We start from the raw sequence: 60948 nt of genomic DNA on the forward strand, positions 1-60948 counted from the left end.
TCCTTGTGGAGACAGGGATCAGCTGTGAGCCCTGGAAAAGTGTGTCGTCTCCCGAGGTGCCATTCAGAAAGGAAAGTTCGCCATTCCTCACAGCAAGTCCAGGATTCAACTGGACCTAAGGGACAGGGGAAAACAAATTCAGCAGATGTTTTCCATTAACTAAGTGCCGAGAACAGACCATGTCCCGTTCATCCTCTGCCACCCAGTGCCCACAGCAGACTTTCAATAAAGCCAGTTGAAGTGAAGTAGTAAGTACAACCGAATCACGAGCTATATCAGCACAAGCTCCAAACTTCTCTCTCTCCCAGACTCCCTAAGTGAACATCCAATAAGGTGAAGATTCTGAGAATCAAATGCAACAGCACAGTTCTTATAGATCATGTTGTTCGAATGATGCCAAGATGTTCACTGATGTTATTTGGTGGTCTCACCTGGGTTGCAAATGATGTATTACCAACTATGGAAAAATAAGAACACAAATCAAGAGCCACCAAAAGATAAATAGTGGAATAAGAATTCAATCTTCCGAAGTCCTTTCATATCATGTTGATGATACATATTGAGCTATTGAGCTATTACAAGACATGTGGGCATTCTAGGCAATCTAATAATTAGACACTTTTGAAGTCAATATTCTTTAAATCTAGGAGCACCATTTATTTATGGTACAGGCTATATGTAGTAGCATGTGGAAAAACATTCAAGAAAGGAGGGGGACTGCCTATATGGGACCTGCAGTGTCTTCGTCCCTAGCAGTTCTACACTGGTTTCAAACTTATAGACCCTACTCAGCAGAACTGCCACCCTCAAGTTAACTGCTCTCTACCTCTGCACAGTAGAGTTCACTGGCCTGCCTTCCATCCTTGGACTCCTGGGAGCCTCATACCCTACTCCTTACACAACACTCTCACCAAGAATATTTCTCACTAAGAATATTTCTATTTTCTCTATCTTGTCGGTAGCCCTTAGAAATTGGTATCCAGGGTCCATCCCTCCTGGCCCAAATATCAAAAAGAATGTACAAAAGAACCTTCAGTGCATTTACTAAGTGAAAGAAGCCCATTTGAAAAGTCTACCTATGGTAGGATCCAACTATATGACATCTGGAAAAGGCAAAACTACGGAGACCATAAAGATGTTAGTGGTTACCAGGGGTTCGAGAGATGAACAGGCAGAGCACAGAGGATTTTGAGGGCAGTGAAGCTACTCTGTATGATACTACAATGGGGGATACATGTCATTACACACTTGTCAAAACCATTAAAATGTACAACACCAAGAGTGAACCCTAATATAAACTATGGTGAAAATGATGTGTCTATGCAGTTTCATCAGTTGTAGCAAAGGCAGTGCTCTGGTGGGATATGGACAGTGGGGGAGGGTGTGCCTGTGAGGGGGAGGGGAGCACATGGGACTCTTTCTACTTTCTGCTCCATTTTGCTGTGAACATAACACTGCTCTAAAATTTTTTTAATTAATTAAAAGAAGATTAAAAGAATGGCACAAATTTACCTCACCAGGCAAGAAGGAAAAAATCAGAACAATAAGAAAGCCAGTCTAGAAAGGAGTATATTATGAGATGTGTTTATATACATGATCCACGCACATGGCCTCCCCTCAATTTTTATCTCTGATAGAAATGGTGGAGTGACTGTCACCAAACTCAAAAAGCAAGAAAGCTGCTTCCACCAATTCCTTTGGCATCGAAGTTGGCAAATATTTTCTGTAAAGGACCATACAATCAGTATCTGAGACTCCATGGACCTATGGTCTTTCCTTTCATGATCAGGCTCTGCCACAGAGCAGTCAAAGACAATGCAGTAAGTGGGTGTGGCTGAGTTTCAATCTTGTGCAATTTTTTAAAAAGATTTTTATTTATTTATATGACAGAGGGGGAGAGAAAACACAAGCAGGGGGAGCAGCAGAGAGGGAGAAGCAGGCTCCCCGCTGAGCATGGGGCCCAATGTGGGGTTCGATCCCAGAGCCCCAGGATCATGACCTGAGCTAAAGGTAGACACTTGACTGAATGAGCCACCAAGGCAGCCAATCTTGTGCAAATTTCATGTGTCATGACATTGTTCCCAGGACCATTTAAAATGGTCCATTTAAAATGGACCATTTAAAAATGGAAAACTATTCTGAGCTCCCAGGTGCCTTCCACCTATAAAAGACCCAAGTTAAATAAATGTTCCTGCTCCAACATTCAATTCTCCTGTTACATCAGCTCTTCAGCATCAATACCTCCTTCCACATCAGCTGGAGTCCAAAGACCATCACTTCAATGATTTCCTCACCAATACATCCAACTCCCCTCTACCACTCCTTTTCTGTCAAAGCCTCTATCAAGACCTCCCAGCTCCATGTCCATCTGCATGCCCACATTCCCTGAACTTGTACCTTGAACTTCAAGCTGTCAAAGAAATGCACATGACTGCTCAGAGTGACATCACCATAATGGTGTGGTTTCCAACTTTGCCCAGTCTCTCCCCAGTCCTGTAGCCTTAGCCACCTGTCTTTTTGCCACAGGCAGCTATTTCAAACATTCTGAACTGTCCTAAAACCTTCAGTGACACAACCTCTGCCCAGCCCCCCAGCTGAAGGTCTCACCATCTAGATTACAGAGAAAACAAAAGTCATCACCAGCTAGCAACTCTAAGTTGCCTGCCACCCAACGCACCTACAACATCACCATTCTCTCCACAAAGAAAGGGACCAGTCTGTCTGCACTGTGAATTCCATCACCTCCTGCCTTCCTGGCCACCCCAACTTATCAATGATTCATTTTTTCCTATGTTGTTACCTTGTTTTTCCAGTCTTTCTCTCTTCCTGGTACTCTGCCTACTCCTTTGCAACAGCAATTAAGCCTGCTCAAGTCTATCATGAATAATGCATTCCTTCCCTTCTCTCCCCTCCAGCTCTCTCTCTATTCTCCTTCACAGCCAAGCCTCACTATAAAATTTGTCCACACTCATTTATCCTAAACACCACTCTCCCTTAGTTCCCCTACCCACAGCACAGACTCCTACAAAGCCACTGAAATTGCTCTTGCCAAGATCATCTGCCATCAGCTTCCTTGTCACTCATTGTTACCCTGGCTCTGGTTGAAATTTCAAGGTTGATCTTTCTCCTTTACATTTGAAGTCTTCTTAAGCTTCTATGTCAACACACTCTTCTGGATTTTCTCCTTCCTTTCCATCCACCACTTTTCAGTTTCCATTGCAGGAGCCTCTTCTCTTGTCAGTTCATTATACGTTGTGTTTCTTCAGTGCTGACCTGGGTTCTCTTCTTCCTTTATATACCCTTCTAGGGCAATCTCAGGGATATCTATGCCTTCAGTTACTATCAAAATGATGAAGTGTTCCAAAAGTATAACTACAGTTCAGATCTGTGTTTTAAGCCTCATACTTCCCTATCCACTGATCTTCCAGGAACCAGCTACTCAAACTCAACATGTCCAAAATTGAACTCATTTTCCTATTCATGCTAATTCTGTTCTGTTTAGTCTTTTCCTTTTCTTTGAACAATTTAGGCTCATGTTAGTCAAGCAAGAGCATCATTTTCCCTTCTTCATCCCCATGTTATCCATTCCCATGGACCCTGCCTCCCAGAGATCTTTCAGATTTTCCTGTCTCTCCATGTACAATGCCATTAACCCTAGGTCAGGCTCTCACCATCTCTTGTCTGAATTATTGCAATGGTCATATGATGATGGGGCCCCATGGATACTCTTACCTCTGTCTAATCCTTCTCCACTCCACTACAAGGGGGAGCTTCAAAACCAGTTTTCATCATGCTACCCTCCTGCTTCCAGTGGCTCTACTCTTCTTGAGATAAAAATCAAAGTCCTCTAATTATGCCTTATGGCAGCTCTCACAGTTTGCCCCTTCTTCCTCCAGCCTGGTCATTTACCATTTCCTCCCTTTCAGCCTCCACTTGCCAAAATTGAACTTCTTGGATGTTATTTATGCTTTTCCAGTGCCAATGTTTGTGTATACTATTTGCTTTGTCTAGGATATGTCTTTGCTACTCTTTTTCCTAAAAACCCATGACCAACTCCAGCTGCTACATCATTTCCTCTTGGAAGCATTCTTGATAGCGCCGAATATGGGGTAAGTCCCCTAAATATTGGTTCTGCCACTTACTAGCTATTGCACTTTAGACAAGTTTCCTACTCTTATGTCTCAGTTCTTTATCTATAAAAAGAGATAATCATAAGTACCAGCATCATAGAATTGTTGAAATGGTTAAATGATGGCAGTGCCTGGGACATAGTAGTGCTAAATATGAGTTGGTAATTATCATAGTAATTACTATTGTAACTAGCTCTTCTAGCAGCCTGTATTACCATACCATAGTAGATACAACACTTATGCACCTGCACACTTACTTATCTGTGTCTTCCTATAAACTTGCCATCTGGAAGAAGGTTTGTATTCACCTTCTTTATTGTGTATCTACGAACCCAGCATGGTGCTTAGCACATGGTAAGTAACCACTAGATGTCTTTTGGATATATAAGTTTAGCACCTGAAAAAATATAAATTTTTACACGTAGAAATGTATGGAAATGTAGAATCAATGTATTGGACCCCTAATTATTTGGCATTAAGTAGTTATAAAGCCTTATCGAGAAAATTCAAAAAGGCTTTCATCATGTGATTGGCAATTTCTGCAAACATTTTAAGGAAAGGCAATGTCAACTTTTCCTTCTTCAAGAGAGGTCTAAGATCCTTAGATCACATAACGAAAGTGAGTGCAACATTATTAATGTAGAAATGCAAATATCTGCAATTAGAGTGAAGAATTTCTAGGAGAAACATAATGTTGAGTGATTGAGAGAAATCCCTTGAGAGAGAAGAAAGCTCCTCTTGCCAAAAAATAAAGTGAAACAAATTTGTAGGAATTCTGATCATTTAGAGCTCATCTTTCCAAGAAATATTTGTAAAATGTTACAAATTGAGAGTTAGCTTTTTCCAAGTTTCAGGGAACGCTAGCAGTTATCTTGATGAATAGAAAGATCATTTGTCACTCATTTGACTCCAAACACTTGAGTAACAAGAGAACATACATCATTGAAAAATGATGAAGCTGTTTAAGAACAGATTCACATCATGAAGGGAAAATAATATTGTCTCTTACTAGAAGTGATTGCAAGAAATAGATAAACAGAATTTTTTCTACACTGAGGAAAAAAATAATTAAATGGAACCAAAGTATACAGATAATAAGAAACCCCAAAACAATGCCAAACTTGCTTCCCTAAAAATTGGAGCCAGTCCCTTCCAATTAACTGATCTTTAAATTAAAGGTACTTACTTTAACTGATTAACCAAAGCCACTGATGTTAACCTCTTTCTGTAAGAGTGAAAACCTTCCAAGTCCAAGTATTCTTTCAGGGCAGCATAAACCCAAATATTGAGTGAAAAGAAGAGCAGGGATGGGAGTGTGTGTGTGTGTGTGTGTGTGTGTGTGTGTGTGTCTGTCTGTCTGTCTGTCAGTGTCAGTGTCAGTAAGGGTGGGGATGGAGAACGGAAAAGAAACAAAGAAAGGAACAAGAAGGGTGGAATAGATTGCAAGTGCATCCAGCTGAGAGACTGAGAAATGAGAAAGGACCCTCAAGAAAAGCTACAGAAGAAAATGAATCACTTTCTTCATGAGAAGCTATGTTCTTTCATTTTTCAATAGCTAATGAAGAACATAAGGACAAACTTAGCTAAATGTCTCTTGATAAAATGAAAAGAACCACACGCTTGCTTACACCAAACTAGCTTCTGGAATATACACCTTTTCTGAAGAGACAAGACTTATTTCCTGAAAACAAGCAGTCAATCAACCCATGCTTCAGAAACAGCTGTCTACCTCCTCGTCTACTGGAAATAGACATTTATTACAAAATACTGAAAAGAGGTAGGGAGTCATAAACTCCAAAATTACATGGTGCAAGAATAAGAAAATATGTAATCAGTTGTGTGTCACAAAAATGTCCATGGAAAATATACACCAAATGGAAGTGAATTGCGTACTTAAGCCTCATGGCAGATTTCAGAGAGAAATTGCCATTAGAGCAGAGCCTTGAAGGAGGGATAAGTAAAGAGGAAAAGAAAGACATCTCTGGACAAGGAAAAGCCTGGGCATTACATAGATGTAGATAGCCATAAAACGGACCATTCTCAACCTAAACAGGAATGAAATTCTGATATATGCTGCATGGATAAACCTTGAAAACATTAAACTGAGTGAATTAAGCCAGACGAAAGGGCAAATATTATATGATTCCACATATGGAAGGTGCCCAGGGTAAGCAAATTTATGGGAACAGAAGGAAGAACATATGTTACTAGGGACTGAGGGGAGGAGATAATAGTGGGTTATGGTGTCATAGGTACAGAGTTTCTAGGTGGAGTGATGAAGAAGTTCTGGAAACAGAATATGGTGATGGTTGCACAACACTCTAAATGTACTCAATGGCACTGAACCCAACACTTAAAAATGGTTCAATTGACAGATTTTATATTATGTGTATTTTATTACCATAAAGAAAATACCTGGGTGTAGGTTCTGGGAATAGGAGTGAGCCTAGAGTTCTGGAAAGAAAGTTGGGATAGACATAAATGTAGCAGTCCTTTAAAAATATATTCATGTGGAGCACCTGGGTGGCTCAGTGAGTTAAAGCCTCTGCCTTCGGTTCAGGTCAGGATCTCAGAGTCCTAGGATTGAGCCCCGCATCAGGCTCTCTGCTCAGCAGGGAGCTTGCTTCTCCCCCACCCTCTGTCTCTGCCTGCTTTTCTGCCTACTTGTGATCTCTGTCAAATAAATAAATAAAATCTATTAAAAAAATAAAAATTAGAAAACATATTCATCTGTGATGTGCTGGATAAAATGGGATGCCTGGAACTAGAAGGAAGAGTTAGAATGTCACAGTGATAATGGACATTTACAGCTCTGAGGGCTTAAAGAAGGAAGGGAGAAGAGGAATGACTCCAGAGAAAAACTACAACAGTTGGGTGTGACCGAATGTGGCACTTCTGGAAAGTGCAGTAATAGTGACAGAGGCTTTAATAGTGACAGCGTTTCAAAACCAGAGCAAATGGGAAAAGAGTTACCAGAGCTGGAGAAGATGGGGGAGATGGTGACTTTGGTTTTGCTTGGACTGAATGTAAGATGAGGATGAGACATTATGTTCAAATTGTCTTACAGGGAAGTGGAAATAAGCTAAATAAGTAAATAAATAAATAAGCTAAACTCAAGAGCTAGACATGCAAACACAGGTATAAGGAGAACAAAATTGATGCTAAATCCACAGGATGGTCTGTATGTCTTAATCTTAAGGAAACTTTTAGTGGAGGAAAACAGTTTTCAACTGGGGGAAACTCCACCTCCTAGAGGCATTGGACAAGGTCTGGAGACATTTTGATTGTCACAGCTGGAGTTCAGGGGTCACTGCTACTGGCATCTAGTGGCACAGCCAATGAGGCTGCTAACATCAGCAATGCACAGGACAGTTCTCCAGGACAAAGAGTCATCTAGTCCAAGATGTCAGTACCACCAAGGGTGAGCAAACCTGATTCAGGGACAGGAAGAAAGAGGTGAGTCCTTGGGAAGAAACAACGAAGGGACAGCCAGACAGAAGAAAACTGCTTAAAGAGCTGGCTTATGGAAGCCCACAGAGGAGAGACTTTTGAGGCAGGAGCAGTCAACATTTACTGCTGCTGGTGAGAGCAAGCATTGCGCTTTTTGGAAAAGCAAAAACTGTTCCAACATCTGTATGAGAGGGAAGGACGCAGAGCCAACAGCAGCCCCCAAGACTAGAGAGACGACAGACAAATACAGGGAATCACGGCTTCTCAGAGTGGAGACTCATAAGTGGAAGCCACAACAGGAGCCAATGCCAGGTGAGGAAAACTTCAACTGTGACTGAGGAATTGTGGAAGGCTTGGTGTGGACAACTGTGAGGGTTAAAAACTCCAGGGGGACCCAGTCACGGAGGGGCCTCACGAGCTTGTGAGATTTCCCTCCAGGAGCTTGATCAGATGCTCACGATAAATATTGGAGAAAAATAGAAGGCAAGGAGAAAAAGCACCACTTTAAAACATGCCAGAAAACTGTGTTCTCAAAAAGCCTGCTCTCAGAGAAAACTAGTTAACCAGAAGCTAACCTGAGCCTGACTAACCTGGGGGAAAGGAAGTACTCAATTCTAGCTCATTCTAGCCAAATCTAGCTAGCCATTCTAGCCCTCTCCTGCCAAAGGAGGGAGAAAAAAAATTTAAAATACTTGTGAATTTACAGTGTAAGGCATAGACTCACTAAAAGACTGTGTGCAATCTAATCATAGAATGCTTCCCCTCCCCCAACTCCTCACCACCACATTACAAAAAGCCTATTTTCAGCACTTCCTTTCACCTGCTACATCATGTCTAGCTAGCAAAAACAAAAACAAAAACAAAACAAAACAAAAAACACAAGGCATACTAAAAGGTGAAAAGAAAAAACCCACAATTTGAAGAGACAGAGTAAGTATCAGAACCAGACATGGCAGAGTTGTTGGAATTATCATGCCAGGAATTTGAAACACTATGATTAATGTACTAAGAGCGCTAATGGATAAAGTAAACATCATGCAAGAACAGATGGGCAATATTAACAGAGATAAAAACACTAAGAAAGAACAGAAACACTAGAAATTTAAAAAAAAAAACTGTTCTAGAAATCAGGAATGCCTTTGATGGACTAATCAGTAGACTGGACATGGCTGAGGAAAGAATCCTGAGCTTGAGGTACCTCAGAAAAAACTTTCAAAACTAAAAATCAAAGAAAGCAAAGACAAAAAAAAAAACAGAACAGAATATTCAAGGACTGTGAGACAGCTTCCAAGAGTATAGCAGACACATAGTAGGCAGACCAGAAGGCAAGAAAGAGAGAAAGGAACAGAAGAAATATTTGAAATAACAATAACTGAAAATGTTCCCCCAATTTAATGTTGGAAACCAAACACAAATCCAGGAAGCTCAGAGAACACCAAGCACAAAAATTCCACAAAAGCTACACCTAGACACATCATTTTCCAAATTACAAAAGTCAAAGATTTAAAAAAAATCCTAAAAGACACCAGAAAAAAAAAGACAAGAGTGGGACACCTGAGTGGCTCACCTTGGTTAAGTGTCTGACTTGATTTCAGCTCTGGTCATGATCTCAATGTTGTGGGATAGAGCCTCATGTCAGGCTTCTCACTCAGCTAAGGGTCTACTTGTCCCTCTTTCTCTGCTCCTGCTCCCCCTCGCACTCTCTCTCTCCCCCCCTCTCTCAAATAAATAAATAAATAAAATCTTTTTAAAAATCCAAAGTAAGCAGAAGAAAATATAATCAAAATTAGAGCAGAAATCAGTAAAATTGAAAACAGGAAATCAGTAGATAAAATCAATGAAATCGAAAGCTAGTTCTTGGCGAGCTCTGTGGATTCTAACTCAAGTACTAATTCTAGAGGATTAAGAGGTTAGCCCAAGGGCTGGAGGAAGGATCTGCAGGCATGACTTCCAGCTCATGCATCAGAATAAACTGGGAAGAGCTGCCAGAAAGGATGGCTTATGACCAGTGTCTGTTGTTGAGACTCAGTATCCAGGTTGTACTGATGTTGGGTTCATGTACTGGTGCAACTGAGCCCCCTTGTCCAGGTCTATGAACAAGACACCACCACAGTGGGACAGGAGGCAGAGATGTGTATGAACTTTCCCATTTCATTTATCCTGGAAAGTAGTCAACCCTTGTCAAGAAAGACCTGAAAGGTAAGCCCTCAAGGGGCTAAGCGGGAAACTCCCTTCTGTTGTGTGCTTGGCCTGGAGCACCTCCTAGTGATGGATGTGGAGAGCCCAAGGAAGAGACCTGGGAAAGGACCTCAAGGTCACATCCTGGTCAAGGACCTCTGAATGGTGACACCCAAGATCCTATAAGTTACCTTCCTTGTACAGAATGTTTTGTTGTTTTCCTCATTTTGTGCTCAAATTTTCAGAAATCTTGTTGAAAATTACAGCCTGGTTTCAGTAGCATTGTGGAGATGTCCACAAGGACATGCCCTTAAGTGCAGGGTGGTGGTGGCCACAGTTACCAGTGAAGGCGAGCTGGCCGTACAGCCCATGCAGATCTCCCAGGAGATACTGGCAACACCACCAGAGACCAATGGCCTGGTGAGGAAGCAGGATGAAAGAGCCTTAGGGTCGTGTCCTAGTGCACCTGAGAAATCACATCTCAGGGACTATGGCATGCTACCAAGTGACACACTGGCTTCTTTGACATTGTGACCTTCACCTTCTTTCTGGATATTCCTTCTCACATTCCTTCACTCATTCTTCTTCTCTTTCCCCACTCCTGGAGTGTGGACATTTTATAGGCTCTATCTTCATTGCTTCTCATTCTAAGCTCTCTTCCTTGATAACAGCACTTCTTCCCAGGACTTCAGCCATCATCCCCAACCTATGTCACTAGTCCAAGCTCCAGCTCTCAGAGGCCACCTAACTTGGGAATGTCGTCATCCATATGATCTGCAAACATCTCAAACCCAATGGGTCCAGACTTGTCATCGCATCCCTCTTCCTGACCCCTAGATCTAATTTCATTTCCAAATCTGCTAGGTCTACTCCTGAACTACAGTTCATATTTAACCTCATACTTCCATTGTGGGTCCCCTTACTCAAAACTTTGCTGGCCCCTGACTGGATGACTGAAGTCACCTCTGGATTGGTCAGTCTAATACCCATCCAATCTACCTTATATGATGGTACTAGGGTTAGCATCCTGAAGTGTGTACTATAGACTATCATGTCTGCCCTTCTCTAAAAACATTAATAAATGACTCTTTAATGCCTGTTGTAGATCCTCCTGCACCCATACTCAATGGGCCAAAAATCGTTCTCCTAAATCCATATGAACTCTCCAGCTCTACACTACTTCTATAACCACTTCAGTCACCCTCCAGGTCATACATCTTCCACACAACTTTTCCAAACTTGGTCAAATTATCCCTTTCTGTCCCTACACTCAGGGCGAGGACAGGGCATTGACCATAGGCCACTTGGTGTTCCAGGCACTTGTGGGAGAGTTGGGCCTCCCGTCAGCCCAACAGCACACAGAACACCTAACACAGAAGGCAGCTTGACATCACACTGAAACCCTAACAAAAGGGTCACAGAAGGATAGCCGTCTCGTCTCCCACAGGGCAACCATGGGAAAAATGCAGGAACAAAGTAGGACTGCTAGAAAGGGGAAGGGAAGAACTGATCCACCGTGCTTTTGCAGCCGTGAAGAACTAAGACAAATGGAGAACACTCAGGAAGAGTACTTGGTAAATGAAGAAACATGGACATTTGATCATTTATTGATACACTCATTCATTTACTGAGCACCTACTATGTACCCTACTATCATTTTCACCACAAATAGACATTCAAGACTCTGAGAAGCATCACACCATCTGCACTGACAGGAGGTCATGTGGGAAAGGAATTGTTCGCTGTGGGCATCTGACGAGACAGCTGGTGGTTTCTCACACACACAGGCAGTAATCGCATTGCTTTTGCGTGATCTCCTGCAGCTTCTACTTTACAGAGCACCTCCATTTACATTCTTTTTTTTTCATCCTCATAACAAATTATACATGTCAGTACCACTCACTGGCCCCATCCATGAGTACTGATTGCAGTAAGGATAAAAGAAAAGCTCTTAGCAAGACTCTGGCTCATTCACACGAGAGTGTATTTGCCTCCCGTGTGCCAGACTCTATTCTAGGTACCGGGGAATACGAAAGTGGGCAAAGAGCTGCCTGCCCTCAGGGGGCTGACCTTCCAGTGTCTCACCATATTCCTGAGGTTGTAGTCTTCACCCTCCTGCTCCCCCTCTTCCCCTCACCCCCCTTCTCAGCCCCAGCCACATAGAACCTCAGGCAGTTTTCTGAACATGCCCTGCTAAGGAAATGCCACACCACACGCGGTCACCCACTCTCTCTCCTCTTTAGAACTCCTTTCTCCCTTTCTTCCTTCTCCATCTGGCTACTTCCTTCTGGGATGTCCAGCCTCAGCAGGCCCAGGTATCGCTCCTCAGGAAGCGTTGCCCATTGTGGGCCCTCGTCATGTCTAGCACGCCCACACGCGTGTCCATTCCAGCCCTGAGGGAAGGTTATTTGTGGAGAGGTTAATTGGTAGTTATGGCTTTCCCTTGAATATAGGTATAATTTTCTTTCTTTCTTTCTTTTTTTTTTTTTTTTTTTTTTTTGGTCAACATCGGTCTTCTGGGCCACCCCACATTTGTTCCCCTACTGATCTTCACTGGGGGGGTCTTTCCCCTCCCCGGGGAGTCCCAGGAGGGTCTGACTCCACAGATAATCCAGGTGTGGAGGGCTTAGCCGCTGCCTCAGAACTAACCAACCCACACGATCCCATTCCCTTGCAGTAATCAGTTTAGAGAAGAGCATCTGATCCAAGTTGGTTGGGTTGATCTTAAAAACAAGAACAGTTAAAAATGTGCCCCCTGCTGCACACACATATGAAATGTTTGTTTGACAGTGAGGTTGATTTTAAATGCTAGAGACTAACCAAGGTTGAAGGATGAAGGAGAAACTTGAGATGCCTCAGAAATTGCTGAGTTAAGTAAAAGGCACAGAAACTGTTCCGGTCCCCCTTAGGTGAAGAAGAAGGTAAATAATTTATATTTCTTTTAATATAGAATCAATATGATTCATGTTATTAATAAGTCAAAGCAGATGACAATAAGATTAATCAAAGGAATGACTATTCATCTTCCCTCATATTATTACTTTACCCAATAGGCCTTAAAGGCATTTTTGATCATTTCTCAAGGACAGAAGCCACAGAATATTTTGCTGTGAGTATTACACACATCCACCTGCCTGCACTCACACACCCACGCACACCCACCGAGGACTGGACAATAATGGGTAACTGCGTGCATTTGGGAGCTGAGTAGACACTTCCCTACCTGTGTCTTGTGTCTTAGGCAATTAACTCAGTTTTCTCATCTGCAAAATGGGAAAAATGGTGACTTCCTAGGTTGTCATAAGAATTAAAGTTATCAATGTAATAACACTTAGTTTAGGTTATAACAGATAATAATAGCTAAAATTGCATTCTGGGCACTATCTTAAGCACTTGAAGCATTACATCACTTTGTGTGGGAAACAACCCACACGTTAGGAAGATGTTAATATTACCTCGAGGTTACGCCAGGCAGCTACTGGGTGCAAGGCTCAATGGCTGAGGAACACTTCACAAGAAATGGTACATTACAGTAGTGATCATATGATTGTGCCTGGCTTAAATGGGGTGCTTACAGAAGAAGGTTTTCATATCCAGCTTTTCTTTCTAAAGGAGTTCTAACCATCTAACTTAATTTGGGGAAAAACGGACAGTCATCCAAGCTGCTTAAATATTAAGTCAACAGGAAAAAAAAAAATTAAGTCAGCAGGACTGCAAACGTAATACTGTCAACCATAATTACAACTTCAGCTTCTTTAGGTCAGATGGGAAGAGCTTACACTCTCCCCAAACCCAAGGCATGGGCAAAGTCTTTGCATACAGTTTTAAAGGACAAACTGAGAAACGGGGGTCACTGGATTCTACCGCAAACCAGTTGTATAAGCTACAAGCTCCGGGAGCATAAACTCCATTATCTGTCAGATGAGGGGATTTTATTAGATCAGCGACTCTCAACCCTGACGCTACATATTTGAGCCATCCAAGGTGCCCCCAGAGATGCCGATCTAATTGGCCTGGGATGCAAGTATGGCATGGGAATTTTTGCAAGCTCCCCAGGGATTCTGATGTGCAAGCAAGGTCGAGAACCATAGCCTTAAATCACCACGAAGGCCCGTCTCAGATGGAAAATCACACAGTTCCATGTGTACCAACAAGATCAGAGGCAAAACGGAATACCTGAAGCAGGATCTTGTTGCCGTCATAGTCCTGTGTCTGCCACCTGGTGCGGCTGATGGGGACGCACGGATGGGGGAGAAGAGGCACTAACTGGCCGATCTCTTGAACCTTGAACTGCAGCACTGAGGACTCTCTGGGGTCCACTGACATTCCAAGGGGCAGCTGCGTCAGGGAGAGCTGCAGAGCAAAGCTCTCGGTGGCATAGAGCACGAAGACACAGGAGTCGCTCTTCTGCACGGTGGCTTCCTTTTGCAGGATCAGCTCATAAAGTCTGATGGCATCGTCATAGTTATCAGAACTGCAGTAGAGCGTCACCCTCAGGATCTCGGCGCCGTGGTGCACCTGCCTCACACCCCAGACCGGCATCTGGCTGTCCAGACTGTAGAACTCCTGGTTGGAAGGAGGGTAGGGACACGGCCTCCCCTGAGCATTCGGGGCAGAGTAGCACTGCCACGGCCAGTGCTGGAGGGAGTCAAGAACCCGGAAGAGCCGCTCCTCTCCCACGCTCTTGGGCAGGAAGAGCAACACAGACATCCCCGGGAACCGTGAGCGCTTGGAGTGGCACTTGTCGTAGTATTTTACTGGACTGACCCTCTCGGACACCAGAAAGGGACGCACGTCTGGGCATATGCAGTCCAGGAGCTGATCCAGAGTTTGCTGCAGAAGCGAGCCATGTCCAGAGTTGGCGAGGAGGTGGACGATCATGGCCAAAGGCTCCGGTGTCCCGTCCATTCCAGACTGCCCCGGGGAGGACAAAGGAAGCAGGCGTGGAGGGCCCACCCGTCAAGCTTCTGCAGCGAAGGAAGAAGCGGGCAGTTCTCCAGCGGAGCCTTCAGCCGCCCAGGAAACCTGCAGCCAATTCAGAACAAAGCTCCTAACCTGGGCTCCTGGTTGCCGGTGGCCGCACAGCCAGACCATCCACACAAACTGGGGCACAACAGCCTTGGGGTCAATGCCATCCAGCTCACGCATAATGTAACTGTGTTTTAGGCTTGTCCAGGCACTCCCCCGGTTTCCGTTTGACCTAAAAACCTGTAATCCTGAGAAACACCCAAGTGGGTGGTTCTTACGGACACTCCGTAAAGGAAATACCAGGCAAAAAGGAATATGAGTCGGCTCTGTTAGGCTGATAGCAATCTGTTTAGTTGAAAAGACATCCATTTTGTGGACCCACAATGGGTTCTGATTTCCTCCTTACATCTCTCCGTGTTTACAGCAGGCTGCCAGGCCACCTGAATACAATGACTACTTTCAAACAATTCTCGAAACTTGACCCCTTGCCAGGATTTCCACTGTCCTTTGTCTTTTTATTTGTTATGACAACTGATGCTAGACCTTTGAAGAGAAGATACTGTATCTAAATAATACTGAGTGTTCACTGAAGATGATTTGCTCTGATGCAAAGTCTATGTACTGAAATGTTGCAAAAAATTAAAAGAGATGTTGCCAAAAACAAAAACAAAACAAAACAAAACACCAGAACAACAAAAAAAAAAAAACAAAACTCCCGTTATTCATGCTGATGCTTCAAGAAGAGCTCAAGCTTCCCAGTATGGATGATATTATTGCTCAGGTCTATTGAGGATCTACTAGGCACCAGTCATAAAAGGCTCTAAAACTTTACATAAATGGATTTAATCCTGCAACAAACCTATGAAGAAAAGACTATTTTTCCCCCAGATGACTGATCAACGACCCAGGGCTAAGTAATAGAAAATCTAAGTTACTCGCCTAATTGGTCTCACAGCTAAAAAGTGGCTGAGGGAAAATTTACACTAAGGAACTGAGAGGTGCCCCAGAGAAGTAAAGATGAGGTGCCTCTCAGGGACCTGGAAGTTCTGGCCTGGATTTTCTTCCTAAGGATGGGGAAAGGACATCAAAGCAAATTCTTATTGAGGTCATGAATCTTAAAATGAATTATCTTCAGTAAAAATGCTCAAGCTCTAAACAGAACACCCACCCTAATGTTGATATGTCCCCCAATAATGGATCTGTGATTAAAAGAGCGAGACTGATGTAAAGCAAAGGTCAAGCAAAACTTTATTCTGAGCCAAGCATCAAGAATCAGACCGAGAGTTCAGGGTCGCACCTCTTACAAGAGAGGGTGACCTTTCTCTGTTTCACAGACTAGTTTTTAAGGGCAACGGCCATGTGGCTGGGCCTGGCCATGCACAGGTGGCCATTGAAATGGTAACACACAGAGAAAGCTGCACAGTGATGCTGTGACCAATTGAATTACAATTTACCCTATAGTAGACATTTGACCTAGCCTATCACCTTGGTTAGAATTGGCACCCAAAAGGCTCCCAAAGGGCGGGGCCCATACTCCTTGGTAGCTAGGGAGACAGTATGCGCCCCCCACTGATCAGATGTCTCCACCTGACCTGACCCATCCTTGCATCTGGGCTTTGTTACCTGGGGCTGGTTTCTGGGACTTGTTTTTAAGTAAGTCCCCTGGGGCAAGGGGAGCAGGGACAGTTTAAGGGTTAAACAACAAGGTTATTGTGTAACCTGGATGGAAGCCTCTGGCTAAATAGGTCCTTACAATGTGTAGTATCTGTTTGAAAATCATTTGCTATTTGGATAGCTGTGCTCCCTAGAAGGTGTGGTCAAGCACATTTTCCTAAATAGAGTTCTTAAAATAAGTTACTTATGAATGCTTATAAATGGAACGTGTTGTGACAATCTTTTATAATTTAGAAAGCACTTTCGTGATTTTAAATCTCACTTACCTTGACTTTCACTTTATGCAGGCAGATTCCTTTAATAGTTTAATAATCACATTTGAAGTTAAATATTATTATCTATGAAAAGGAATCATTTCTATTCAGATTCCTTTTTTAAATCAAGCCTACACTTCCAATCATTCAAGGTTCATAAGTCCTATACTTTTTGCACTGAAAAAATATATAAACATAGTGTAAGGGCCTCTTTAGCCAGAGGGATTCCATCTTGGGTTAAACAGTGATTTTGTTGTTTATGCAGTAAAACTTTAACTGTCCCTGCTTCCTTCAGGGATTTACTTAAAAGCAAGTCGGGGAAACCAGTCCCAGGTAACAAAGCCCAAATACAGGGGTGGGTCAGGCCAGGTGGAGGTATCCAATCCGTGGGGGCGCATACTGACTCCCTAGCTACCAAGGACTATGGGCCCCGCCCTTTGGGCGCCAATTCTGACCAAGGTGCTAGGCTGGTTCAAATATCTAGTAGGGTTAACTTGTAATTCAATTGGCCACCCGTGTGCCACCTAGGATGACTGTGCAGCTTTCTCTGCGTATTACAATTTCATTGACCACCTGTGCATGGCCAGGCCCAACCACATGACCTTTGCACTTAAAAGCCAGTCTGTAGGGCAGAGGGGGATTGCGCTCTCTGTAAGAGGTACGGCCCTGGCCGGTAGGTTTGATTCTGGATGCTTTGCGTGAAATAAAACTTTGCTTGACTTTCGCTTTGGATCACTCTTGCTCCTTTAATCACAGACCCTTTATTGGGGGACCTTTCAATAGCTGATAACAAATTAATTGTTTTTTAATTTCCACAGTCATTAAATTCATTTAGCTTCCACTTTCCAAAAATCATTAGTTTTTTTTTAAAGGCATTATAGCTCTCAATCCTTAAAAAAAAAAAAAAACAACAACAACAACAAAAAAAAGCCTCTTAATTCATGTTACACAGCAGCCATTTGCAGGCAATAACTTTCTCACCTCTCAGTAGGACACCCTCCCCTTTCCTCTGTCCTTCCACTCACAGAGCTGACTGTACTTGGGCACTTTAGACTTCAGACATGGTTTTTGAAATATCTTTTGCAATTCTGGAAATAACTCTAAAGATTCAAGGAGAAAAAAAACATACCCCTGAGACAAAGATATTAACTCACAACATTTTGCACAAGGCAAGTATTGAAGGCCATATATAGGAACGGGTTTGCTTCTTCGTGTTGTTTTAATCTTTTATCCAGTGTAAAAACATACTTTTTTCCTCTTCAGGTTGTCATTTCTGTCAAGACTGGAAAGATTTCATTAATCTGAAGACAGCCAAAGTGCCAAGAAACACAGGGCGGGAGGTGGGAGAGGGTACCACGAGTCTCCTTTCTGACTGGCTGCCTTTGCAATTATTTTTCTGGGAACAACCTGAAATACTGACCCTCAGAGTAGCTGCTCCCTCCTTCTCACTGCCTGCCAGCCACCGTAATGGCCAGACTCTCAGCTCAGCTCGATTCCACTGTGCTCTTCTTGCAAACTGGTTCTAGTGAAGGCACAGATGAATATTAAACGGGGGGAAGTCACCAGGTTTGACTTCCCCTACCTGGACAGCTGACACTCGGCCATCTACTTTACTTTTCTTAAACTTGGCAAAGATGCCTGAGTATCTGTCAGTCACCATCCCCTGGATGGCAGCCAGATGGTCCACTCCACCTGGCAGAGTGGAGGAGCTGGAGACAGGTAGTAGAAGCAAAAGTAAGAAATCAGCAAGTTCGGAGGACTTGTTGGAGCCTGTGCACAGCCACTGGGATCAGTACTTGCTGTAAGCCGCATAAATATATCAGGATACGTTAAAACTCTGACACCCCACTGCCACTGCGAGAAAACTATGAGAAAATTTCATCTCTCTTTAACTTAGAAAATGTGCTTACTTATCTTACATGTTGTTATCTTCTCTGCTCCTTCTGTGCCAGGAGCAGAGAAGAATCACTCGGTTCCACTTTGGAGGAGCACCTAAACTAATGTCATGAGCCTCCAGGGAGAGGAAGAGATGTTCCTGGAAGGAAGGAGCCAGGCAGCTGAGGAGAATCGGCTGGAGGAGGGGAAGGACAAGGGGTTCCAGGAGCTGATGGGGACGGGCCATACCTGGAGAAGAGTGTAGGACCGTGACCCACTGACCAAACAGCAAGCCGTTCAAGATGGCTGGAGGATGGGGACAGAGAAGGAGGAAGGTGGTGAGATGCTAAAAGAGAGCCAGACCTCGCAGGTCACCCCTTGGTTTTTTTCTGATGGGAACAGAACCCATGGAAAAGTTGGTTTGATTGAGGAAAAACATAGACATGAGCAATAGATGGAAAGTCAAAGTCAACGAACACCTTCTTGGTTGGCTATGGGCAGAAAGCTGCAGGGACGGGTCCAGGGGCCTCCCAGGATACCGAGGTGAGGCTACTCATCCCCAGATAAGGGACCCTGGAGAAAGAGAGCAGTCAGGGGTGAGGAGGAGGAGTGCAGAGGGGACAAGGTGGGTGTCCATGACTGCGGGGCATCGGAGTGGCGATGTGAGTGGCCAGACAGCCTGCAGGGCAGCAAACCAGAGAAGACGGGTTGGGGACCATTGGTCTTTGGGTCACATGGGAAGGCAGGTGATGGCCCAGTGGAAAACATATGACGAGGAGAGGAAAGGTGAGAAGATGGGACTCCGGGGTGCCCAGTGTCAGGAACGAGTGGCATATCAATGGCATCCAGGGAGAAGTGGAGAGCAAGTGTGTTATCTTAACCTTGTGTGGGTGTCTTAGGTTACAGGATTTCAGGAAGTGGCACCAGCTAGACAGACACCGTAACTCCGAGTTTCATAATCACTCTCCCTCCTGGACTTAAGCAAATTCTGAAGAAGCACCAAGCAGGCTTCAGAGCCATTCAAACCTCTGTTTCTCTCATTCCGCAAACAACCCGACTCCTTGTCTGATACTCAGCTGCTAACCAGAAGCCAGCATTGCAGAGCCCGAGGCAGTAAATGGAGACCACAGCTCGTGAAGGGCCAAGGGCCAAGCTCTGCTCATCCTTTAACCCCTGAGGCAGCCTACAACCCTGCTCCCGCAGAGGAGGAGGCGCTGAATAGATCTGGAGCGAAGAAGGAATTGGGCATCTCTGAAGGAGTGAGAATCCCAGGGAGCAGAAGTGACTGTCCAGGTGGTTAGGGATGGAGCCCAGGTTTCTAGTTTTTGAGATATGCTTCCCCATCACTCCTAAGATGAGCCACGCACAGCAGCATTCATTACCTGTGTCTCTTCAGATAAGGGCCGTTCAAGTTCAGGACACACCGTGGCACAAAACAAAGGGAGAGGAAGATGAGAGGAAGGCATTACTGGTTATCACCTGTTTCCCCCATCATAGGCATTCCTGCCTCAGTGCCAGTCCTGTACTTGGCTTTCACCGTCCTGGCTCTTCTCCCAACATACACACAACACACACACCTGCGCACACACACACACACACACACATGTGCACACACAAGTTGGGTATGCATACGCAAATGCACTGACACGTGCGCTCACATATGCACACTCACAAGCATGTGCACACGCAGATGAACATGCACGCACACACATGCACACACACATATGCACACACACACACTGGCAGGCAAACAGTAAAGGCCTAGGCACTCCCACCCCCTCTGGGCTTCCCCCTAGGAAGAGGCCATGGCAAGCCCCTTCTCCAAGCTGTTGTGCCTTGTAGCTGAAAGCCTCTCTCTTAGTTCCCCAGAGTCTACCCCCTGTCCAACCCAAAACAATGCTATCAGGTTCCTATTTAATTGCCATCTGTTTCCCTCCTTTCCCGGACAATGCAGCGCAGCAGCAGCCTGTGAACGGATACCCTGCATGTTCACAGGTGCAGTAAAAAAGGCGTTTCCTCCTTGTTCTTTGTTGTAGTCTGTGGCTGTGACATCATTTCCTGTGCTCTGACCAGTATTAGTTCGCGGCTGAACCAACTCCGTAACTGGCTAAGGAGATGGAAAAGTTGAACGAAACAGCCATGAACCAGAGATTGGGCCACTCCTGGCTCTGCTGCTCACCCCGCCAGGACCTGAGTTTCCTAACCCTTTAGTTCTTGTCCCATCATCTTCACTGAAAATAAAAAGTAGCAATGGTAGTAACTGACCTTACTCTCTCCATAGATCAAATGAGCTAAAATACACAAGGGCATAGAGATCTCAAGTGCTCTATCAAAGTAGTCATCTCAACATGAAAGATTTTATATTTGGTATTGTCTTAATAATTGTTTTAACCACCCCCTCCCCAAATAATATCCAGCAAATGTAGTAGGGAAGGGGTCAATAAATTAGCATATATTATTTTAGCGAAATAGTGTGTAATAAAGTTGTAATTAACAATGAGAGGACTTTAGAGAAACAGATTAGCACATCTAGGAAGTCTGAAGAAACACATAGTTTCCACTTCAGCATGTCCCCTTCTGGGTATGATTTCTGGAAAAATTGTCTCACATATGCACAAAAGAAGGCAAATTCAAGAACGTTTTATAGCTGCATTGCTTAAAATAGCAAAAAAAAAAAAGAAAAGAAAAAGAAGTGGGGAGCCACTTAAACACACATCAGTAAAAGAATGGATCATTAATTATACTATATTCTTGCAGTAGAATGTACTATATCGAGGGAAATGAATGAAACTGAACTACCCATTTCAGTTTGAGTGAATCTCACAAACATAAAATTGCAAGAAAATGCACACAGAATTATACCTTTTATACAAGATCTGGAAATACGCAAACACTCTCCAGTGGTTATGTATGCAGACCTAGGCCGTCAAAGAACAGAGAAATGCACGGGAATGAGAAACACAAAATTCAAGATGGTGGTTGCCTCATCTTGTAGTGAGGAAGGTAGGGGATGTGATCAGTGTCTTCAGAATCTGTTTAATAATAAGCCTGGTGGTGGGTGCACGAGTGCCCATTGTATGATTTTTTAGTACTTTCTGAAATATTTCATAATCATCTGAATGAGAGAGATCAATTATATACTGACCTAGAAGGTAGTTCTAGTGTTCAACAAAACAGAAACATATGCAGCATGATTCTATTTTCCTTTAAGAACAATGCATGTGCATATGTGTTTGTGTGTATGATAAACAGAAAAAAGTCTAGAAGGATATAATCAAGCTTACAGCAATAGTGTATCAATAGTGGACACCTTTGGGAGATGGGATTACAGGGTTTGGAAAGAGTTTCATTTCTTTATATATTTCTGTATTATTTGTATTTATTACAAATACCATGTATCACTTTTATAATAAATAAGTAATAAATGCATGAACCAATTCAAATAGCACATGAACTATAGCCTTGTAATCCATTCTTTCAACAGATGTTTATTAAGCATCTATTATGTAATTCAAGCATGGGGCTAGATGGTGGGGATCTATGACCAACAAAAATTAATACTTTTCTGGTTCTCATGAAGCTTATATCCTGGTGGGAGAGATTGATATTAATCAAATAATCACCCAATGAAATATAAAGTGGTACCTGTGTTAAATGTTACAGACATTTGTGGTGCTCAGGATTAGAACTGCTGAGGGAGGTCAGACTGGCCACCTCAGCAGAAGGTTGCTCTGGTGTTAGAACAGGAGGAGTGGAAGGACGTTCTAGAACAAGAAAAGCACATGCAAAGGCCCTGTCATAGACAGAAGCATGGCAGAGTGAAGGACTGTCTCATATGGCTGGTGGTACCATGTGTTAACATAGAAAATTCTGGAAGATGAGCAGGTTTGACTGGGATATGGCTAGGAGGTTATCGATATAGGAGTTCTGGGAAAATGGCATATGATTCAGAATGTTCCTAGCAACCAAGAGAAGAAGCAGATCCAGGCAGTCACTGGACTGATGACAGTAATTCCTGATACTTATTGAGCACTTTCATCACATGACATCTTGATAAGTAGAACCAAAAGAACCTTTCATTATTTGACATTGTTTGTTGTTGTTGCTACAATAGTGATAGAAAAAAAAACAAACCTAGATTTTTTATGTATGTAAAAATTTTACAGAAAATTTGGGGTTCACAGAACTGGGGAAAAGAGCTCTGTGCCCCCTGAGAGGCTGAGATCACACCTGGGTGACCTCCCACTTTGCCCAGCGCAAGGCCTGACACCTAGTGGGCACTTCACAAATGTTTGCTGGCATCAGCTGTTGGCTGAAGGTATATGAAGTTTCTACGTGATACACGCACACCATTTGTACTCCTCTGATAGAGAAATGTTTGCTATTTGTCAACAGTTTGGGTGGCAGGCCAACTGTAATTGATAAGCCAAAGTGGTCTTTCCTCATTAGACGTTTAAGAAATGACCCCAGGGGCACCTGGGTGGCTCAGTGGGTTAAAGCCTCTGCCTTCGGCTCAGGTCATGATCCCAGGGTCCTGGGATCAAGCCCCACATCGGGCTCTCTGCTCAGCGGGGAGCCTGCTTCCTCCTCTCTCTCTCTCTCTCTCTCTCTCTCTCTGCTTGCATCTCCGCCTCCTTGTGATCTCTGTCAAATAAAAATCTTAAAAAAAAAAAAAAAGGAATGACCCCAAACTAAGCAAAACGTCCAGCATTTACAAAAAAAAAAAATAGAAAGAAAGAAAACAAGGGGTGACGGTGAGGCCTGTTGTTAGAAACTCTCACCTCGGTTTTAGACAAGTCTCTTTCCAGAAGGACTCCCATTCATGGAGTGACACGTCTGTAAATTGGTAAGGATGACAACTCACTTTGAGCCATCGATCATTTTTAAACATTTTACTAACTAACATATAATGTATGCCTTTAAGAATAACCTAGAAATGGGCAGATAACGTAACCCCACGCCTCAAATTCTCCCCGAAATGATGTTCCATCAAAAAGTCTAGCCTTAATTACTATGTAGGTTACAAATAGAGATGGATATTCTCTCTCATGACAAGAAACACCGCTTCCCATGCCAACATAGGAATCGTTAAAGCTTGCTCAGCAGAAAGCCAGCCAGGCAATCAGACCGAAACCAACATGCCTAGACTGGCCCGGCGGCCCTGCAGAACTTGGGGCTTTACCGTGCTCATCAGCTGTTCTTCGTTTTTAATGTGCCTCAGTTCCCACTTGATATTTATACCCCAGCGGCTGCAAAGGCCCACGGCTGTCCCGACCAGACAGCAAAAATAGAAGAGACGGGGAAATAACCATACACGATAATAACAAATCTGTTTTGAAACCACAAAGCAGGATTTTCAGTCTGTTCGACTTCATAAAAGAACTTTGGTAAGACCCAAAGCGAGGTTGCAGTTTCTAGGGCTACCTGGTACCAATGTCTTGGGGCTGAGTTTTCTCCCCCCTATATGAGTCCTTCTGAAAAGGTTTCCAAATCTTTCTGTGGAATCTATTCTGTGGCATGACATGAGACAAAAATAAGAGCAGCTCTTGAATTGCACACAAAGTATAAACAATAATATTGCTCAAATGCTAGACTTGAAAAGTCGAGTTGCAACATCAGGAAGAGAATCGGTCTGAGGAAGGAGAAGACTTGAGATGAAATCTCGCTCTGTTATGGGCAAGGATCAGTTTCTTTGCTCTCTCCCCAAATGGGCTGGCTTAGTCCTTGGTCCCTGTGGGGATTATGGGGATAAGGGCCCTGCATATGTCTGGTGCAGGGTTGATGCCAATAATACATTCTTTTTTTTTGTAATGTCAGCACTGAGTGTGGTGCATTTTCAACAATTCCACTCAGTATTAGCATATTTGCTTGCTCCATGATTTTTTTAATCCAACCAGATCTAGGCAATCCTATGATGACACACATTTTAACATAAATGTGTTTGGATTCACCAGTCTTCATTTAAAAGGTGAGTCCATCCAACATGAGGGAAACCTACAGCGCATAAAATTACCTGCTTAACAAAGTCATACTTAAAGATTAAAAACAGGAACTTCCTGACTCATGGCTGCCCAACCATCACAGAGGCTCCCAACACACACAAAGCTCGGAGCCTGTCAGGAGAGGTTATTTATGGGAGGAGAAGAGAGACAAAATGAGAACACTGAGGTAGCTATTAACATGATTAAGTCATCAAATTCAGCTCCTGGATGGGACCTTAGATGTCTCATCCACTCCTCTTACCTGTTTAGATTGAAAATATTCAGCTAAGGAAGATGGCTGGGTTGCCTCAGGTCATCCAGTTTAATATAGTTCAGCTGGAATTAGAACATGGTCTGAGGGACGTCTGGTGCCTCAGCTGGGTGAGCATCTGCCTTCAGCTCAGGTCATGACCTCAGGGTCCTGGGATCGAGTCTTGCATCGGGCTCCCTGCTCAGTGGGGAGCCTGCTTCTCCCTCTGCCTGCTCCCCCTGTTTGTGCTCTCTCTCTCTCTCTTTCTCTGGCAAATAAATAAATAAATAAAATTATCTTTAAAAAAGAATATGGTGTGATGGATGCACTTAGGTTCACAAGTGTGAGAAAGGATAACCTCTAACCCATATTAGTTAACCAATGGGTACCATTTCTAAAATACTTCCTGAGGAGTCATAATTTTTAAATGGCAATTTCCTTTCATTGAGAATAAAGGACGATTTCCCCACAACTCTAGTACATGTGCATGGTAAGGTTTAGGGTTCCTGGATCTTGGAGGGATTGCTAGTATTACTTACCTTTCTGTCATGACCGTTTTCTTTCCTAGATGAATGAAAGGTCGGGAAGAAAGCCAGATCCAACCAAGTGAAAAAGGGAAATCCAGTCAACATCTTCCACTTCATACAATGGAAAGAGAGATACTTTATAGAGCTGTCAGGGGATGGGGTACCGTATGGAAGGTGACCTGCTTGTAGAGATCATTGGCTGTCTGAAAACTGACCTGAGAATCAGGCAAGGCAGAAAGAAATCCCAGCAGGCGTTCACAGAAACTAGGCACCGAGTCAGTGAAAAGCAGTCACTGACTCAGACTCATGGAACTCAATCACACAGATTCTGCCACGGGACTATGGTATGTTGAGTCACATTCAAGTCCAAGTCAGGATTTGGTTTTGGTCTTGATTTTGTTTTCTTTGCTCTTGAGGTTGAACATCAGTAAACACCAGATCAAAAATATCAGTTATGGAATGAAGACACCTGGTTTCATTAGGTTGGCAAGACTATTTCGTCCGTTGTGGTTGGCTTCTTGTTTAGCAATTAATAAAATGAGACTAACTGTTACAAAATAGCAGGCTATTTCTTCACCAAGTCAAGGAGGTAGAGCGGGAGGGACTGTTCTAGATTAAGGAAGACTTAGGAAAAATAACCAGGACAATGTGTAAACCAACTGTAAATGAAATTAAGGGACAACTGGGGAAATTGGGGAGCAAAAAGTGAGTATTAGGTACAATTAGTGAATTAATAATAATTTTATTAGGTGTGATAATGGTTTTGGGGTTAGTTAGGAAGATGTCCTTACTTTTTAGAGAGCCCCAGTTCTTATTTACAGGAAAAAAATGGCTTGATACTATAAAAATTTTAAAATATTTAAGTAAAGGTAATAGAAGAAATAAATCGGCTAAGAGACCTTGAGATTCCCATAGGGGAAATAATAGCCATCATTTATGACCTCCCTGGCCATGTCCATCTATTTCTATCTAGTACCACAGAAGCTGTATTTCTTTTCCATTCCTTAAAAGAAAGGGAACACCTTACATTTGGATATTAGGATCCTTTGAAAGTGAAGATCACTAACTTTATAAAGATAAAATTTTATAACCTTTCTATCTTTATCATATATATGTATTATTTTAAATTTTAAAAATGTCTTTAGCAGCACTTGGCTCTAGCTGTGGGATAGTCCAAGATCATAGAGCTCCAAGCAGTAATAATACACACGGCAGAAAAAAGGGTAGGGGAACACGGCAGCAGTTAACTTCCAATAAATTATGCAATATACTTCTAAAGTGTTCAAGAAATGATCAGAAAAATCCTTTGTTAGCCTCTCTTATTCTGTTCCTATGTTAGGCCAGTTATGCCTCATACGCTGGCAGGGGAGGGAGGCTAGAAGGTAAGGGATGGTCTGATGTGGTTTTGAAAGTGCAGCCTTCATCATTCTTGTGTGTGTGTGTGTGTGTGTGTGTGTGTAAGACTTATTTATTTATTTGAGAGAAAGAGAGAAAGCACAAGGAGGGGGAGGGGCAGAGGAAGAAGCAGGCTCCACACTGAGCAGGGAGCCCATGGCAGGGCTGGACCCCAGGACCCTGGGATCATGACCTGAGTCAACGGCAGACGTCTAACCGACAGAGCCACCCAGGCGCCCCAGCCTTCATCATTCTTGATTTCATCCATGAATATTAACTGAGTGCCTGTGATGTGGTGAGAGCTATGCCCAGAGCCAGCCCCTGACTTCCAGACAGGAGGTGTGTTTGAAGCTGGCGCCCAGGCCCTCCTGTGGGTCCTCGGGACACCTTGCACTTCCTCCCTCCCGGGAGCCCAAGCAATGCCCTCTTTGTACCTCCCTGAAGTATGAGCTTTGGCAGGTGATGTCCGGTATTTGCCAGGGAAAGCCCCAGATAAATCACGAGGCATATTTTCAATTCTCTGTGAACTAAGACGAAAGTCATCGTAGCCAAGGGTGGTAACGATGACAAGCCATCCTGGCAGGGGAACCTCGGTGGCTGGCGGTAGGTTTGTACTGAACCATCTTCTCACACTGACCCATTTCCTCTCACGATAAATCACCCAGGTTTGAGAGAGCTGGAGGTGAGAATTCTCTGTTGGCACCAATGGCACTGTTTTTCTGGTGTTAGGGAAATCATGTCCTCATTATCACCACGTTCTTACAAAAGAGCTAACATCACTGCTCCCCACTCTCCCATCTCTATTAATTTTATCTGTTTGCTTTTACAGAGACTCAGAAGCTGTGTGAAAAGGTTACTATAAATAGCCTCATCAGAGGATCAACAAACATGCTTTTAAAAAAACCTCTTTAAAATAATTGTTCATTTGCTTCGTAATTAGTTAACACCCCAGCATACCTTCAAAGGAAAGCATGACACATGCACAGTGATCTCTATCGGTTAGCAGCGTAAACTCCAGAACAAAGGAAATTCAGAGCTAAGGCACTTTTAACCTCACTAGACTGCTGCTTTGAAGATAGGAATATTTATGCCAAGCTTTGACACTCTGGAGCTACAGAGGCTTATCAGGCACCACATCAGCTCCTCTGAGGTCTAACCAGAAACTTCCCGCCTCCATGGATATCCTAGATTCCATGACCTACAGAACATAGGAGTCTACATCAGCGCTCTCTCTCTGTAGACACATACATGCACACACAAAAATGTTGTTTCCTTGCTATTAATCACCACAATCAAAACTGTGAAAAAAATTCTTACTGTGTTCAGTCAACACAATTTTGAAACGAAACACTTGGGACACAGATGGAAGAGCCCAAAATATTCAATTTACTCAGAGAAATCATGTCCTGCCTCATTCAGAATAAAAAGAACTGCTTTCCAGAAAACGTGTCAGCCTCTTGCCATGGCAATTGTTCATTTTCCTTCAGGTTCAAAATATTTTTATCTTAAATGTCAGAGGCTCTCTCCCAAAGATGTTTACCCAGTGGCCCAAATCTGACAGGATATGCAGCTGTGAATGAGTTGGTGAAATTCAAAAGCTTGAAATCCTGTTTTCAGACTTGACACACTAGATTTTCTGGGTCTTTTGACACTGCTTCCTTTCAACTCTTTTAATCATGCCCTAAATTCTTCAGGCACCCTGGGACCAGCTGGAATACAGGTATCTATTCAAAAATTGTAACTTCTCACTGATGCAAAGGAATGCTCTGGGAATTTAAACTAACCCACTTCCTCTACTTTCTTTCCAAATTAAAGCTCAGGAAACCAGACCCGAATACTAACATTTCTCCCTAGAATAATGAGGAAGTACATAAGCAGGAGGTTCAGGAACGTCTTTGCGTCTTTGGCTATCCATGCACTTGGACCATTTTTTGTGTAAGACTGCCCCAGAGGGAAGCCAGGCTGGCTCCTGGTAACTCACCTCTTGGAAAGGCTCCAGCATGGGTCTGAGTCATACCCGCTTTGGTCAAGAGTAAAGGGGAATGCCAAGAGGCTCTGCAATAAAGTCCTAGCCATGGGAATGCAGTATTTCTGGAAAACAATTGGCCCATGCATTATCAAAGCTTTGAAAACATGGCTCCCAGGGCACCTGGGTAGCTTAGGTGGTTAAGCGTAAGACTCTTGAATTTGTCTCAGGTAGTGATATCAGGATCATGAGATTGGGTCCTGCTTTGGGCTCCATGCTGGGCGTGGAGCCTACTTAAGATTCTCTTTTTCCCTTTCCTTCTGCTCTTCCCTGACTCACGCTTGCTAGCGCATGCCTGTTTACTCTCTCTCTCTCTCTCTTTCAAAAAAAAAAAAAGTGAATATCTTCTGACTCAGTAATTCTCCTTCTAAAAAGCTATTCTAAGTAAATATTAGAAACTGTGACAAACATTTGTGGACAGGGATAATCACAACATTGTAGATATGTGAAAGTAGGGGGAAAAATAACCTAAATTTCAAATAAGACTAATAAGCTGGAGTGTATCAACACGCTAGGAGCAGAGTGAAATAAGTCACGGCACTCCATTTGAAAAGCTTCTTTCAAATAATACCTCCGGGTGTAAAACTTCTTATGTTAATGTTACATTTTAAAAGCCAAGGTATAATATTCCATTTCTAGTGTGTTTCTTGATCGTAAAGAAATATTCATGGAAAGAACAGTAAGAAAGTACAAATGTGAATAACGGTAATCTCCAGATAATGGGTTAACTGTGATATTTCTTTTCGTTTTTATCTTTCTGTACTTTCCAAATTACCTGAAATGTGCATTTAGAACTTTAATAAGAAGAAAACAATTAATACATTTTTTTCAACAAAGTAACTTATGCAGCATCTCCCTCCTTTATTACCCTGCATAGAAATATAGATAAAATGAGTTAAAATAAATTCAAAGTTCATTGGGGGAGGCTTAAAAATATTAGAACTTAGAGTAGTTCCTGCAGTTGGTTTTCAAATAGACTGCAAAAGTTCAAAATAAATAAAAGGAATAGGACATATCCAGGATGTACATTTATATTTTGAGGACAGAATCTTAATTGTGAAAACACATGCAGACAACATTCATCAAGCCAGATAGTCTTGGTTAATGCACATTTTAATGAGCTCTTGTATGAAACATTTTCTTCAAGCTTCTTTTGACACAGTCTTCCCCTGTTTGGGGGACCCTAACCATGTTTGTTTGCTCTTTCTTTTTTTCTTTTTTTTTGCTCTTTCTTTTTTAACAATAAATAGTTATTGAACACCAGTTATAGGCCAGGCACCATGCTAGGAACTCAAGATAGAGTAGTAAATAAAACAGACACAATCTGTTTGTGTTCTCTCACTAGACTCTGCATTCTGGTGGGAATTAGGCAAACATTCATAAGAGATGACAACCGGTTCTATTAAGGAAAAGAGCCAAGTGAGGGGGTCCAATACAGGTGTCAGGAAAGACATTTCTGATGGTTGAGGGAAAACCAGCCATGGACAGAGCACTCTGGGCATATGTAATAGCAAATGTCCTGGGGCAGAAAGGTGTGTACTGTGTTTAAGCAACTACCAGGAATCCTGTGTGGCTAAGGAACCATAACTGAGGGCAGCATGACGTTGGGAAGGGTTGGCAAGGGGGTTAGCAAGAATCACAGCAGTCAATGATTTCCACAGCTGTCATAAAGAGTTGGACTGGTTGCAGTTGGAAGCCAATAATTTCCTTCATTTTTACTCAAGTCTTTTTTAACCTCATCCTTAACTAATTATAGACTCACAGGAAGTTGCAAAAAATAGTCCATCAATGTCCTTGTGCTTCCGCCAGCTTCCCCCACTCCACCCATGGCATCTTCTGTGGGCACAGAACAAAAATCAAAATCAGGAGGTTAACGTTGGTGCAACACTGTTCTCTAAACTATAGATCTTGCTCAGCTTTATAGCTTCTGTGTGTGTGTATAGTTTCACTCTATACAATTTTATCTCATGCATAGATTCTAGTGAAGGATTTTAAATGGGCAATCAAATCTGGCTTCTGTTTTGGACACCAGGGGCTGTGAGGAGAATGAATTGGGTCACAGCGGTGAGGAGGCTGCTACTCTTGGGAGAGCCCGTGGGGGTCCCGTCTAGTGTGGAGGCAGCAGAGAGACTGACAAAACGAGGGAATTCTGTGGAAGGTGGAAGGGGCGGGGCCAACCAGGCTTGGGGTAAACCCAGTGTAGGGGATCGGGGGGGAGATAAAATTCTCCAGGTTTCTGGCTTGAACAGCCAAGTGGTCATCTCCCAGGAAGAAAACATCCAGTCAAGGAGCAGGTTGGGGGATGCCTGGGTGGCTCAGTGGGTTAAAGCCTCTGCCTTCGGCTCGGGTCTTGATCTCAGGGTCCTAGGATGGAGACCCACATCAGGCTCTCTGCTCAGTGGGGAGCCTGCTCCCCCCCCCCCCCCGCTCCTGCCCCCTGCCTGTCTCACTGCCTTCTTGTGATCTTTGTCTGTCAAATAAATAAAATTTAAAAAAAATAAAATAAAAAAAGAGGAGCAGTTTGGGTCACAGCAGCTCTGAGCATGTGAGTAGGAACTGCCATCTACCTCTGCTTTAGGTAGAGGACACACATCTGAGAACCAGCAGCATTTACACAGCATCCAAAGCCATTCAAAGCCCTGCGTGAAATCTGACGACTTTTTTTTTTTTTTTTTTTAGTTAAAAGATGTGCAATATAACTAATGATTATAATAAAATAAAATCATGTTACTTTAAGCAAAGCAGCCCTGGGTGACTTCACCAAGGGAGTGAATGTGAGAAGGTGGCCGGAGCAGAGCTCTAACAACTCAATACGCTACTTAGCACACGCTCATTCTTCTCCACCATTTCTGGTCATTTTGTTGGGACTAAGGTCTCCTTAGAGAGAGACTATAAACCTCCAAGTGACAGAGATGCTGTCCTTTTAAAAAATTTTAACACCAGGGTAGCAACCATACCGTGTCCTATTAGTTTCAGGTGTGCAATAGAGAGGCTCGACACTTGCAGACATTGCTCAGTGCTCATCGAGGTAAGTGTCGTCTGCAACCCCTACACCTGTTTCCCCCAACCTCCACCCCTTTCCCGGGAGAAAATATTCTCCTAAAATCTTGCGCTGCTCCTCACAGTACCTGGCATGATGGCACGAGCACTAGGAATACTCAGTACATTTGTTTTTGTTCAGCAAACGTTTACTGAATGTGACCTTTTGGCTGGTATTGGAACAAACACCAGGGAGACAAGAACACAGCTTCACTGGCCGGGCGGTCATTGCCTCCTTCCATCCGTGTTAACGTGAGGACACACGTGGAGTGCGGACAGAGCTTGCCTTCTCAGGTAAGAAACCCCACAAGCTCTGATGGGGATCGGACCTTACAAAAGAAGATGCCAACTTAGAACAAGGGGTTCATGTTTCTCTTCTCAAGCCTGGCAACAATCACCTCCAACAATTAACAAAAAAGATGTTATCTTTGAATTATCACATGTCAAAATATCGTTTACGATATACTTCTGGGCGGTTTTGGAAACCATTAAAAACAGGTTGTCAAAGCTCTATAAATTTCTACATGATAATGGAAGCTCAGCCTGTAAATTAATAGAATATTTCAAGTGTCATAGAAACTATTTCTAGAAGGTGAGGATCAAGCATCACCCCAGTGAGAAATCATCTGAGGTATCAGAAACAAGAAAAACACATTTTCTGTTCTATAGAATGCCCTTTGACTCTTACATCTGATTTCATGGGCTCTGGGCACAGCTGGATGGCTAGCTTGGAACTGAATCCACAGCAAAGGGGTATGAGGGTGGTGTGAAGCGCTGTTTGCTATGAAACTGCAAAATCTCTTCTGAGAAGAGAAAATTCTCAGTCTCCAGAAATTTCAGAAGATTTCTCCCTTTTCACTTAAAAATCTGTACCATCATTCATTCATTCATTCGGTAATTATTTATTGGGCTCCTTCTACATTCAGGATTTATTGGGCTCCTACTATGTGCCAGGTGTTGATCTAGGTGATGAGAATATAGAGGCAGATGAAACAGACAAAAATCCTTGTCCCTCACCCACTTCAGGGAGGTCCTCAGAAAATAAACAGAATGTGACTCATGAAGGATTTCAGAAATGAAATCAGAATGCAGGAAAGGGATAAACACTTGTGATGTGCTACAGACCAGACCCAAATCACAGCCCATTGTTCTGGGATCCAACACAAACCTCATCTGTTTAGCAAGGGAGGGTGGGTTTTGTTTCACTGTCTGTCCTCTGAGTCCTGGAATTGAGAAGAGAAGCCCAAGGGGTTTGTGAAGCCAAAGAAGCCACAAAGATGACCAGGGCTGGGGCTCCTGGGACAGTCTTCATGTCACCAATCCAGATGGCTGGCCCTGGCCATACAACCAGGCTTGCTGGGCCATGAGCCCAGGCTGGCATTGCTCCTCATCTTCTTTCCAGTTCCCACTGCCTGTTGGACTGGAAACTTCTACCCGGTCCTCCAGATCCCCTGTCCACCCTTCTCCACTCTGCTCTGTGTCCTGAGATGGACCTCTTGTCCTTTGTCCTGGTTCTTCGGCCAGGGAGGGGGTCTGAGCATCCTGAGAGCAGGATATTGGTCCCTGGGCTCCTGCCTGCAAGGTCCTCATAGGCTGGCCTCCTGTGATAGTCAGGGCTCCAAGTCACAGTCTCTTCCTAGAGCCCATCACTGCCCTGTGCCCTCACCCCACCAAGCTTCCTGCTTCCTGGCTGGCCCCAAGGTCCTGCACCATCCCTGTGGTTTCCTTGAGCCCTGCCCACACCTTTAAAAATAGTTCCTTTTTTAAAAAAGTATTTATTTATTTATTTATTTGACACAGAGAGAGAGAGAGAGAGAGAGAGAGAGAGCGCGCACAAGTAGACAGAGTAGAAGGCAGAGAGAGAGGGAGAAGCAGGTTCCCCACCAAGCAAGGAGCCTGATGCAAGACTCCATTCCAGGACCCTATTTTACCTCCCGTCACCCACTTTGAAGGCACCATCTGTTTCCTGATGAAGCCTTGACTGCTAGGCTCCGAGAGCACCTGCAGCCTCGGGAGGCAGACACGCGTGGGTTCTTCTCAGACTGTCACTGCCATCTACTGTAGCGTGACCCTGAGCAAACAAGTGAATCTCCTTTAAGTAGTTTCTTACTTGGTGACATGATGAAGACACTAGCACCCACTACTGAAGGTTGCTGTGAGCCAAACACACCCATTTGAGAGGCTTTGCACAATGTAGTGTGCACAGTAAATGCCCCAAAAGAGAGGTTGTCTTTAGAAACAGCTGCACCCCAGCTTGGACCTAGTCCCCACCGATGCCACATCCTCTGCTAGTCATCATCATCTGTCCGACAAAGCCAACCAGTTACCATCCCGCTACTTCCCTCTTCTGCCCAGGAACATGGAAACGGGGGTCCTCCACTAACTTCTCAAAACTGATTGTCATCCTCAACCACCCCTTCTGGTCACTTCTGAGATCTTCCTTCCTTCCTCACAGTCCCTAGGAGTCACTGTCCTTCAGGTGGGCTGGCCTCCTAACGGGTCAGACTCATCAACTTCAGATTCACTAAAACATTACCAGCAGCCTGGAAGAGAAATATCTAGAGTGCTCCAGACCCAGGTCTCCATGGGGTCCTGCTCAGGTCTCCATCCTGTGTCCTTTTCTCTCTCTCTCTGAACACGCTGCCTCTGCCCGCTTGCCCACACTGTGGCTTCACCTACTGCCTGTATCATCATGAGCTCCAAATCCAGATTCCTAGTCCTGATCTGAACATTCAGCCAAGCACCCCACTCTGATGTTGTACACGTGTAAGGGCCTATTTAGCCAGAGTGGCCCCACCTTGGTTGAATGGCCATTTTGTTTATGCAGTAAAACTTAAGTGGACCCTGCCCCCCCAGGGGAACTTATTTAAAAGCAAGTCCGGCAAACCAGTCCCAGGTAACAAAGCCCCAATACAAGGGTGGGTCAGGTCAGGTCAGGTGGGGATAACAGCTTGAATGCAAGGATGAGTCCGGTCAGGTGGAGACATCCAATCAATAAAGCGCGCATACTGTCTCCCTAGCTACCAACAAGTGCGGGCCCCGCCTTTTGGGCGCCAATTCTCACCAAGGTGATAGGCTAGTTCAAATAGTTACTATGGGGTGAATTGTAATTTAATTGGTCACTTCTGTGTGACCTAGCATGACTGTGCAGCCTTCTCTGTGTGTTAAAATCTCATTGGCCACCTGTGTGTGGCCAGTCCCAAACACACGGCCTTTGTGCTTAAAAGCTAGTCTGTAGGGCAGAGAGGGGTCGCGCTCTCTATAAGAGGCGTGGCCCTGGCCGGTCGGTTTGATTCTCAATGCTTGGTGTGAAATAAAGCTTTGCTTGACCTTCGCTTTGTATCAGTCTTGCTCCTTTAATCACGGACCCATTACTGGGGGACCCAACATTGGGGCCCAACACAAGCACCTCAAACACGGCATATCAAAACTGTCCCCGGTCCCCTCCTCCCTGATTCCTATTCTTTTTATGAGCACCTCACACCCTCAGCGGCCCTGAGGGTGACCAGTGACTCAACCCTCTCCCCTGCACGTCCTGCCAGTTGCCACGTCCTGAAGGATTCATCTCAAGGTTGTCTTGTGGATCAGTCCTCTGACTGATTTCGCTGCTGGCCCACCGGTCTCTCCTCCGGTGAATTTCAGACACCTTCCCATCAGCTCCCTGTACCATGCCCCCAAAGCAAGCTTTCTGTGTTCATTTTTGATCACATCACCAACAGCTACTATTTATGATGTGCTGGTCACTGCTGGAAATGCTCTACTTACCTTTAATCACTTAGGCATCTCAGTAATGTGATAAGGGTAGGCTCTGTAATTGTCCTTATTTTCAGACGAGCAAGTGGAAATACTGAGGTCCAGTAATGTGTTGCAGGTGCACACGGCTGGTAAGAAAGGGCAGGTAGAACCTAGAGAGTATTAGCCTGCCTCTGGCCACAGCATTACCTGCCTCTGCTTCACTTCCACTCTCTCCAACCCTTATCCCCTCTTCACTTTTCCCTACAGAGCCTTAAACTCCTTCAGGATTCTACCCTGAAGGATAGTGCCCCAACTCCTGGGCTTGGCACCAAGGGGCTCCACAAGCAGTCCCTGACAGCCTCCGCACGGCGTCTGTTACTCTTCCCAAAGGGAAGGGCCCCCAGCAGCTTCCTCAAAGAACTGCCTCCTTTCTGCCCCTTCACCTTCTTAAATGACCTCCAACCCTCACGTTGTACCTGGTGAAGTCCCGAGCTCTCTTGGAGTTTCAGCATTAGCATCTCTTCCTCCAAGAAGCCCTCCTGACCTCCCTGGGCTTATCCATGCCCATGCCCAAAGGACGGCACTTGGCATGCTGCTGCCACTCCCCTTACATGTCTGTCTCCAGGGGGCGGGGCCACAGCTCTCTGGGTCTTTAGAACCCCAGTGCCTGACACCTGCTAGGCTTTTCAAATATTGGTGAATACATACATCAGTGAAAAACAGATAGAGGAACTTGTGAAGGGCAAGTGCAAAGAAAGCAACAGAGCTGGCTAGGGGCAGCGATGTGATGTAACATCCATTATATATGACTGTTTTAACACAGGACTCCAGCCCTTGTAACTACAGACCATCTCTAGTCATCACACTTCCTCATTCCACACTGAAGCTGGAATGGGCCCATGGAGTCTTTATTCCCTCAACCCTCCTTGATTAGACAAAGGATGTCATTATGTTGGGAGGGGTTCCTTTATAAAATCAAAATCAAATAACTCCTCTTCAAAGTCCAGCTTTTTTTCAACCAAATACAAAAAACACCCAGCCCTAGGAGGACTTTCATAGTTTAAATGCAAAATCTTATCTTGCAGAGACCATTAAGAGTGCGACTGGGAAGTGTGTGTGAGGGGCCAAAGGTCAAAGAGAAATGACAGTCCAAAAAAGAATGTGTCTGGATGGATGTGCCTGATTTCTATAATAGTCCAATAAAACATCACATCCCCTATTGTTCAGGCCTTCCTCTTGGGAAGCCCTGGGTCCCTCAATGACGTATACACCAATCCATTACTAATTACTGATTTCCTCTTGAAAAGTCAGACAGAATCAAGAGTAACATGATCCCTGATTAAATAACAAAATTAGAGTGGCTCAGTTGCACAATGGATAGCACACTGGACTTCTAAATAAAAAAATAGTTCTTCATCTGGTTGAAAAAGTGTCTGTTTAAGTTTATGGTAAAATCTCCACACAGGTAGCATTTTTTGAAAAGAGGAGTTGCCTTTCATTATTTTGAGAAAGCAGAAACTTATACTAAAACGATCCACTTGGTCGCCAGTCGTTTTATGGGAACTCCATAGCCAGCTTGACCACCTGATCCTGCTACAGCAGCTACCAGGAAAACAGGGATCAGAGAGCTGACTCTGGGCCTAGAGATTTTCACTTGTGAGCCAGTAATTCAAATATGTTTCATATGCTGGTTACAAGGGCAGTAAATTAAGTTAATACAAATTATTAAATTAATTAAATTAATCCTGATCTTCCAACAGGAGCTGAAATGAGTAGAGCTAAATATTCACTTAACCAGAAAATTGCAAGCTCCAGAAGCCCACTGCTGAGCATTCGAATGGCTCAAGATTTTCCAAATGCTTCTCAAAAATGAGAACTATCTGGGGTGCCTGGATGACTCAGTCATTGAGCCTCTGCCTTTGACTCAGGTCATGATCCCAGGGTCCTGGGATCGAGCCCAGCATTGAGCCCCACATCAGCAGGAAGCCTGCTTCTCCCTCTCCCACTCCCCCTGCTCATGTTCCTCCTCTCTGACTGTCTCGCTCTTTGTCATCCAAATAAATAAAATCTTTTCAAAAATGAGAAATAGTCTACAAAAACGAGAATGGCATTAACTCTGCAAAATTTTCTTCTTGGATGATACATCGTCAACTGAACGCAGGTAGAACAAAAGGTCGATAGTTGGAATGGGGCATATTACAGAAAGGGTGAGAGATAAGAAGGAAAATAACTGGCATTGTGAGCATCACCATTTTATGGGAGACGGATCCACGGACAGAGGGTCTTCAAAGGGCTTTCACTGAGAATCTTCTTGACATTTTCTTCTTTGCAGTGACCACCCCGGCCTGAACCGCAGAAAAGTATGTAAGTCCTTTTCTGCTGAGCAGTTCTTCTGAGCCATCATCAGCTCATCCTTGAAAAGGAAAAATTATGGTCTACAAAGATAGCCACCGACACCAAAACTCCTTCCCCTTCCCACCCCCGCACCCCCCCCCCCATATACAGGTGGCCTCACCCCCCTCTTCTTGCATTTGGGCTGTCTCTGTGACTTGTTTGACCTGATGGATACTGCACGGGTGATGCTATGTGACTTTCAAGTCTCTCCCTTAGGAGGGTTTGCAGCTTGTACATTTGCCCTTTTAGAAGCCAGCTGCCATGTACAGAAGGTCAGGCTAGGCTACTGAATGATGAGGCCATGAGAGACAGAGGGAGAGAAACAGAAGGCTCTTCCCCATAGGGAAACCCAAGCCTCTTGGCCAACAGCTCACACCAAGGCCCTAGACCAGTAGTGAGGCCATCTTGGATTTTCCAGCACCAGGTGAGCAGTCCCAACATCATAAGAAGAGAGACGCCTGGACAGTCACAGCCCTCCTGGCCACTCAGCTGAGGCCCCACACCTCACAGAGCGGACAGGTGTGGGCTGCTGAACCATGTTTGAATCTCTAACCCGCAAAGCCTGAACAAATACAACGATGATTAAGTCCACTAGGTTTTGGAGTAGGCTGTGACCTAGAAAGAGATGATTCATCCATAAAATGAGGCCAGTTCTATCAAGGGCTCCTCCTACCTGCTTGCACTGGTGAGGTGCAGTGAAGGTGAGTGTTTCTGTGAGCAGGGCAAGGGCCCAGCGCTGTCCCAGTACCTGCCGGGTAACGAACACTCCTTCAGAGTGAATGCTGCTTCTACTGTCATTGTCAGAGGCAGACTGAATGACTCTGGAAGAGCTTATGTCACATACCCCCTGAGGCCCTTTTCCTGTCCACATGTTGGGAGAGTGCTGAGACAAAGATGATATGAGCACATTCCCTAGGCCTCGTGCTCCTGCACCCGAAGCAGAAAACAGCCTGTGTCCTGGAGATCACCTTCTCTGGAAGGGCCTCCTAGAGACACCCGCTGAGAGAAGCAGTCCCGGACAGTTCTTCCAGCATGACTCCCTCTTCTGCAGCTTTTGAGAAGCAAACTCCTCTCTTGGCTTCATGGAAACTAAATTGGACCAGTTGGGTATGCTTTCTAGGGAGGTGTAAACGGCAAACACAGGGACAGACAGTGGATGTCAAGGAGACCCCAGATAGAAGATGGATGGCCTTGGTAAGCAGCAGCAGCGGGGGAATAGGTAGCTAACACAAGACTCCTGCACACACCTGGTTCCTGGGTGGGTCTTTTCGTTCTCTGTCAGCGACCTTGATTCTTTAATGGCCTCTGTAAAGGCGGCTGGGTTTCTGTGGAAAGTTTACCATAAAACCCCATTTTTGCAATAACTGTTTTGCAAAGTGGTCGAGCAGGATAGTGTGTTAGTTCCTCCATCCCCTTCGTCCAGACCAACCGAGTCAGATGAATGTGCAGTCTAAGTAAAATCAGCATTTGCCCCACAGAGATCTTCCAGACAGAGACTCTTAGGTGTTGAAGGCAGTGGCTGCCTCAAACCGTCTCCCACACTGAAAATTCTGGAGCTGCCCCCAAACACACACTGACTCCCTTTATTTGGAACCCGGTCTTTCTTCCCCAGCTTTTGCTCCTTGCATTACACTAAAATCCTGTCCGAGGCTTGAAGTTTCCTTCACAGCAGCCAGTTCCTCTCCCCCTGCCCCCTTCTGACTTGGGAGCTAATTCTGATCCCCAGTGCAGACTCTCCCATGGGCCACAACAGGAGTCCTCACCGAGATAGAGAAGTCACTACTGTCGCTCACAGCACAGCCTTCTCCACATGCCTCCTTCTCAGCCACCAATCCTGGGAGATTCACCCCCAAACAGCATCCATCCTATCACTGTTCCTTCCCTTTTATGTGGAGCTGGGATGCTTTATAAAGAACATTTAGTCAAGGCAAGTCTTTACAAGTCTTTGCCTAAGAGGATTTAGTTATAAAATACCTAAAGGGCTTCTTCATAATGGAAATTCAGCCTTTGTAATGTAAATCCCGCCATCTGGCCCCTGCTCGCAGAATGAGAGCAATATTAACTTACTTACTATTTAATTATTCTCTCTTTCCCCACCCCCATCACTCCCTGAGAGATAGGGTTTCCAGGGACTAGAAGAATATTCTCCACTTCTTTCGAACATTCCAAAGCACTTTTGCATCCTAGGAGGGCTGGACACTGACCTTGAGAATGACAAAAAAAATTGGGAAGCACCCTAAATCAAAACAGACTTTGCAGGAGATGTGGCTCTTTCCCACTCTTGACTATGCCCCCTTCACATTCTTTTGTTTGGTTTAGTGGACTAGACCTTTGATGTCAGAGTCCCACCAGCTCGCTCATTCATGCCCAGTCTGTAGAGTTTTCTATTGTTCTTCAATAGAACAAATCAAAACTAAGAAAATGCCAATATTTTCATCTGTGTAATTTTTTAAAAAAGATTTTATTTATTTATTTGACAGAGAGATCACAAGTAGGCAGAGGGTCGGGCAGAGAGAGAGGGGGAAGCAGGCTCCCTGCTGAGCAGAGAGCCCTATGCGGGGGCTCAGGGCTCAACACCAGGCCCTGAGATCTTGACCTGTGGAAGTCACAAGCTTAACCCACTGAGCCACCCAGGCACCCCTCATCTGTGTAATATTGTCTTGAGGATAAAACTGAAAGTCAGAGACTAAATATAAGAAGACACGGTAGTACTTACGAAGTAGGGTCATTCATTTGCTTTTTTTTTTTTTTTGAGTGTCTACTAAAGCCATAGCGTGATTTCTACAAAAATAGCTTATTGTCAGGAACAGTAATTTTAGTAATGACTATTCTATTTATTAATAGCATCTACCAGGTGTAACGGGGCCGGTGTCTTCATTTAATTCTCACACAATCCTATTTAGCGGAGGAACTAGCAGAGGATCTGTAGATCAATAGTTCTTCCTGCCTCCCATGCAGCATGGAAAGGTGTGATTAGGATTCCAAGTGGGGTTTGGTTTTTTTTTTTTTTTTTTTTTAAACTCCAACTGCCATGTTCCCCTACAAGGCTATAACCTAAGGAAGAGAGAAGAGAGAATCAGTACCCTCAGTCAGTCTAGAAAATATTTTTATCTGATTCAGTATTAAAGCCAGAAACATTTCCCATCTCTAGCTTGTAAGCAACTACCCATTAAAGTGATAATTCTTGAATGAGGTTTACCCAAAACTGCCTTTCTTCACTTCTTGGTTCAACTCTTGATGCTTTTGGGGTCCCCCCCCACTCCCCACCCCCCACCCCCGCTTATTTCTCTTTTTCTTTTGCCCAACAATCTCCAGCTTCAGGCTGTGACACAGTGACAATTCCGCATTATTTTGCGTGTCAAGGGCCTGCCACACTTGACATTCCCCAGCTACTCAACCCACTCATTGGAACTTAATCACTGTTGATTAGTGTCAAGATTTGAAGGATAAGCTATTCCTCACTCCCACAGTTTACTTCTTACTGGAAGAGTCACAGTGGGCACCAGGAGCAGTTGGCCTCTGACTTCAGCCTGGATTCTCTGAGGTATTACTACACCCCCCCGCCCCCCTCCCCGCCCGGCAAATGGCAAACTTACCGTTTTGTTTTTTCATTGCCTCATCATTACCTAAGTAAGCTGTAACAATGTGGCCTTGATAAAGCAAAACCTGATCCAGCCCAGTTAGAAAGGGAAGAGGAGACCCCCCCCACCCCCACCCCGCCTTGGTACCGCAGTGACTCTGAGGGGCAGGTTCTATTCCTGTCCGGGGGCGTACCTGCCGCTGGGGGCCCTTTGTTCTGATGCCCGTGGCCGTCACCCCAGCCACCCACCCTTTAGCTTTGACTCTCCACCAGCGCTGGCCTCACCACTCACCTTTTAGTACAAAGAGAGGAAAGAAGGAAAGAGCTTTTCAGAGAAAAGTCCTAACTGCTGGGGGAAAAAATAGGGATGGGCCAGAGACTAGGACTCAGGGACCCAGTTTGCGAACCACTTGGAGCACCTGGTGTCTAACTCTGCTACTGGACCTTTTCCTGACGGCGGAGCGGAGAGGCCAGGGCGGGGGCAGGGCAGGGCTCTGTGTTTGTGTAAGGCGCGAAGTGAGCGTTTCGTGCTGTCACGGATGGGGACAGGGTGGAGGAGGTGGTTCTCAGGGGGATTCAAACTGCGAAGTCAAAGACTGGTGTCGGGGTTCGGAAATCGGAATAACGAGGGCGGTGAGACAAAGGCCGTGACCCGGGACGCAGCGCCGGCGACAGAGAAGCGAAAAGGGGCGGGCACCCCAGCATCCCGCAGGCGGGACGGAATCCGAGGGGAAGCCAGGCCAGTCGCCCCCGCCCGCCTCCAGCCCGCCTCTCCCGCGGACGCGCGCGCGTCCCAGCGCCCAGACCCGGAACCCGCGGCGCCGCGGGGGTCTTGCTAGGCTGGACTCGGCTCCCGCTGCCCGTCCGGGCCAACTCCATCCGCGCCCCGCCCGGGTCCCGGGAAACGCCGCCGCTGAACCCCGGGCAGGGGACGGGCGGGTGCGCCCCTCGACCCGCTCCGCTGGGGCCGAGGCCGCGGTCGCTCGGCGCTGTCCTCGGCCCGAGGGGCTGTGCCGCCCGGTACCCACCGCACTGGTACCGCGCCGCCCCGCCGCGCCCAAGTCCCCGCGCCTGTTCGCAGTGACCTCCTGAGGCTGCCGAGACCCCCGACCCGTGCAAGACCGAGAGCCAGGGCCCCGCCGAGCCGAGGCCGCCCGGGCACCCGATTCACCCAGGCCGGGATGGAGCCCGCGGCGAAGGGGCTCCATCTCGGAAGGCTTCCTGGAGGCGCGGAGCCCCAAGCATGAACCCAGCACTCCGTCTGCTTGGCGCTCAGCCAGCTCAGTAGGCCCGCTGTTCTTTTTATAATGATGAATTTCTTACTAATCGCAGGTGTCATCCCTTCGCCTCTCCTGCGGAACCACCTGCGGCTCCTGGTAGCCCGCACAGTTACCGCGAAGCCCTCGGGTCCTGCTCTGGCGCCTGCCTTTCCACGTCTGGTCCCCGCCTCCGCCGGCCGCGAGCGCGGGTGCCGCAGGCTTCAGCGCTACCCCGGACCCCGCGGGGAGCCCGGGCCGCACCCGGCGTCCGGACCCCCCTGGCAGCAAGCCCCCTCCTCTGAACTCGCCGGCAGTTCACCGCTCTCCCTCTCCTCTGGAACATGAAAGTCAATGCCATTTTCGTTTTTTCCCTTCTCGCCTTCCTCCCGGAGCCTCCAAGCCTGGAAGGACCCTTCAGGGCACACAGCACCAACTCCTAACAGCGCCACGGGGAACCCGCCCGAGTTGCACACTTGTTCTGGTCAAGGCTGGTCTCCTCCCTCCTTCCCTCCGTAGAGTCTGTCCCGCGTCGGGCTCCTGCTGTCCTTCCTTCCCACCCAGATACTGGGCAGACTCCAACCTTCCCACTGCTTCCCCTTAGCAGCGGAGGCAGGCTCGGGTTTCCAAGAGAAAAATTATTCCCCAAAAGTTATTTTGTTAATCATGACACTTAATTTTTTAAAATCCATTTTAGAAGCTTCGGGTTTCAGCCCTTCCTTGCGTTTGCTGTCTTGCAGGTTTGAAATCCCCAGAGCTACCCCCTAACCCTTTGGCTGTTCTCTCCCTCGTGCCGGAAATCTTCTTCCCCGAAGGGGGTGGGTTTCAATCCGAGCCCCGTAGGTGTGGTTCCTGAGATGATCGCAAGTCCAATGGACATTAAATTGGAGACTGCTAATTTTAGGGGTTACTTGTTTCAGTAGGGTAAGTCTTGGATATGTTACACATAGGAAAGGCACGGCCAGCCTCACTGGGGGTTATTAATTTTCTTAGAGTGACATCATGTGGTAAGGGGAGGACCACCCAGCTTGTCCTTCAAAGTGCTGATACATTGTAAAGCAGATGCGAGAGAGAATGGGAAGGGAGAATTCAAAGGCATTGATTAAGTTGGAATCATGGGATCCTAGCAGTTTCGGACTCTATTTCCCACGCAGTTCCAGAAGCCCCTGGTAATGCTTCCTCCAACCACCCCCCACCTCCCCACGGCCTCCCACCCCCAGCACTCCCTTCCAGACCAGGAGGCTAGAGAGTCCTACCCAACCAAGGTCGACTTTAAAAGGGATGAACCACTGACAACCTGAACGAAAAGGAAGCCACATCACTTACCGTTTGGCTTTCGCGAATGAGCCTCAAGAAATAAATTAGATGTTCTGTTACATGTGGAACATTCAGAAAGTTAAGAAATTTTTACAGAGTATCTCATGATACTCCCTTTAACTAAACAGCCGAAAGCAGCGTTTTCCAAAGAGCACTGTACAGGAATTAGTAGGTGTTAGGTGAATAAAAGGGTTCCAGTCGTCAAGCAGATGTGGATTAAACAAACAACTGGGCTTTAAAAAAGTTAAAGACTTTACAGTGGCACTTCTTAGAGATGGGAATACACTATGTAGCCCTTTAATGTCTTACAGGGGGGAATGGGGCTTGGTTGTGGCAGCCAGTCTCCAGGGTGTGATGGAGAAGCTGGATCTTCCTGCAAGGGTCCCCTGCACTGGGGGCTGGCGTGCAAAACCCAGAGAAAACTGCCCTGAGTGCCTTCTGAGGGCAGGTCCAAAAAAGCACTCAAGCTTCTACTTTGGCCTCTTAGATATATATAATTCTGAATTTGGTTTGCAAGTATTTTAATTAGGATTTTTGCATCCAAATCATACATGTGATTTGCCTATGATTTTCTTTTCTTGTGCTATTCTTACCTACTGTTTGCAACTGAGGTTTTATATTAGCCGTAAAATTAGTTGGCTGACTTCTTTCTTTCTATCTCTCTCTTTCTGAAATCGTTTAATAAGAGAGAATAAATGCTTCTTGAAAGTTTGGTAAGACTCCTCCCACCTATGGAAAATCATCTGGCCTGGTGGGTTTTTTTTTTTTTGAAAGGGTAAAGGAGGCTCTCAGGAGAATCTTTTGATTACTAACTCAATTTCTGGCATAGCTATTGGCTCATTTCTTCTTGGGTCAGTTTTTGAAAAATATACTTTTTTTAGAAAAGAAAATATTTTATCAAAGTTTGAAATGTTCACATGTGGTTTTCAAAATGCCCAGAGAAACTACAGTTCTGTCCTTTCTTTCATTCCTAACAGTGCTTCTATCTGTGTATATGCTTTTACTCTCATAATTTTCTATTGCCTTAATTTAGTGAGAAAAACTGGACTTTGATTTTGGTGATATTATTTCTTCCTTTTACACTTTATTACTTTCTGCTCTGTTCTTGAAAGTTCCCGCCTTCCACTCTCTCTATATTTACTGCTCTTTTGCCAACTTCTTGAGGTTAGTGCTCTACTCATTTGTTTTCAGAACTTCTTCTCCAAAACATATATTTAACATACATCTACAAAATGTGTCTCTAATACCTGTTGTTACCAAATTTCTTATCTTTCCGGTTTTAAGTATACTGCTGTTTTCATTATGACCTATTTTAAAATTAATTCACAAATTATTCAGGAGAGCATTATTGTGTTTCCAAATGTGTGTGCAGATTTTTATTTGTACTTCTTTTTATTATTTATTTATTTTTGCTATCTTTTATTTGTGAGCTCTTGTCTAATTTCAGTATATCCAGAGATTGAGTATGGTCTGTGTTATAAATACATTTAAAATGTGTTTAGACTTCACTGCCTATTATCAACTGTTGAAGATATTTTTGAAAATAATGGTATATCCGACTTAATTTTATTCTTCAATTCTACACCCTGACACTTATAAAGAAATGTAACCAATCAGTGCCTTGTAGGGATATGCTAATATCCTCCAATATGACGATGATAGGCTTGTCCATTCCTTATGTCCAGTTAATTTCTGCCTCCTGGATTTCAAAGCGCTGTTTTTTTTGTATATACAAGCTCATAAGTACCATATACCCCTTTTATTACTGAGTTCTTTCCTTCTTTATCCATATGATGTTTTGCCATAAATTATATTTTGTATGAAATTGATTACTGCCATTCCTAGGGTTATTTTTTTAAGGTTTAATTTTTAAGTAATCTCTATACCCAATGTGGGGCTCGAACTTACAACCCCAAGATCAATAATCTCATGCTCCACTGACTGAGCCAGCCAGAAACCCCAGGGTTATTCTTTTTATTATTTATATGGGTCAGGTTTTACTACCTCTTTAGTTTTAGCTTATCTGGCTGGTTTTATTTTTGTACATACATTCTATCAGACTATGACTAGATTTTTACATTTTGATTTCATCATGTATTCTCTTATTTTTTTTTATAGTGAGTTTATTCCAGGTTCAAATTTTTGGATTATTGATTTAAAAGTACTTGATTTTATTATTAATTAAAAGTACTTGAGGGGCGCCTGGGTGGCTCAGTGGTTAAGCCGCTGCCTTCGGCTCAGGTCATGATCTCAGGATCCTGGGATCGAGTCCCACATCAGGCTCTCTGCTCAGCAGGGAGCCTGCTTCCTCCTCTCTCTCTCTCTGCCTGCCTCTCTACCTACTTGTGATTTCTCTCTGTCAAATAAATAAATAAAGTCTTTAAAAAAAAAAAAAAAAGTACTTGATTTTGATTTATTGATTTAAAAGTATTTAAAAGAGGTAATTTAAAATTACTTCTACTTTCTTGGTTTTTGATGTTCTGTTCACTGTCATTTGTCTTTGTTTCTTTTCTTCCCCCTGTTTTGCATGCTCATGAACCAGGAAAGCTTTCTGTACTCCTCCCTTCATGGTTAGGAAACTAGTGACAGTGTTTTCATTTTTTGACCACTTGTCTTTATTTCCTTAACATACATATTAGACCATACATTTTTCTAATAATCCAAAATGCTCAGTAATTTTTTTTTCTGCAAAGCAATAGCAAAAAAGCCTTCAGCACATTTTAACTTTTGTCAACATTTTCTCTTCAACTTATTGTTATCTAGAATTTGAGTTTTACATTTTTGAAACAAAACAAAAATTAAGAATTTTTTATAGTTAAAAAAATTTGCTTATACTTTGTCAATTTCCCTGCTTCCCCATTTTTTGTATCCATAACATCCCTCTAGGCTCCTTTTTCTTTCTACTGAATGAAGATATTCTTTAATAATTACTTCAGTGCAGGTCTTTGCGTGGCTTTCACTCCGTTCCTACCATTGCATTTCTATCCATTCCCAGTCCCTGAAATAATGTATTTTGTTTTCAATCCATCTTAACAGTTTTTCTTTTTTATGCCTGTCTTTGCTATGGTTTGGAAACAAAGGTGATGAGTTAAGAGGTTAATTTATGGGTCATCTTGACTAGAAATCAGAGTTAATGGCTACTAAGTTCCTGGTCCTCAGAGGGAAGGATCAAAGTAGTTCAAAGCAAGCAATTATGGCAAATGTCCCGAAAAGTTTTTTTTTTTTTTTTTAAACAGGCATATGCAAGTATCAAAAGGTATTTGGCTTTTGTAACTTTTTTTTTCTTTTTTTCTTTTTGGTTTAACACACTGATATTGGAGTGATAATGCTGTGTGCTGACCCCTGGTGGATTCAGCAAGTGCCTATTTACTACAATTTTTGGAGCTGGAATAGATCTTATTTCAGGAGCTACAGACTTCAGAGGTCAGACATCTTATATAAATGTATCAGGTAACCCTGTGTATGAAAATAGATCATGGTGCCAAGTACAGTAAAACTGGAAAACTCACCAAAGGCATATAAATTCAATTTAAAAATGTTAACACACACACACACACAACTCATGAAAGAAACCTGGAGTGAGAGATTGATTGAGCCAGTTTGGCCCAAAGTTCCATATTTAAGTTAACACAGGTTAAACCTCTGTCTTGGGGGAAATAAATTGATAACGAATGCTCTTCCCATGATCCAATCTTACTTCCTCCAAAATACAGCAAATACTCAACAATGCTATAATGGGCTATTTTTGTTAAATCAAGTTATACATTTGTTGACAAGGCTCAATGGGGAAGAATATTCATCTTTAAGTGAATTTCTTGTATCATTCTGTGTTTTAAGTAAAACCATGTTGCATATATTAGTTGAGGCACTGTACAGAGAAACTCATTATTTTAAAACATTAAATGCTATACCAATTTAAATTTCTTTATCTGCTTTTTTATGCAGTCAACTTGAAGCTTAAGAATTTAAAATCAGAAACCAGACTCAAGTTGCTACATTTTTAACTAGAAAGTATGATTTGAGAGAATAAGAGTGAATCATGTAAGAGTGGCAAGAGTAGTGATGTTCTAGAACCAAATACTTTGTCCAAATACTTTGGAAAAATCCAAAATAAATGCCCAAAAGATATTACATGGAAAATAAAATATGCAAATGTTATACAGTGATTCAAAAGTATCTTCATTTAAAAAAATGACCTGTAGATACAAACTCTAATATGTACAAATACCAGGCGCCCAGAACATCTACATATAAATGTAGTGTTTTAAGAAGTTGGCTTCACATTTTTGTGAACCGTAGAAAATCTTGTAGCTATTGTTAAAAGTGAAAATTCCCAGGCCCACTCTGCATTTTCTAATTTCGTGGTATGAGGAAAAGTCCTGATAGTAGGGCTTTTTAGCAAGCATCACTGGTAATTCCAAGAAACTTTGAGAAACACTGCTGAAAGGAAGTATTTGTTCCCCAAATAAAGAAACACCTTTCCTGTTTCTATATTTTTTAAAGGATATGCTTACTCCATAACCAAAATAATGAAAACACAAAATGTAAATTTCAAAATCTTCAGCCTTACCATGTTTTGGATTGTTTTGAATATAATGTTTGCATTTTTTTAAAATGCCACTTAAAATTCTCTTAAATCGGTTTTCTTTTATAGCCTTATCGTTTATTAAAAGATCTAGCAGATTTTTCATCTATTTAAGTACCAGAAATATTTTAGTCTGCATGCTAGAATCTCTTTAAAAAATATGCCAACAAGGAACACTTCTGAACTTATGAAAAATGCTTACTATTCATTTCCCTTAGTGTGTGTGTGTGTGTGTGTGTGTGTGTATAAATATTTTATTTATTTGAGAGAGAGAACAAGTACACACCTAAGAGAACATGATTTGGGGAGGGGCAGAGGGAGAGGGACAAGCAGACCTCTCACTGAGCAGGGAGCACTAGGCCGGATCCCAGGACTCTGGGACTGTGACTTGAACCAAAGGCAGACACCGAACCAACTGAGCCACCCAGGCACTTCCTTGGTGGATTTCCACTGGAATGAGAATAGGTAATAAAATAGAGGAATTACCTGATTTTGAAATTCTCATTGGATATACCCCATGATACTTTGGAAATTAGCATTATACAGACTTCAGGGAAGACTGATCTTTTCCCTCAAACAATGGATGCCAGAATTTTGACACAAACTTTCTCTCCTTAGAGTATCTCCCACACACAGAAGGCTCAGCAAGGCTAACCTTCTGTTGGAGGAATAGAGATGGGAAATCATGAATCACTTGAACTTCACTTACTGCCTGGAGCCTGTTGACTATGAGTAAGACTATAAACATGACATTCTCACGCTACAGCAATGTGAAGTTTGTTAGGTGTCATAGTGCTCACAAAACATACATTAGCTATTGAAGAATGTCATGTTGTAGGGCTTTAGACACTTTAGAAATCATCTAATTCTCTAAAGCCTCAATGACTTCATCTTACAGATCAGGTAAGTGAAACCCAAATTCATAGGAACCTCTAGGTCTCCTTGAGGGCAGGATTAACTCTTATCATCACAAGCCTGGGCATAACCCTTGGGATGTCAAAAGTATTAAATACATCAAGTTAGGATCAATGATGAATCAATTAAATGTTGGATTTTCTAGCTCCCACATCCAATACCAGATCCAGAATGAGACAATTTGACACCAGAGTGACCTTTGGTTCTTCCGACAGGTAAGTGTGGACCCCCGGGGTATTTCAGTTGTTCTAGACAACTGCATATTGGGTCTGTTTTCCTATTTTCTTTTTTTTTTTTTAAGATTTTATTTATTTATTTGACAGACAGAGATCACAAGTAGGCAGAAAGACAGGCAGAGAGAGAGAGGGAAGCAGGCTCCCTGCTGAGCAGAGAGCCCGATGCGGGACTCAATCCCAGGACCCTGAGATCATGACCTAAGCCGAAGGCAGCAGCTTAATCCACTGAGCCACCCAGGCACCCCTGTTTTCCTCTTTTCTTTAGCAACACTGAACAGGATCAGTAACTTTTACTTTTTCCACTATAAAAATGGACAAAAGGCATTGCTGTTTTAATTTTTCTTTTATTACTGGTACTGAGTAACATTTCTCATATTTACTGGGAAATGGTCTTTCGTCTATAAATTTGGAATGTACTTTTTTACTGTGTCCTATCTTTCAATGCTGCTGTTAAGAAATACTGTTCATTCTGATGTTTGGTCTCTGTGTGAAACCTTTTTATCTTCGGAGACATGTATGCTCTTTTCCTTCCCAGCATTCTGAAATTTCATTTCATGATTATGTATTTTGGAGAGGCTCTATTTTGAGCAATTGGTAAGGCCTCCAATCTGAAACCTTGTATATTCAGTGGTTGTGTCACTTATAAGTTATTCCTTTGAGCTTTGCGCAGTGGCAGTATTGTAGCCAATGAGGTTTATCCGAGGCGCGATTATTGCTAATTGGAAGTTATTCCTTTGATCACCTTCCCTTGTCTCTGTTCCCTTCGACATTACATCCTGGGATTCCTCTGGTTTAGATCTCCCTCCTGGGCCAGTCTACACATTATCCTTCTCGCCTGTTTTCTCCCTACTTCTGGAAAATTTCTTCAACTGTATCTTCCAATCCTCCTTCCATTGGGTATTTCAACTTGGTGATGGTATTTTTAATTTCTAAGAAATCCTCTTTACTCTCTAAATGCTCTTTTTCTTAGAGCAACCTGTTCTTACTCTGTAGATACTGCATCTTCTTTTAGCCATCTGAAGAAACTGATGGCTCTTTTCAAAGTACCTTTTCACCATGCCTTCCAAGTAGCATTTTCCCTGTTTGTCTTGGTTTCTCATATTATATGCTTTGCTCTTCAGCTGTTAGAACATGAAACCAAAAAGCAGGTTGGAAACCGTGAGTGCTTGTGTGAGACTTGTCAACCATGGTCTTCACTTTGAGAGAGGCTGGCTGGACCGTTTATTGGGGAAAACCCCTGACATCAATACCTTTGTGTCTTTTCTCTCAGTTGGTACGTTTCTCTGTCTGGAGGAGTCCAGTCTATCCTGCCCTCAGGATGTCAGTCTGGCTGCCAACATTCTTGGAACCCCTTTGGGGAAGAAAGCTAAAGTCTCACACCTGTTGTATCAATCAGCAAAGCAGCCCCACATTCAACTTGTTCTGGTACCTTCTATTTTCTCTGCAGGAAAGCAAACAACTCTAGTCCAGTTTGGGGGGTGGGAGAGAGCCAGTAAAAAGGCTCTGTGGAGACTAGGGAGGGCATTATTGGAGTCCTAATTTCTTAAACATACTAGGAACTGATCCTCTCTGGCTTTTAGCTTCACTTTTTCATCCACTTTTATAGGTTCCTGATATGTCCAGTTCCTGAGACTTTAAAACGTCTGTAGTGTGAATCAGATTGCTTCTTGATTCTCTCTCTTCCAGATTAGTATTTCAAGAAGCTGCTCAGTCAGCTGCCGTTTTCCATCTGCTTTATGATCCTAACACAGGCCATTCCTTTCTCTGCCCTATAGTCTTGAGGAACTGCAAAAATCAAACAAAGAAAAACACATTTACTCTCATTTTTGTAGCATTTCAGGAGGGAGTGAAGGTTAAATATGTGTGTCCAACCTGTATCTTTAACAGTGGTCTTCATTTATTCTCAGATGAACCTGAGAACCAGTTTGTTTTGCTAAAAACGTATCTGTCATTAATCTACTCATTCCCAGCAAGGATCAGACTCTTCATTTTATCCATTACTTCTACTTCATTTTATTTATCAATTAATTTCTAGTTTTATGTTTATTATTTTCTTTTCCTTCTTTTTTGTTTTCTGGTTATTTTTATTATGTGCTTGAATTGAATGCTTTGTCTCTGATTAAATAATAGAAGCATCAAATCCTGAATTTTCTTCAGTGGCCAAATTCTTCAGCTGTTCAATATCTAATATTCCCATTGCTGTTCGATTTTAAGGAGCTTGTAAATTCAATTTTTATTTTCTTGCTGATAGGACTTATTTAGAAGAGCAGTCTTAAGTTTCCAAATGGGATTAATTTTGTTATCTTTTCAATTATTAATGTTTAACCTTGTTTCACTGAACGTGAGAGAAAGTAGAACTATAAAATTTTACTAAGATTATTTTTATATTATGCTGTTTAAAATTTTTTTTTTTTTTGCCTTTAAGCTTTGTAACTCCCTTATGAAAACTCTTCAGTTTTAACTGTCAAGATTATGTAGCATAATGGACATAACGTTTTTTTTTTTAAAGATTTTATTTATTTATTTGACAGAGATCACAAGTAGGCCGAGAGGCAGGCAGAGATAGAAGGGGAAGCAGGCTCCCCACTGAGCAGAAAGCCCAATGTGAGGCCCAATCCCAGGACCCTGGGATCATGACCTGAGCTGAAGGCAGAGGCTTTAACCCACTGAGCCACCCAGGCACCCCTGGACATAATGTTTTAAAAAATATTTACATGGTTTTCCCTTCTGCCTTTCCACACATGTAAGCCCAAGGTGTTCATCTGCCACCAAAGAGATGTTGGAACATGAGAATTACTAAAATTCATTTGTGGAGAAGAAATGTAATGATGAACAAAGAGTTTTCAGTTTCTGACATTTAAATGGCATTTTGCAAGAAGACAATAGGCAAATATGCTTGAAAGTCTGTTGGAAACAAAGACATGTCTAAATTCCTTTGCTTCTACTTAATATATCAAATACTAGGTTGTGACCACAAAGCAGTAATTCTAAAGTTTATAGAAAATACTTTTGTCCACCAGGAGGGATTAGCCAAGAAATTATAACCAGCAAGGTGGCAGATGTTAAGCAGAGAAGTAAAAGAAGAGTCCGTCCGTTCTATTCCTGAGGGGGGACATTTGGAAGAGCAGGACGAAGAGGCCAGGGGGCACTGGGACCTAGGAGAAGGGAGTCAAATGTGTGTCTGATTTTGCTCAGAGCCTTGGCTTCAGGGAAAGATGCTAAGATAGTGATGCCTCCCCCCACCATGGTAGAAGGAGCCTGAGGCTCAGGGTGGCTCTGCTCTAAGGAGGGCGGGCCAGGTGGTTACAAAACAAGAGTGTCTAAATCTGTGGCCTTCATCCTTGTTCATAAGCCAAGGGATGGGGGATGCCCAACTGAGAAGCAGCAGGCAGGGGGCAGGCTCTGGGTGGATTGCTGAGCTAAACTGAAGGGATGAGGGCCCACCAGTCCTCAGGGAACGCTCGGAAAAGGCTTCCTCAGAAATTTGCCAGTGTAGCTCTACACTGCATTTGGCATTTGGTATTGCAACTGAGAATTTAAAAAAAAAAATTTTTTTAAGATTTTATTTATTTGACAGAAAGACTGAGATCACAAGTAGGCAGAGAGGCAGGCGGAGAGAGGGGGAAGCAGGCTCCCCGCTGAGCAGAGAGCCCAATGCTGAGCTCAATCCCAGGACCCTGGGATCATGACCTGAGCCGAAGGCAGAGCCACTGAGCCACCCAGGAGCCCCCAACTGAGAATTTTGATGGGAGTCTGATTCTCTTTCCTTTACAGGCAAACTGTATTTTGTATCTATTTTGGAAAATGCTTATTTTATCCTTAGAAATCAAATATATGTTTTTCAATTTGTTTCCACTTTTTCAATAATCCTGCCAAACATTTGTGAGGCATTCTGAGTCAGAATTCACAGAATCCTTAAACGTGGGGAAATTTTCTTTGGGGATTTATTTTGTTTTCGCTTATCCTCCATCTGCTTGCTGGTTTCCTAGCACTCCTATTCATGAATATGGGGTCTCTTTGGTCTCTCCCTTCTGTCTCATCTCTTCTTTTAGAAATTCCCTTCCTTGGTCTTTTTTGCTTTGCACCCTGGAAGAATTATTTACCCTTCTAAATCATTATTTCCATTTTGGGGAATGTTTTTCCCGTTAGTGCTTCTAAGATGAAACATTTTTGACAATTATTTTTTTTCTTATTTCCAAGAAGTCTTTCTTATTTTTGTAAATAGCCCTTTCTTATGACAAGATTGATTCATTACTGCAATATCTCTGAAATGAGCAAGAAGCCACATGTTTAAATACCGTGGAACTGTCTTCTGCTTTCTGCATTAATTCTGTCGTCTTGGGGTCATCTGCCGACTATTTGGTGCGGCGTCGTATTTTCAAGTGACTGATCCTGCTCCTATTCCCGCTCCGTGTCTCCGTTTTCACCTACGAGGCCGCAGCCCAGTTTTGTTGGAGATAACAGGCTCTGTTAGTATCCATGTTGGTCTGACTGCAGGAGGCCAAAGCTTAGTTACAGGAGGGCTTTGGGGGTGATTTTATTTCCTGGGAGCGAAAGGGGATCCTCCTGAGCTTTGAAGCCTGTGGGGATTATTCTCATTCCACAACACTCCTGGGTACCTGAGCTTCCCCCTGCAGGAGAACTGAGGGCAAACGTGTCCCTCTCATTTGTATCATCTCGGCTGACACCTGTGGCACCAGTACTGTAGATGCCTCCCATCTCTGGTTTTCCTAATGAGAGAGTATTCTCTTTCCACATTAGGTGAGATTCCTGGGTATGGAGACAGGAAAAGGATGGCGATGGAAACAACGTGTGTCTAGGCGGCACTCTTGTTCACAAGTGACTGACCAGGAACAACGGGGGTTGGAAGGGACTGAGGCATACCACCCTCAGTGTAGTATATTATTATATAATCTGCTTTATGCAGTCATAGTTTAGAAAGAGGAAATCCTTGTTTCCCTGACTAGGTAAGAATAATTTCCTACCCAAAGTCCATCAATGCCTGCAAGTTGTTCTGCAGGGGAAAGACACTAGAAAGTAAAACCTCCTAGAATTTGGAGCTATAATGAAATGTAACAGGATGGTGTTCATGAACAAAGAAAAGATTTAAAATCATAAGGAACAAACGTCATCTAACTGGCCATATTTCATGGAAGCATGTGTGGGCTATATTCAAACCCGTACATTCTAGCTAAAGACCTGATGCTACCTGCCTTCAAGACTTACTATAAAGCTATAATAACCAAGGCACCATGATATTGGTGAAAGAACAGACCGACCAATGGAACAGAAGAGAGGACCTAGAAATTGACTCACACAAGCATAGTCAATTGAAAAAGGACTAAAGGCAATTCAATGGAGAAAAGATCATCTTTTCAATAAACAGTACCAGAATTGGACATTGGCATGAAAAAAAAAAAAAGTGAATCTCAATACAGATCTTGCATCTTTCACAAAAATTAACTCAAATGGATAATATACCTAATAATAAAACTCAAAGCTTTAAAACATCTGGAAGATAAAACAGGGGAAATCTATGTGACCTCAGGTTTGGCAGTGAACTTTTAGATTCAACAGCAAAAGCTTGATCCATGAGAAAAAAATAAACAAAAAACTGGTAAGTTGGACTTCACCAAATGTTAAGCTTTTGCTCTGCAACACATGGTTAAAAGGAATGAAAAGACAAGCTGCAAACTAGGAGAAAGTATTTGCAAAACACCTATCTAATGAAGGACTTTTATCCAAAACACACAATGAACTCTGAAAACCGAGGAGTAAGAAAAAGTCCAGATGAGAATATGAAAAGATCCTTCTCCTTATATGTCACCAGGGAACTGAAAGTTAAAATTCATCATGAGATATGACCACACATCTTTTGGATGACTGAAATCCAAACACTCACAAGAACAAATGTGTGCAAGGGTGTGAAGCAGCAAGAATGCTCATTGCTGGTGGGAATGCAAAATGGTGCAGTCTCTGCGGGAGACAGTTTGACAGATTCTTAACATAGCCTTAAGATATGATCCAGAAATCCTTGGTGTTTACCCAAAAGAGTTGAAAACTTCTGTCCACTCAAAACCTGTATGCTAATGTTTATAGCAGTTTTATACATAGTTGGGAAAAGCTGGAAGCAACTAAGATGTCCTTTAATAGGGGAATGGATAAACAAACTGGGGTACATCCATAAAATGGAATATTATTCAGTGGTAAAAATAAGTTAGTTACCAAGTCATGAAAGGACATGGAAGAAACTTAAACACATATTGCTAAGTGAATAAAGCCAGTCGGAAATGACCACCTGCTATACGAGTCCAACTGTATGACTTTTTTTGGAAAAGGTAAATCTATAGAAAGAGTAAAAAACAAACAAACAAAACAAACAAACAAACAAACAAACAGTGGCTCTCAGAAGTTTGAGGGAAATGGGAGTGATGAATACATGAAACCCAGGGGATTTTTTATGGTAGTGAAACTATTCTGTAGGATACTGGAATGGTAGATGCCTACTATTAGGCATTTGTCAAAACCACACACACACACACACACACACACACACACACACACACCCCAGAATGGATCCCAATGTAAAATGCAGCTGTTAATAATGATATATCCATATTGGTTCATTAATGGTAACAAATGCAACACACTCATGCACTAATGCAAAACATTAATAGTCAGGGAACAGTAAGCAGAGAAGAAAGGATATGTGGAAACTCTCTGAACTTTCTGTTACATTTTTTATAGAACTGTGAAAAAGTCTATTAATTAATATAAAACAAAAATGTACCTTCCTCCTCATTCCCTACCCTTCAAATTCTTCCAAGTGAAAACATTAAAATGAAATACTGAAGGAGCAAGAAAGAACACAGAAGTCTCTCTGGATGTATTGGCTGTCTCTTCAGTAATGGTTGCACTCCCAGCATGGCTAAGTATTCGTGTGATTTGTCTTGCCTCTTCATTTGGACCGTGTGTTTTTTAAGGTATTTCATTAGGTATCTTGCAGGTACTAGAATCTTGATAGCTACTAGTTAAATCAACTTAATCTTACACCAGTTCTCCAAATTACTTTTGGTATCTCAAGTCCAAAGATGATACATTAGCAAATACACTGCCATCAGCATGGAAAGAATTAAGACATACCATTATTCTGTTAGCCTTAACTTCACATGAGTTTTCTACTGGCAAACCAACTTTCTTCAAGTGAATTGTTCAGTCCGATGAAAGGATGGCCTTTTGCTAACCAGAAATAATGTTTTCTATTGTGAAGTGACAGAAGAAAAGGAACTGGTCAATGCCACAAAAAAACAAAGGGGATGGGACACCTGGGTGGCTCAGTGGGTTAAGCCTCTGCCTTTAGCTCAGGTCATGATCTCAGGGTCCTGGGATCGAGCCCCACATCAGGCTCTGTGTCCAGTGGGAAGCCTGCTTCTCCCTCTGCCTGCCACTCCCCCTGCTTGAGCTCTCTCTGACAAAGAAATAAACTCTTTAAAAACAAAACAAAACAAGAACAAATGGGATCCACATGTTCCTCTGAGTTTTCACTTACCAATGCTCATCACACAACTGCAGAGATCTTTAAATTCCATGGGCTTCTAACTATAAGGAAAATAAATACTGATTATTTAACTAATTATAACGTTTATTTTGAAGAACAAGATAAAATGGTTTACTTGGTATAACAGGCTGAATAATGCCTCCCCACCCCACCCCAAGATGTCCACACCCTAATCTCAGGAACCTGTGGATATATTATTTTATAGGGCAAAAGGGACTTCACAGATACAATTAAGTTAAAAATCTTGAGAGGGAAGATCATCCTGAGTCATCAGGGTAGGACTGATGTGATTACAGGGTCCTTGTAAGCAGGGGCTCAGAGTCTAGGATAAGGGGGTGTGACTGACAGAGGCATTGGGGAAGGAGGAGAAAGTTTTGAGGATATTCCAGGCTGGCCTTGAAAATGGAAGACCAGGAGCCTCTCCCAAGGAATGTAGGAATTTCAAAGAATGCCGAGGAAGGCAGACATCCTTCAGAAGCTAGTGAAGGCAAAGAAATGGGTTCTCTCCCATAGTGCATACAAGGCCACAACCTTGCTGGTATATTGACTTTATACCAGTGACACTGATTTTGGATCCTGACTTCCAGAACTAAGATAATAAATTTAAGCCACTATTTCCAGGTAATTTATTAAAGCAGCCACAGGAATCTCGTACACCCATGGAGACAGATTCCATCTTGTAGAAGTTTTCATTATGGAACAAGTATATTTGAAATGAAAAACAAAAAACAAAACAAAACAAAAAAACCCCAGAAGGATTTGTATGTGTTTGTGTGTGTGTATACATGAAAATATGTCCAGTCAACCCAGGGACTCCAGGAAATTGAAACTCTGCTGGGAAAGGACTAGTAGATATCCAGGAGTCTTGGATTCTATATTGGGAAACAACTCATACCAAACTAAAAGGAGTGATTTATAATGACTGGACTTAGATTAAAATCAAGAAAAATACAAATATTTGTGACTCTTTGCAGATGAGATTTTTAAAGAAAAATGCCAATCAGTGGAAGAATTAAATGTGGCTGAGATGTCCAATCCCATGAGCTGGAGACGGGAGACTGTATTTGGAAGTTGCCCCCTTTACACCGTAGTAAAGTCTTGATTTCATTTCTGAATGATGAGAATGGACATATCCAGCCTGCAGAAGATGTTTTTTAAGGGACCTCACTTTTTTTTTTTTTAGGATTTTATTTATTTATTTATTAAGGATTTTATTTATTTATTTGACAGACAGAGATCACAGGTAGGCAGAGGCAGGCAGAGAGAGAGGAGGAAGCAGGTTCCCTGCTGAGCAGAGAGCCTGAGACAGGGCTCGATCCCAGGACCCTGAGACCATGACCTGAACTGAAGGCAGAGGCTTCAACCCACTGAGCCACCCAGGTGCCCCCAGGACTTTATTTACTTGAGAGAGGGAGAGAGCACAAGCAGGCAGAGGGGCAGAGGGAGAGGAAGAAACAGACTTCCCATTGAGCAGGGAGCCTGACACAGGGCTTGATCCCAGGACCCTGGGATCATGACCTGAGCTAAAAGTAGACCAACTGACCAACAGAGCCACCCAGGCACCTGAGGAGCTCACTCCCTTAAAAGACACCAATTTCTTCTTCCAGTTGGAGACAAAAGAAATATACATTATCTCAAGTTCAGCAGGTAGGAGACAGGAGAAGAGCAGCAAGGGAATGTTGAGGTGTCGAAACTATATGGGGAGGATTAAACCAGATGTGTAGCAGGAACAATCAGGAACCTCATAAGATGGAGAGACACATCTGACTCAGAAAAGGATTGAAGGATCCAAGCTGGAGCCAGGCTGGGGTGAACCCAACACACTCATTCAAGTAGGGCCCTACCTGCAGGTGACAAGGTACTTCCAGACACCAGCAGATTTGGAACTAATTTTCTTGGTTCTGCTTCACGTATATTATATGGCCACACCTTGAGAAGACAAAGGTCATTGGTGAAGGGTTTTGCTGCAGAGGAGGGAGGCAGAAGTTTGGATGGAAAAGCAGGATTCATTTTCAAAAGAGCAAACATATAAAGGAGAGATTCTCTAAACATTAAGAGCTTGATTTGCTGGCATTGATTTTCACAAAATAAAGGTAAGCACATGAATAATTAATAAGACACATACTATACATTTAGCTCATCAGAAAGTGCTTTTTATGATAAAAATTAAAAAGATGAATGTGGGTTAATCGTTTTTCCAAATATAAGTTGGCACACCATTAGAGACAAGGAGCATGCAAATGGTAGAGTGTGAATGTCAGAATCTTTAGAGTAATAAAGTGTTTGGGGAAATGAGAACTCAAGGTGTGAAAGGAGAGAGACTTTGCTGAAGATTAACACAGTAAAACTATCTTACTTAATCTCCTTACTGATTATTTTTATAGTGAGTAGAATTGCCATTCAAAATGCCTCCTTGCTGATTATGTTTTAATTTGTTTCAAAGTAGTTTTGAATACCTTCCTGGAAGAGGAATTATGCAAGAGTTCACAATGATCTACAACTAAACTATATCTAAAATGGGAATCTTTCATTTTTTATACAGCTGTCAACTGTCAAAATGCTGGTTTTTATCTAAAAGCATTAGACCAGAGTGAAAGTGAACTTATGGCCAAGTTAGGAATGCCTGAATTTAACTACAATAGCCAAAGGACTATGTGTGTAGAACAATCTAATTTGTCTGGCATACATGCGAGGAGTCAGACATTCACACTCTGGATTTTGCCTTCCCAGGAAAGAGCACTACCGTCCACCTCCTTGTCCAAGCCCTTAAAGTTTTATCTACCAGGGTTCCAGGCTTGGCTTCCATCGTCAGTCAGGAAGATTGCGGGATCTCCCTCAAAAACACATCATCAATCTACCTCATCATGGGAGTTCAAAAGCCGCCATCATCTTTTCAAGTAAATACTATAAAACCCTTGAAATCAGGATCTTGTCCCTCATTTACCACACTACTGTTTAAATGACTACTTAAACTTTCAATCTGTCCATCCTCTGATTAAAATTCTCCATTGGCTTCTCACTGGATTACATTTAAACCTCAAGCCGGTGGTGCCCGGGTGGCTCACTCATTAAGGGTCTGCTTTCTGCTCAGGTCATGATCCCAGGGTCCTGGGTTAGAGTCCCACATTGGGCTCCCTACTTGGTAGGAAGCCTGCTTCTCCTCCCCTTCGCCCCACTTGTGTTTCCCCTCCTGCTGTCTCTCTCTCTGTCAAATAAATAAAATCTTTAAAAAATAAAATAAAAAATAAAGAAAATGCAAGCCAAACTCTATCAAAGGCTGCAAGATGTTGAATTAGTCCTTTACCTATTGTATTTTGAGAAATTAGCTTTATTGAAGCACAATTTATATACAATAAAATTAACCAGTTTTAAGGGTACAATTCAATGAACTCTGACAAATACACTCATGATATAGAATACCTAAAATTCCCTTCTGGTTCCTTACAGTTAATCTCTTCCCCCAATCCCCTGGCAATTTTTTTTTCCCCTGGAAAGAGCTAGATAGTAAATAATTTAGATTTTGCACTCCAAAGAGTTCCTATCACAACTATTCAAAAGCAGCCATAATACAGAAATGGCAATACATAAATGAGCATCGCTATGTTCCAATAAAAATTTTTAAAGA

At 43.3% G+C, this 60948-nt stretch overlaps 1 protein-coding gene, 1 long non-coding RNA gene and 1 pseudogene across 2 annotated transcripts in view; 1 reads left to right on the forward strand and 2 right to left on the reverse strand.

Annotated features, from left to right (window-relative positions):
* The window catches only part of FAM124B (family with sequence similarity 124 member B), a 17868-nt gene extending 2635 nt beyond the window's left edge, over window positions 1–15233 (reverse strand). Inside the window, exons 1-2 of the mRNA XM_004762916.3 lie at window positions 13935–15233; window positions 1–115 (exon numbers count right to left, since the gene is read on the reverse strand). The exon at window positions 1–115 is cut by the window's left edge and continues 2635 nt beyond it. Of these exons, the coding sequence (XP_004762973.1) occupies window positions 1–115; window positions 13935–14666 (847 nt within the window). The 5' untranslated portion in view covers window positions 14667–15233. The remainder of the gene's footprint in view (window positions 116–13934) is intronic.
* Window positions 15234–50405: 35172 nt separating this feature from the next.
* On the reverse strand, window positions 50406–58529 carry LOC123391656. The gene is made up of 2 exons (XR_006606369.1): window positions 57315–58529; window positions 50406–51550 (listed from the first exon to the last, which is right to left on the reverse strand). It is a non-coding gene; the product is annotated as an uncharacterized LOC123391656 (long non-coding RNA).
* LOC123391700 lies at window positions 50424–50646 on the forward strand (annotated as a pseudogene).
* Window positions 58530–60948: the final 2419 nt, after the last annotated feature.

Source organism: Mustela putorius, unplaced genomic scaffold (assembly GCF_011764305.1).
Source record: "Mustela putorius furo isolate JIRA1106 unplaced genomic scaffold, ASM1176430v1.1 tig00000275_pilon_pilon_pilon, whole genome shotgun sequence".
Taxonomy (NCBI): domain Eukaryota; kingdom Metazoa; phylum Chordata; class Mammalia; order Carnivora; family Mustelidae; genus Mustela; species Mustela putorius.